Raw genomic sequence first — 53,222 nt, 5'->3', positions numbered from 1 at the left:
TTAAATATGTCCTCGTGTTTACATCTGAATTAATTACCATGGCAAAAGAAGGAAAAACAAAAAAAATTACCAACAAATAAATCTCTGTATCTGGAAAAGAAATTTGTCAAAGGCAGTGCCAACAAATACAAAATACACAAAATTTAGAAACAAAAATTGCTGTGTAAATTATATTTTTCTATTCTTAGTGAAATCATTCTAGCATATGTTTAAAAATAATCTAAATGAACATCTTGACAGTTTAGAATTAAATTTTGTCACTAGCATGATCATTTTTCTTATGCAGTTGGTTGTGATGACAATCTACTCTTTCCTGTATGGTAGACTCTACTTCTCATTGAGTGGAATGGAGAAGACAATTATGACCTATGCTGCCAGAAGGGGAAATAATGCTCTACAAACAACTAGGGCTTCACAATCTGTTGTCCAATAAGGTTTGTTGACGTCCTTGCCCATGATCATGGAAATAGGACTTGAAAGAGGGTTCAGAACTGCATTAGAGGACACGATAATAATGCAGCTGCAGCTAGCATCAATTTTCTTTACTTTCTCACTGGGTACAAAGGTTCATTACTATGGGAGAACAATCCTGCATGGTGGGGCTAAGTACAGAGCAACTGGTCGTGGCTTTGTTGTTCGGCATGAAAGGTGAAAACTACAGGATGTATTCACGGAGTCACTTTACAAAAGGCCTGGAGCTTATGATACTGCAATGGAGTTGTGTGATATATTTTTAAGCTTCTCAAATGTTGAGGGATTTCAAGGTTTTCTAAACAATCACGCAGCAGCCTAAACATATGTATCAAGCATATAAAAATGCATAAAATCCAAGGTCAATAAACATATCAATGAGGCCAATTACAAGGGTATTTCAATCAGTCCTGCAACATATATAAAGACCTCAATAAGGCTATTCCAATCAATCCAGCAACATATATAAAGACCTCAACAAGGCTATTTCATATCAATACACCAACATATATAAAGGCCTCAACAACACATCAATCAAGCATCAACAAAGCTACTGATATTATGAATAAGAAAAGGCATTTATACCTTTCTTCTGAAGACAATCACATTATTCACTACCCGGAACCAACTTGGGTATTTGACACTGTGGCATCAACTGTAGTAATGCATACAAGTGGATTGTCAATATAATCTTCGAAGCGCATGGAAATATACCAATGTCACTAACAAATCTTATAATCAGACGCAATGGCATTTCAAATATACCAAGGAATAGTATAGATGTATTCCTTGCTTGTTAGATGCAACTATGTCATAAAAGAGATGTCGTTATATTTCAATTTTACTATTTTGTAAGTAATTCAACATTTCTTTTGTTCCTTCTCGCCAACATTTGTAAGGCCATAACGAATATACATAATATATGAGCAATTCAATGTAAATATTATACCTTTCTATTCTCTGCCTCTTCTTCTGATAACTTGGAACCCGCTGCACAATTCAGTGAGAATAAACACCTATGTCAAAATATTCAAGCTCTTCCTTACATTTAGTTGGTTCGAATAAGGCAATCAATTGCCATGTAACATAAAAATGCAGAATGATTAAGCATAGGAACCAACAATATGAAAACAACCAACAATATGATAACTGCTGAATACTCAAACGCAAATTGATCTAAATGAACATCACTTCAATTCATCAAATGGGGATAAGCTAATATAGAGGCCCTTCTTCACTCAAGTCACGAAAATTTGATTCAAATCCTTGTGATTGTATCAACAACAAGCCTTTGAATTCTGCATTAAACATCAATAACAAATCAATACAGAACATGATGACAGATTGCATTGACCATTTACAAATCATAAATCTCAACCTAGACCATTAAATAAATAAAAAATAAACTAATGAACCTAGATGAACACAAATAGAAGAAAAATTAAGACTAACGAACCTAGATGAACAGAAATAGACGAAAAATTAAGTAAGAAAGCCTAATGCATATATAGGGAGAGATGTAGATCTACAAGATCAGAGAAAGATGGGGATAGTATATTTGGCAGCCCAAAACACTACAGATCGGAACATCTATGCAAAACTAGCACACAAAAGTCATTGAAATTGAACATTTGAAATACTCTTGAAATAAAATTGGTATCCCAACTGAGTTAATATTCACTTGCTCACATACCCAGAAACCACAAAGCCCGCAATCAATGTCGTACGGCATCATCGCGGCGGTGCAGGGGAGGTTGAGAGAGACAGCGAGGTTTACTCTTTGAAATGAGAGAGAGAGAGAGATTTACCTTTTTCCTGTAGTGTTTGATCAATATGCTAATTATACGTAGAATTCACACGGAAATCCGTGTGAAATACTCACACAATTGCAACTGATATCCGTGTGTATTTAACTCAGTAACTAATAACTATCATGTCAATTGTTTACACGGAATTCTGTCTCTAATAGATATATTCACACAGAATTCCGTAGCTAATTGTTCTTTCCATACGGATATCCGTGTGCAAAAGGTTTTAATTTTTACACAGACATCTGTTACTGTCATTTATTCACACGGATTTCCGTGTTAACATGTCACACAATATCTACAGTCATCCGTGGGAATATTCAAATATTGAGCGGGAATAAATTGATTAGCCCGCCCTTATTTTTTGAAACTAAATAATTAGTCATTAATTTATATTTTTATTGATAATAATTTTCTTTCAAGTTATTTTTCCACATAAATCCGTGTGAAATACTTATACATTTGTAACTGATATCCGTGTATATTTATCTGAGTAACACATGCAATTGTCATTCAATTGTTTGCACGGAATTCTGTCTCTAATAGACTTTTTCACACGGAATTCTGTAGCTAATTGTTCTTTTTCACACGGATATCCGTGTTAACATTTCACACTGATATTCGCGTGTTACTCATTTCACAAGGCAATCAATTACCAAAAACTTATTGTAACGGAAATCTGTCCCTCCATAATTCACATAACATAAAAAACTTAACGATTTCTCAATAAATTTGGCATTACCCATCTATTTATAGCGTATTAATAGATATTGTGTAAAAAAATTAACCTGATCCACCGTTATTTTGACATTAAATAAACCGGTCAACCCTTTAAATGCTTCTACTTCCCTAAGGGGAGCCGACCCTTGAGGAGATAAAATTTCAGAAATTTTTACATTAGTTGATATAGCTTCTACCCATGAGACCATGAGAGTTTACAGATCAAAAAAATAAGTTACGAGTGAGCGGTTATGAGCATATTAGTTTTATGTAGTATTTAAAGTTTAGGGTTGACCTACTAGATTGAAACCCAAACGACGACGAAAATAGCTGAAATTTTGAACACAACCATTTATTCTTATCATGATCACATCCTACGGTCGATTTTGATAAAGTCTATTTCCTACGCATTGTTGCTTATGGAATGTATACTTTTCATTATAACTAATAAACTAGTTATACCACATTAGTAGACATAAGAATTTTGTGCAATCCAAAAAATAAAAATTGAAAATTGATAAATTTGACATTACCCATCTATTTATAGCGTATTAATAGGTATGGTGTAAAAAATAAACTCAATCCGCCGTTCTTTCAATATCAAATGAAGTGGTTAACTTTATATACACATATACTTCCCTAAGGGGAGTTAAACCACGAGGAGATAAACTTTTCAAAATTTGTACATTATTTGGTACACCTCATATTCGTGAGAGTATGAGAGCTGACAGATCGAAAAAATAAGTTGCGAATGAGCGGTTATGAGCATATTAATTTTATGTGGTATTTAGGATTCAGGGTTGATCCAGTAGATCGAGACCTAAACGATAACAAAAATAGTTGAAATTTTGTCCATAACTATTTATTCTAATCATGACAACATCCAACGGTCGATTTTGATAAAGTCTATTTCCTCCACATTGTTTCTCATAGAAGGTATACTTTTCATTACAACTAGTTATACCACATTAGTAGACATATAAGAATTTTCGTGCGAACCAAAAAATAAAAATTGAAAATCAATAAATTTGACATTACCCATCTATTTATAGTGTATTAATAGGTATTGTGTAAAAAAACTAACTCAATCCGCCGTTATTTCGATATCAAATAAGTGGTCAACCTTATATACACCTATACTTTTTCACACGGAATTTTGTAGCTAATTGTTCTTTTCACAAGGATATCTCTGTGAAAAAGTTTTAGTTTTTACACAGACATCTGTTACTATTGTTTATTCACACGGATTTCTGTGTGTAGTCTCCTTTTTCACACTGAATTCTGTAGCTAATTGTTCTTTTCACACGGATATTCGTGTGAAAATGTTTTAGTTTTTACACAGACATCTGTTACTATTGTTTATTCACACGGATTTCTGTATGTAGTCTCCTTTTTCACACGGAATTCTGTAGCTAATTGTTCTTTTCACACGGATATCTGTGTCAACATTTTCACATGGAAATCCGTGTGTATTACTCATTTCACACATAAATCTGTATCAAATACTTATTACATAAACCGGTCAACCCTTTAAACGCTTCTACTTCCCGAAGGGGAGCCGACCCTTGAGGAGATAAAATTTCATAAATTTTTACATTAGTTGATATAGCTTCTACCCATGAGAGCATGAGAGTTTACAGATCAAAAAAATAAGTTACGAGTGAGCGGTTATGAGCATATTAGTTTTATGTAGTATTTAAGGTTTAGGGTTGACCAACTAGATCGAAACCCAAACGACGACGAAAATAGCTGAAATTTTTAACACAACCATTTATTCTTATCATGATAACATCCTATGGTCGATTTGGATAAAGTCTATTTCCTACGCATTGTTGCTTATGGAAGGTATACTTTTCATTATAACTAATAAACTAGTTATACCACATTAGTAGACATATAATAATTTTGTACAATCTAAAAATAAAAATTAAAAATTGATAAAGACCACATTACCCATCTATTTATAGCGTATTAATAGGTATGGTGTAAAAAAATTAACTCAATCCGCCGTTCTTTCAATATCAAATAAAGTAGTTAACCTTATATACACATATACTTCCCTAAGAGGAGTAAAACCACGAGGAGATAAACTTTTCAAAATTTTTAAATTATTTGGTATACCTCATATTCATGAGAGTATGAGAGCTGACAGATCGAAAAAATAAGTTGCGAATGAGTGGTTATGAGCATATTAGTTTTATGTGGTATTTAGGGTTAAGGGTTGATATAGTAGATCGAGACGTAAACGATAACAAAAATAGCTGAAATTTTGACCATAACTATTTATTCTAATCATGACAACATCCAACGGTCGATTTTGATAAAATCTATTTGCTCCACATTGTTGCTCATGAAATGTATACTTTTCTTGACAACTAATAAACTAGTTATACCACATTAGTAGACATATAAGAATTTGGTGCGAGCCAGTAAATCAAAATTGAAAATCAATAAATTTGACATTACCCATCTATTTATAGTGTATTAATAGATATTGTGTAAAAAAAATTAACTCAATCCGCCGTTATTTCGATATCAAATAAATGGTCAACCTTATATACACCTATACTTTTTCACACGGAATTTTGTAGCTAATTGTTATTTTCACACAGATATCCGTGTGAAAAGGTTTTAGTTTTTACACAGACATCAGTTACTGTTGTTTATTCACACAGATTTCTGTGTGTAGTCTCCTTTTTGGCTTTTTTACACGGATTACTGTGTCAACATTTTCACACGGAAATCCGTGTTTATTACTCATTTCACACAGAAATCTGTATCAAATACTTATTGTAACGGAAATCCGTCCCTCCATAATTCACATAACATAAAAAATTAATGATTTCGAAATAAACTAATTTATAATACATACAGAAATCCGTGTGAATTGTTTTTCACACAGATATCCTTGTGAAAATGTTTTTGTTTTTACACAGATATCTGTGACTGTTGTTTATTCACACGGATATCCGTTGATATTATTATTGTATAAATTATTGTGGGCCCCATTATGCTCATTTCACACGGATTTCTGTCAGTATTTCTATTTCACACGGATATCTGTGGCTTTTAACTACAGTAAATCCGTGTGTGTTGTTATTTTGCTAGTAGTGAAAGAAGTAGATCAAGAAGATGAAAGGATCAATATGGGAGGAGAAAATACAAAATGAATAGGAGAAGAATACTCAAAGTAATTATAGATTATATGTAAGGAGTCGTTCAAGGAACTTTCAATAATGAGTTGACAAAATCTTAAATGCACCATTATAATAAATTGTGATAAGAAAAAAATCATCATTAAAAGAAATTAATATTAATGATAGAATAGGATGACAACATATATCATCAATACGCTCTGCTGAGTCAACATGCAAAAATAAGAAAGTAATCCTCTGTGGCAGATGAGTCATTGGATCGTAAGAAAAAAAAAATACTTGTGGATTACATCTAATATAGGGCATTAATTTTGAATTTGAAGTGAACTAACTCAAAAAAGGACGTGTTTCAGTTTTAATTTTTGTCTATGTACGAGACTTGATAATATAAATGCATACAGAGGCTGCTTGAGCAGTTGCGGGTGATTTTGATCTGTCTCGTACATGAACAAGAAGGAAATATAAGAGGTCAATCATGGGTGATGTGAGGGGTAAGAAGTGAAATTAATAGATAATTCCACAGATTTGGTATTATATCAAAGTTTAATAGTTTATGGTGCATGATTGATTTTTGATTAGTCAATTAGTCGGTATTTAATTTTAGCCGGACCAATTGTGCTCTCTCTGAACTCATCTCAGGATACACGATAAACTATTGTGCAGTACAGTGTTATACGATCTTCGAATAAAGTCAATGTTGTACTAGAAAGAGAAAAGTAGAACTGGATGATGATGTCCTTTGCTAGCTGTTGTTTAATTTGTAATTTGCCCATTTATACCGCCAAGTATACAAGAAACCAATCAGAAGCCATTATTGGGTTGGGATAGGAACTTCATCAAACTCATCATGGCTTCCACTTTTTTCAGCAAGACTCTCAAGTCAACCTCTATCTCACTTTGTGTGCTTCTACTCCTGCAACCGCTCCTAATTAATGGTCATGGAGGCGAAGACCATGACAGCAATAGCAGCAGCGACGAGCACGAAGTTCTGCATTCGAAAAGTTTGCTGTTGGTGAAAGTATGGTGTCTGATAATTTTACTCTTGACCACCTTCATTGGTGGTATCTCTCCATATTTTTATCGATGGAATGAAAACTTTCTTCTCTTGGGCACTCAATTTGCGGGTGGTGTTTTTCTCGGTGCCTCTTTGATGCACTTCTTGAGCGATTCAGCTGAGACATTCGGAGGCCTTACGACCAAAACGTACCCTTTCGCATTCATGCTAGCTTCGGCTGGTTATATGCTAACCATGTTTGGCGATTGCGTGGTTATGCTTGTGACGAGGTCTAGTGAAACAGAAGCTAGAGTTGAAGTGGAGGAGGGAAGGGTTGATGTGGAGCATGAGGACAAGGAAGTTCCAATTGGAGATGGGGTCAACCCAGTTTTCTTGAAGACAACTTCTTTTGGAGACACCATACTTCTTATTCTTGCCCTGTGTTTGTTTCCATTCAATTTTTGAGGGTATTGCTGTTGGAGTTGCAGGTACTTTTCAGTAGTTTTAATTTACTCGCATCATATTTTTGTCTTTTTTGGTTACAACAAAGGGAATCGATTCACTAACCTAATTATTTCCCTATCCTCCATGAAATTCAAGGGCTTACTCGCATCTTATCCATATATTAATATGTGCCCACTTATAGCTTTTTCAGTAGCTATTGTGTATAACTGATCAGGTTAGTTTTTCTTTGAATTTATGGTTCAAATTTCATATAAACCATCTGATAGCATGTAATAGCCAGATGTTTGATAAGAAAATACTACACTATGCATATATACAGTTATAAACTCCGTCTGTTTAGTATCTATTGCTTTCGCAAGTTTAGATGCCTACTCCATACATGCGACCTTGATCGAGGCCATGAACATGCATGTTCAAAGTTTAGGATTTAGGGTTTAATTAGCTCCCTATTAATACGTACATGAACTTGAATTTTGTGAACATTTTTGGGTATATTACATAGTTTGTTCCTCTCGATCCATTAATATTTAATACTGTGAATTGATCAATTTTTTTAAGGATCATCTCCACAAAAAACCAGTTGTCTATATGTTTGTAACATTGCAGATACAAAGGCAGATGCATGGAGGAATCTATGGACAATATCATTACACAAGATTTTTGCAGCCGTTGCAATGGGAATTGCATTACTGAGGATGCTACCAAAGAGAGCATTTCTAGTAACTGCAGCTTATTCTTTTGCTTTCGCTGTTTCTAGTCCCATTGGAGTAGGCATAGGGATTGCCATTGATGCCACAACTCAAGGAGCTGTAGCTGATTGGATCTATGCAATTTCCATGGGACTTGCTTGTGGGGTTTTTGTCTACTTTGCAATCAACCACCTCATAGCCAATGGGTTTAAACCACAAACCAAATGTTACTTTGACACTCCTGCTTTCAAGTTCCTTGCTGTGCTTCTTGGGGTGGGAGTCATAGCAGTAGTTATGATCTGGGATTAATGAAGTGCTAGCTAACTATGAACAAATTTGGTTGTGTTGCATTTGTGGAAAAATAAGAATGGTCCGATATAGGTTGATCGTGTTGAAGGATATTCAATTTATGTGTGCATTGTCAAACTATGATTACTTTCCATTGTTGCAATTGGAGAAGATTATTCTAGATTCCTGGTCTTAATTAGAATAGGATTCCTTGTACTCAAAGATTTTGTACTAATCATATCATTTATATATAGAGGCTTCTATTATCAATGAAAGATATAACTATTCTCTTTTCATCATTTTCCCTTAAACACGTTATCAGCACGAGCTTTAGCCATAGTTTCAAGAAACCAAAAGCCAAAAACCTTAAATCCCCATTCGTTGCACACCTGTATTTGTCGAGCATAGTGTCCATGTGATCATTTGCACGCTGTTGAGATCATCATTGATGCAAGTGACCCTTGGTGCATGGATCCTCTCTGCTTGTATTATTGATAAGAGTTTCTCTAATTGAACAATGCCTAACATAGAGTTCAACTTAAAAAAAATTTGGGTTTTTTTACTTCAACAGTGTCTGGACACTTATGAGACTTTTAAAATGATACATGAACTTATAATGTTATCAATATGATACCTGGACTCATTTTTTCTTATCAATGTTATACCTCCGTCCATTTTCCGTCATAGTGTCGTTAGTCCAATCATGTGTGAAGCATGTGAGGCACTAAATGATGACAAAAAGACTAATTTGCCCTAACTGTAGGGCTATATCTGACATTTTAGTATTTTTATATTATCAATTTTTTTTTTCCCTACCCACCTACCTATCGTCTTCTTCCTCTACCCTCTCCGCCTCTGGTCGTCTTCCTCCTAAACTCTTTCCATAGATCGATCACAGACAGAACCAGATCAAATCACGGCCTAGTGAGGAATGGGATGTTAGCGGTGCACCAATTTGCCCATGATATTTTCAAATTTTCGATTAGTGAATATACCAATTCACCTCCCCCATCTTTTGATTCTTGTAAATTTCACAGCAATTTCTGGGAAATTTCAGTTCCTCTGGTCACTTTTTATGCTGGGCTCCCTCAAAGGATATCACTGTTCAACTCCAAGTCCTTTCAAAACCCCAACACCATAATTGACAATTGACCAAAATCAAGCAAACACCAAAATATGACAAAAAAATCTCTCTTTCAACATATTCTGTCTTTTTATCTCATCACGAGCTGTGAGAAATCAATCCCTTTTTTTGGCTTCACTAACAGCTTGCAGGGATTGTGAGACATGGCCCAACCAACTAGGTTTGGTAGCTTTAAAATATGTTGATCTGGGAATTGGGAATTTGGAATTTGAAATATTTTGAAGCTTTACAGAATAAGTTTTGAAGCTTTGGAAGGTTGAAGTTCGAAGCTTTACATGGGATTAGGAGCAAAGGGTTCCTGAAAACTTGTTTTGGGTCATAGAAAACTTGGATTTCGATGAGGAGAGTGATGATGGGTTGGTTTCGGTTGTTGATCGGAGTCGTCGTCCTTCACCATCTTCGTCCTCGAAGTCTCCGCCGCCCCTTCTCCCAACGATGCTGGTGTAATCGGGGATATGGTGGTGTCTAGGGTTTGTGTGGTGGTGGAGGAGACGGTGGGGCTGAGGATATCCTCGTCGTTTTCTTCATGTAGTCGAAGGAGATGAGGAGTCATCTGTAATTTTTTAAAATTTTCTTTTAATAATAAGTTGGACTCAAATGACAATTCTATCCCTGAAAATCTAGTCACGTGCTCATATTTAATGGCACCGTGATGGAAAATAGACAGAGGTATGACGTTGATAAGAAAAAATGAGTACAGGTATCATATTGATAACATTGTAAGTTCAGGTATCATTTTAAAAGTCTCCCAAGTGTCCAGACACCGTTGAAATAAAAAACCCCAAAAAATTTCACCTATTGATAAAAGCTTGACTTGATTGGTCATCTTCCCGTCTTCCACTCTAATTTTCGGCATGATGTTTATAAACACCCACCCATATATCATCTTTCATACGATCTTTACCCAAAGTCGGATTTTGGCTAAAAATTTTACAAGACTTGCACAATTGAATGTCTTTCATAAAACCTCATCTTGTTCTAGCTTGAGCACTATTTCAAGCAAGATCTAGGCCTTATATGTCTACATTGGAAACCAAAAATTTGGGGAGATCAAAGATATTAGGAGAAGGAAGAAAAAACTTGTGTGCAACCATGAAGTTTTTTTTTTTTTTTGTTGAATATATGAGGTAAAAGATATGGTATTTATTTATTTATCGAGAATTTTTTATAATTTTTAGAATTTTTTATTCACGTCCTTCCACTGCACAATAAAAAAATCGCACATGCTGGGTCAATCTTTCTCCCTACCCAAGCCCTAGGTCACTAACAGACCGGGCTCCGAATTGCCACAGGAAATGAATTTTCTGTCCTGTCAGAATTGGGTCATATGAACAGGCCGGTGGACATGCTCTCAGGTTATATACGACGTCAAAACGATTATGACGTGAAACTAAAAATAAATAAATGAAGAATTTAAATGTAGAAGATCAACTTTGTCACTTTTGACTCGATGAACCTCTAAGTATTATCACAATATTTGTCATTCATACTAACTTGAACTTGAATTCTGTTCGATCTGTCTACTCACATTTGGTTTCAAAGGGGATTCATCTGCACCATCTTAGGAATTTCCAACATACTAGCCAGCGTACTAGTCTTGTGATTCGTCCAAATTTCCCATCCTAAATTAAGGAGCTATATAGATGTTGTGAGGAAACACCTACACTGATGATTCATACAGGTACATGTGTTTCAGATGTTGATATTCAAAATCCTACGGTTAGAACCATACTCTAAGCAATAAGTGAAAGACAAATGAATAACAGAGAGAATTTAAGAAAACCTCACACACAGAGGATCCATTGTATGGCCTTATTTATATTGCAACATATTATACTATATACTAAAGGAGGATGCACTGTGCTACTGTTCATTCCAGGCGTTACTGTTCATTCGAGCCCCAATTGAATGACGCTTTTGCCCTTCTCTTCTTCGTCTAATTACGGGTTGCCATGCTTCTCTACATTTCTTTTGTATTACAACCGACCTCATACTTTTCCAGAAGTCTCTATCTAGCTAACCTTTGGAACATTTTATCAACTCAAGAAGCCTCCACTCACCCACCACCTACTGTTTCATGATCTTAGCCTCATCGATCCCAATCAATCTCCATCAAAACTTGGTAAGGCTTTGTCTCCCCTCTCAATCAACATTTTTTTTTTCTCTCCAAACTCTGCAGTCTATATTAGCAAAAGAAGATCACTTTATTTCCAATCTTATCGATTTTGTTGTTAAAGCTAGGCAACATGTTTTTCTTATCGATAGTTTAAAATTAGGTGAGAGTTTGAGAGAGACAGAGATTGATTGGGTTAGGGATAGAGTCTGGATTTGAATTCTGTAATTGGATTCAATCTCTAAGAGCTTTTGCTGGACTTGCACAGAGTGAGAGGAAGAGAGGGAGGGGACTTTTCCCTGCCAATCAGAAGAAAAAAGAATAAGAAGATTTGCCATGATATATATGAAGATTCTAATAAACCAAGGTGGCGAGGTTTCTATTTCAGCGAAAAAAAGGTGGCGAGGTTTCTGAGAGTTTCAAAGGTGGTGGAGGGATTGGGTCGAAGCAAGGGCAATGGGTTTCAAGGGCAGAAATGTAGAAAAAGAAGGAAGATGGAAATGGTTGCCTTTTTTTGGTACGGGAGAAAGTAGGTTTTGAGTGGGTTGGGGTTGAAGCAAGGAAATGAGTTCTAAAAGCAGAAATGAAGAAAACCAGGGAAGCAGGAAGTGAGTTTTTCTAGGTTTGTTCAGAATGCAATTAAGTGGGTGTTTTCTGGGTGAGGATTTGAGGGTGATGGACGGTTTGGGTTGAAGGCAAAGAAATGGGTTTCATGTAAGGGCAGAAGTGAAGAAAACCAGGGAAGCAGGAAGTGAGTTTTTCTGGGTCTGCTCAGAATACAATTAAGTGGGTGTTTTCTGGGTGAGGTCTAACTTTCTCCTTTATAATAAAGTATACAATTTTAACTTTTTTACTTTGTATTATTGGCAAGTAATATATTTTACAATGAGGATTTCTATTTAAACTTTAGGAAAACCTCAATAGTGAAATGAAGCTTTTGATACATGCATATAGAACTTTGCCAAAAGTACTAATTTACATATTAAATTTTTTTGTTCTTGAGTGTATGCATTTTAATTAGTGCTTGGAAATTGGAAGCACAAATGTCTCTCACTCTGTTGCAAGGCAATAGATTGTGTTACATTCTTTCTGAAATATTAATTATAGGTGGCTTATGCTGTCAGGTTTTTTTTTTTTTTCCCTGGTAATGAGAAACTTCATTGAACAAACAGAACAGCAACAACAAAAACAAAGGAAACAACCAGAAAAACAGAGAGAAAAACAGAAGAGGACCAGCCCAAAACAATAGGCTGGAGCACAAATTAATGAGGAAGTGTAGTTGCATCAAAGAGGAGAATGCGCTTGAGGGAGGGAGGAGGATTAGAAAACCAATCATCCGGACACACCCCGTGTGAAGCCAAAGTTGCCACCAATCTTCCGACCACAGCCCTAATACTATCAGTTCCTCAGTTGGATTGAGCGATGCTGTGGTTTGGTGTTGAAGCATCTTTCAGTCATGCAGAAGCAAAGGTATGTTAATGCTCTATTAAACGCTATTTGTCTCTCTCTTTTTAAATGTACTAATGCATAATATGACTTCCAGATGTTGATGAAAAAAGTTGATATTAGATGGAGTGAAGTCTATGAAAATAAACAGAGAAGCTGTAGCTAGAGATAAAGAAGCTGTAGCAGCCAAGGTGGATGATAACAAAAAGAATAGAATTATAAACTCATCTAAGAGGTTGTAACTACATTTCAACAGCTTCAATACCATTCATTCCTTTTGTATTTTGCTTCTGTAGCCGCTTTCCTTTCAAATACTAAAATTTTAGAAACCTGATCGCTTGAATATATGAATGATTTTTATTGTTTACTTCCAATTGCTCAGGGTAACAAAAAGCATCTTGAATGTTTGCTTACATGACATTATATTGTAGATCCTGTGGAGATTTAGTCTTTATGAGCAATGTGTCCTGATTTATGTCGTTTATATTCTCTGTCTTTTTTAAGTTTAGTTCTATACTAATTGAAGGTGATGAACAAGAGGAAGTAGGAAAAGCCACTATGGAGTAAAGAGAACCCTTTAGTGCAGACACAAAGTTGCCTAAATTATATTTCATGGTTGCAATTCATATCCCGCAGGAAAGCGCGGGCACTATTGCTAGTACAAGCTATAAGGTAAGTATTAAACATAAAGAATTACAAACAGATTTACAAAGAACTAAACTTATGCAGCAAGTAGACTTTGCCTCCAAGACTAGAATCAACTAGAAGATTTTGACTTAATCTGCAAGGCACGAAGATTTTGTTCATCAGTAAGTTTCTAGATATATAAGGGCATGATTATTTTTGTTTAATCCTGTTATAGCTTTTGTGCAGGGAATTGTATTGGTGGTTCTTGCGTGGTGTGCTTTTCTAAAGCAATTTTCCCCTTATATATTAGTCTCATCTGACTAAGCTCAATCAAGTCTAGAAATATTACAACTTCATGAGCACACTTCAGATATTGTATTATTAAATTTCATTAATTTGTTTACTGATTAGCTGATATTGGTCTGAGAGAATGTAAGATAATATATATATATACAGATCTTATCCAGAGCGAGGTTAGGGTTTATAGTCACTTTTCGGTTTCATATCCACATCTTGACCGTTCAGTTTTTAGGTACTAATGTATAGATCATCTCTGCAAAATTTCAGCCAAATTGATTATCTATAAGGTATCTAACTCATTCAAATCAATGGACGAACTAAATCTATCCAACCTGAACCGTACTAGCTTTAAGGCAGTTATCAATGCCTTAACGACCATCAATTTGACTGAAATTTTGCAGAGATGATCTATATATTAGTACCTAAAAACTAAACGGTCAAGATGTGGATATGAGACAGAAAAGTGACCCTAAACCCTAACCTCGCTCTGGATAGAATATATATATATATATATATATATATATATATATATATATATATATATATATACAGATCCAATCCAGAGCGGAGCTCCGCTTTGAAATTAACGTGTGAAGTTCGAATTTTCAGTCACTTTTCGGTCGCATATCCACATCTCAACCGTTCAGTTTTTAGGTACTATTGTATAGATCATCTCTGCAAATTTTCAGCCAAATTAATGATCATTAAGGCATCTAACTCGTTTAAACCAATGGAAGGACTGAATCTGTCAACCTAAACCGTACTAGCTTTAAGGCACTTATCAATGCCTTAACGATCATCATTTTGGCTGAAAATTTTCAGAGACGATCTACACACTAGTACCTAAAAACTGAACAGTCGAGATGTGGATATGTGACCGAAAAGTGACCGAAAACTCGAACTTCACACGTTAATTTCAAAGCGGAGCTCCGCTCTGGATAGGATCTGTGTATATATATATATATATATATATATATATCTGTGTGTGTGGACTCAATGTCATTTATTTAGTGGACATAAGCAAACCAATGACTTATGGGTAATGTGATCAGAGACACGGATGAGTTCTATTTTGTTACAACATATAGATAGTTATCTGGTCATTTGTTGATGAAGACTTAATTATTGGGTGGTGCTATTCACACATCTATTTTCTCTATTCACACACACTTTCTATTTTTCTAATAGTTTAATTCAATTTTTTTTATAAATTACCCTAACTACCCTTCCTTGTAATTCTTTTTCTTTTTCTTTTTCCTTTTTTCTATTTGGTAAGTCGATCATGAATCAAACATCGTTATACAATAAATCTTTTTTTTTTTTACCTATAAATGAAGGAAAAATAATACGTTTATTAAGTGGAATGACCTGTATTATTAGACAAAAAATATGCTTCCCAGGTTACCTTCATCCAACTGAATCCAAACTGCAAAGTTTATCCTCATACTTTGCAAAGCACCAAACTCAATGCTTGTTTGTTTATGATTCTTAATCCAGGTGTATCATCCTCAAATAAAAATAAATAAATATAGAATCAGTGTTTTATCTACTTCAGCTACAAGCTTCCACACTGCAACCGATGATGTGCACAAAATTTGGAGATACTCTACATAATATTGGATGCAATAAGTTGCAATCTTCGTGTGGGGACAATATTATGTTCTACTAGCATAATATAGTAGAACAAATCATGTCTACAATCATAAGGCCATCATTATTACAGCCTAATAAGTTTTATAGTTGCTACATGGATTCAAATACACCAAATAATTTCAGTTAGAATCTTACCAGGAATGATGGATTCAAAGGGGCTCGAATGATCATTGAACTCATATTTTTCTTTCATGTCTCCATTTCAATTTAGAAGTAAAATTTTCTCGAAAGATGGGTCTAAAGTTTCTTGTTCTGCCATCATTAAACTTTAAAGCATCACATTAGAGAGATAGAATGACCATGCTAGAAAAGTTTTTGATGGAAAAGAAAAAAGGGAATCGAAAAAAGTTTTGAAGTCCTCTGTGGCTGCGGAAAAATAAGGGGCATTTAGGATTTGAGGATGATTGACTTGCCAAATAGAAAAAAAAAAACTGTTTAAGAAAAACTGAAATTGGGAGAGAATTGAGTCGTGCTTTCATTGATAACATGGGCCTCTTTATATAGAGGATTACAAGCATAAAGATAGAGTTGTATATGGAAATATAATCGTACATTGATTGGATATCTCCTAAGATTCTCCGAGAATATATCTAATATAAACCTTATTTCAACTAGAGCAAGTAACCTCGAGTTTGAGCTAGACACATTCTGGATTTACTTGAACACTCCCCCTTGTGTTGCCCAAACGTGGTGCTTCTCTCGTTGCCTCATTAAAAACCTTACCGAGTACCCTGTGGGACAAAAATAATCTCGGTCGAAGGGGAAAAATAGCACAACACAGCCTTCACGTTTCGAGACCATACATGTAGACACATCCCCCTGATGTCTGCATCTGCCCCTGATGAATACGGTCATGGAGGTTAGGATAACTTCTGCAAACGATGCTAACAACATATTTCTCGAAAGTGGAATTTAGGCAATGACTTAGTAAGCAAGTCTGCCACACAATCCTCTGATCGAACTTTGTTCACTTTGATCTTAAGGAGAGTCCGTTATTGCTGATTATGCTTGGTGTTGTCGCTTTTGATGTAGCCTTGCTTCATTTGTTCAAAACAAGCAGCATTATCCTAAATGCTCATGGGCTCATCTGTGGTAGACTTTAAACCACAACTGTTCAAACATGCGTAATTATGGATCCAATCCATAAACATTCACGTACCGCTTCGTGAAGAGGTATAATCTCTGTATGGTTCAAAAATATAGCGACTATGGTCTGTTTTGTAGACCTCCAAGATATCATGGTCTTTACGCATGGTGCACACTTAACCAATTTGGGAATGACCTTTGTGTGGGTCAGAGAGATACCCAATATCAGCAAAACCTTCCAAAACAAATGTTGTTTCTGGATGGGGATAATGGACGTAGGTCAGTGTTGCCGACGTTCTTGGTGTGTGATGGGTTCAAATCTATCATCTCTCTGTAGGGATCAAACAAACTCATATTAGTCGTACATCTCTAGTATCGAAAGATATCTTTTACACCAATCCAATGGCTTTGCGTTGGTGCAGAGCTATACCTTAGCTAACAAGTTCACTGCAAATGAGATATCCGGTCTTGTGCATTAAGCTAAGTACAATAATGCGCCTATTGTACTCAAGTAAGGCACTCTTACCTCTAGCACATCTTCGTCATCATCCTTTGAACGAAGGAAATCCTTTTCAGGATCAAGACTACGAACGATCATGGGGGTACTTGAAGGCTTGACCTTGTCAAAATGCCTAAGCATCTATCAACACGATGCTCAACTTCCAAACCAAGACATAATCATGTTCTCCTAAAATCCTTCATCTTCAACTCGGATTTCAAGTATTCAGCGGTTTCCCTTAACTCTTTAAGGTATTCCGTTGAAGATCATGTCCAATATGAACCGTGATAGGATCCAAAACTTGATATGAAAACACGCTGACATATCCCTTCCCAATCAAGTAGTCACTTTAGTGAGCGTTTCAACCTTATTATAAACGCGCTTCGAGGTTTAAAGCCACTTGACTTGGTTAAATGAAGTCACAATGAACCTTCATGTATATTCCGTATCTAGATCCCTATAGAGATACGTAGTGACCACATTCGTAAGCTGCATGTTCAGTTTTTCGGAAACTACCAAACTGACAGGGTAGTGGAGTGCAATGACATCCATTACGAGAGAATATATCTCATCATAGTCGATTCCAGGGCGTTTTTGTGAGAAGCCTTGCGCCATAAGGTGAGATTGCCATATCTTTTTCTTATCACCCTTTCTAACAAAGACCCATTAGTCAATAGGTTTTATGTTAGGAGGTGTTTGCATCACTGTCTCAAGAACCTTCCTCTTCGTTAGAGAATTGAACTTAACCTGGATCGCATCTTTCCATTTAGGCCAAATTTCTCTACGTTGGCATTCATTCATCAACGAAGCGTGGTTCGATGTCATCGGACTCAAACAAACTCATGCGCGTTGAAATGTGTGATTACATCATCAATTATGATGGAGTTTCTATCCCACGTCTCATGTACACTATTGTAATTTTCATAGAGCTCTATATTCTCATGAATAGGTTCTAACGTTGAGGCATCCCCCAATGATAACCATAATCCAGAAGATTCTCATGAGACGGATTTTGAGTCTTGATGATCAAAGGATTGGAATGTGCCAAAGTATCATTCGAACCCACGGACCTCCCACGCATCCTAGCTGGGTCCATGGCCTGTAACGCCAGAGTGCCACTCTCTTTGGCGTTGGGGCCATGCCTACCTCCATGTAGGGTGGCGCTACGTCTTCTCGTAGGGACGTCCATCCTGGCAAGCATATTTGCAGCAGATATGTGTGATCTCGTCACTTTAACAGGGATTGAGGGGACAGGCCACGACAATTCCTGTCGTTCTTGCTGAACTTCTGTGTTCTTATCTCCCCCTAATGACGGGAAGACTGTCTCATCAAAGTGACATCCGCAAATCTAGCGGTAAGGAGATCGCCATGCAAGGGCATTAAGTGGCGGACGATTGTTGGAGTCTCAAATCCAACGATGTTGCCCATTGGTCTGTAAGGACCCATCATAGTGTACTGTGGCAGCGTAATTGGCACATAAATGGCATAATTAAATTGGCATAAGTGCGAGATGGTACCCAGTCACTAGCTGTAACGCAGAGGTAGATTGAGTAGCGGTAGGTCGTAGACGAATTAGCGTAGCTAAATGCGATATTGCATCACCCTAAGCGGATGTAAGGAGATTGGTGCGCATTACCAATGTCCGGACTACCATCGTAGTCATTTCCGCGAGACCATTTGGGTGTGTACATGGGAATATGATGTCTAACATCAGTCCCATTGCAATATCCATCGAAAGTCTTCGATGTAAACTCTCTAGCATAGTCAAATCCAATTGACTGAATAGGATGATCCGGGGAGTGAGCTATTTGTCATATGATATTTGCTAAGAGTGTAATATAAGCAGTATTTACAAGTGGACAATGGCATAACACGTGACCAGCATGTTTACGTGTCAACCAACATCATGAGATATTTAAATATCCGCAAGTTGGTTGAACTAGTTCACAGAATCCTCACAGATTCTATGTAAGAACATAGTGAGTATTTTTATATCTTTTGCATAGGATGGTCTCAGTCCTAATTTCCCTAAGGAACTGGCTTTGTAAAACGAGCGAGAGGTTTTAGAAGCAACCAATGTGAATTTTGGTTATGGCTGAGCGTCTGAAATGCTATTTAAAGCAAAGTTGGTGATTGCAACATCACCTGGGGCATCATCACCATGATGTACGCCATCCATGGCATCATAGATAGGGACTGTGCCAACCCTAGGCTGGTGGTGGACGGAGGCGGTGCCCTAGGCAGTAACGTCAGTCACACTTAGTCCAGGAATCAACTTCTGATTCATGCTTCATTTCGCTCGAGAGAAAGGATGTCCATGTGAAGTCATTAGTAGACGGATCATCATATCATGACCAGGATGACCTATCCTGTCGTGACAAAGCCAATATATGTCTAAATCCAAGAGATCTTCTCTCATAACTTCATTGGATTTAATAGCTCGAATAGTGACATAGAGTCCACTAGAGAGATACATAAACTTCTAAGATGCGCATTTGTTCGCAATCATGAGAGGTATTGCAAAGGAACTCATTTCTGTTCTCTTCATGCATTTTCGCATGGAATCCGTTGGCTATTTATAGGTGCGATTTACCCTAAGAGCGTAGAGAGTTTCTGTGATAGTAACTAAGGTGCCTTTTGGTAAAGGGAACTTGGGCTATTGCATATCCTTGAATTAATACCGATGACCCAGCCATCGTAGTCCCAAAGTAATATGAAAAGAATTCGCAATTTTATTCATAAGTCAACGGAGTACATCATTGTCTCTTAAACATTAAGAGAATCTAATCCAAAATGCTAGCTAATGCAAAACAATGGTAGTCGTCTAACTTCTTTCGGTAATTCCAAAATAAATGTGACCAGGTGAGTAGAGAGATGTCGGTAGAGCAAAGCTCGCTTAAGTACCACTTATCTCAAAACCTTCATAGACATCATACTCATTTTGGATGAGCCTATGTGAAGAAAAACTAAACCAATGACATTTACTGCAAAGTATATGGCAATTGCCTGTTACATCTCTTGGAAAAATAAAGACTTAAACAGAATTGACTATCTATTGATCCCAGCCAGATTTGTAGTCTACAACCCTTCACTCAAGATCATCTTCTTGATCTTCTTGTTCCACATAGTGAGCTTCTCTTGCTTCACAATATGCTTTGTAGGCGGTGACAATTGCTTCACGAGCTCTACAAATGCGTGCCCAATGACCGGATACTCCACATCGAGAACATACATCTCTTTGCTCAAACTCCATTGATTGAGGCACTTTGAAAGCGTCATTTAGATGGCTCTTAGTGTTGGTGGCGCCACCAACATGGCCAGAGGCGTTACCTTCCTCTCTCTCTTTCTATGTTGACCTCTTCGGTTCCGTGTTAGCCTATTTTGGTGGTTACCTTCCCAAGTAGAGCGATTATATAGACCAGAACGTCCAGAAGTATCCCTAAGATTAGGGTTTCGCTCTTGGCGCCCTCTCTTGGGGGCGCGACTATAATTGGATTCCGGAATATGCTCTCTTTCCACGGATCTCGAATTATAGTTCTTCACAAGGATGTTGTCATGCTTTTCAGAGACATCCATAGCTCCAATGAGCTCACGAAACCTTGTGATCCGTCCTGCAATAACATCAATTTGATAGTTCTTAGCAACCATCAATGCTGAGACAGGGAAGGTAGAGAGAGTCTTCTCAATCAACATCGCATCTGTGATCACTTTCTGTAACGCCCCAAGCCGCACCTCATCAGCTTAAGCACGTCACAGTGCCGCGAGCTTCTAAAACATAAACCAAACGCTCGATTTACATTCTAGAGAACCGCTAGGCATTTTGTTTGAAAACTTTTCGTATAAACACAGCGGAAGCTACAAATATTTTTGAGGTGAAAATCCTTGAGTTGCTAAAATTTATTTCATTCGTCTAGAACTTGAAATGAATTCTCACACACGAGGTACGAACTTCAAGGAAATGAGAACTCAACCAAAATTGACACAAGGCTAACTATTAACAAGTCTCGGAATACGGTTTACCACAGAATTTCATTAAGGATTTAATGCGAAGTGCTTCCGAGTTGTAGTCAAGAACTGACTTGAAATCACAGAAGCGGAGGCAATGTCATCTCACTTCTAGGTCAGGAAGTAGGGAGTCACAGACGTTGCCAAATCTTTCTTCGAGTGAGACCCACAGCCTTCTGGGTCTTCTTCATTCATACACTCGTACTGGAGCGAATCAGCCTTATGACGAGTCATTAGGATGATGGCTTTCACCTTATTTGCCTCTAAGGCTGCTCTATTTGCTTCCAAAGCTTGAGCTTGCTCAACAGTTAACACATCCTGGCTAGGCTCGAGAATCATATCTAGGATTCCATCGGCCTTGAGATGGTGGTGGACATCACGAACCCACCTGTGATATCCAGAGCCAGTTGTTCCCAATGGAGCAAAGTCCAATTTGTTCAGGTTACTCATCCTGAAAGAGAACAAGAAATTAGGGTTAGTTTTGGAGCATAAAAGGCTACCACGAAAACATATAAAATTTCTTAGCGTAGTTGCTTCCAAGAAATTAGGAATTTTCGAGCTTAGTCGCTTCTAAGAAATTCGATTCCAAGAGGGGTTGGATTAGATTAAACAATGATGTGTTTGTGGTTGATCATAACTTCTCAACAAACTCTATGTTTGGAGGACTCTACAAGCTCTAAGCTTGGAGTGAGCACGAACCCCCACAGTTAGGCTTAATTAGGTCTCCCCTATAATGAAGAAAGGGGGGTAGAAGAAGGGAGTTTGCAAGTCCCTGAGAAAAAGAAGAAGAAAAAACAATAAAAACTTCAAAAACGGGAACTAAAGGAACGTTTAAAACATACCTTGAAAAGTGTAGAAAATTGCCGGAAAAATCACCGGAGCTTGGCTGTGGTTGGCCGGAATTTTCTTACAGTGGGCTGCCCTTCTCTTCTCTTTTCCCTTTTTTTTCCTTTCTTTTTCTTTTGTTTCGGCCCAGGTTTATATTCCCTTTTTTTTTCCAGCCCAAGCCTACTGAGGAGAGTTGTGGGCCGCGTTAGTGGAGAGCTCTTTTCTTCTTCTTCGGCAGTGGGCCACATGCCTCTTTTTTTTTTTTTTTTTTTTCTCTTTTCTTCTTCTTCCTTTTCTTCTTGACCGTTCCCCTTTTCTTCTTCTGACAGTGGGGGCCGTTCCCCTCTTTTTTTTTCATTCTTTTCATCTTCTTCGGGGCCCACTATCTCTTTCTCCTTCTTTTTCTTCTCTTTCCTTTCTTCTTCTACGCATCTTTTTCTTCCTCCTTCTGTTTTATGGTTTTTTTTTTCGTTTCGTTGACAGAGGCTAACCGGCTAATTGATGAGTGCAGTGGAGGCGCTGGGTAGCAGGGCAGTCGCAGGAGGCTGTTGGTGCTCTTGCAACTGTGGTAGCAAGACTAGCACGGGCTAGGAGCATTGGTGGAAAGGTTGAGATTTTTCCGGGTTTTTGGTTTTTAGTTTTGAGATTTCAGGGTTAGGGCTTCGTGCTGATAATGTGCTTAAGGAAAACTGAAATTGGGAGAGAATTGAGTCGTGCTTTCATCGATAATAGGGGCCTCTTTATATAGAGGATTACAAGCATAGAGATAGAGTTGTACATGGAAACATAATCATATATTGATTGGATATCTCCTAAGATTCTTCAAGAATATCTCTAATATAAACCATATTTCAACTAGAGCAAGTAACCTCGAGTTTGGGCTAGACATATTCTGGATTTATTTGAACAAAAACATAATTATAAAAGAGAGTAGTTAGGGTAATTTATAAAAAATAATAATTGAATTAAAGTAATAAAAAAAATAGAGGGGGTGTGTGAATAACGGAAATGAAAGGAATTCCTTTGTCTTTCCCATGGGAAGGAAAATGGAAAGTCCCAACAACTTTCCATTCCGATGTTTGGTAACGTAAGGAAAGTTATCAGAAAAGTTGTTAAAAAGTTTGTAAATAATGTAATAAAATAATATGTTGTGAGTAATAAATGTAAGGAAAGAAGAAGGGAAAGTGATTCATTTGAAGTTTAGAAGGAACCACTTTCCCCCTTATTTTCCATTCCTTCAGGAAATGATTTCCTTTCCTTTTGCATCCCAAACGCAAGAAAGGAACAAGTTTTTTTTCCTAATGCTTACTTTCCACGAACCAAATAGTATTTATAGAGAATTAGTCATAATTAAGCGGTATTGTCTTTTTGAGAGGGGTTCTGTGATGAAACCTCTATACTCACAAGGTCCCTGAACTCTTTACAATACAAAGCATCTTGCCCCATAAAGAAATACTCGGTCCGTAGAGAACATGCAGAAGACTTTTGTTTAGTTGCCTCAATGGTCTTTAGTTAATAATGTTTATTCAAATTTAAGCGTATACATATTTTGTATCCATTCTATATGTGATTGACCTTCGTTCATTTTCAGTTTTAGTTATACATGCATACGTATAATATGTGCTCAATAATTATATTATTTGTGATTTGTTAGAACAAAAGGGTGGGCCAATTAAGGCTGAATATATATATATATATATATATATACACACACACACACTAATCAAGCCATATTGAATAAACTCATTTGGTTATAACCACTGCAAGTGGCCTAATGGTTCTTACTTAGTTGGGTGTGCTCCCCAACCTAGGTTCGAACCCCGAAGTCGTCAAAGTGGCTAGGTACTGTGCTGCAATGCACAGTTGGAGCATTTTACATGCGCCGAAGGACTTTATCTTGAACCTAAGAAGCCTTTGGGTTCCCCTTAACAAAGTCAAAAAAAAAAAAAAAAACTCATTTGGTTATGAGAAGTAATACTCACACTCAATTTTGTGTTTTGGATTACTACTCACACTATTTGTGTGTTTAAATTATTTAAACAGAAACAGAGTGTGAATATCACCTCACTTTTGGTTATTGCTTCGAAAGAAAAATGACAGATGCTCACGTGAAGAATCGATGTAGACTTTAGTTATACCTTGCCCCAAAAAAAAAAAATTTGATAAAATAAAGGTATTCGTGTAGCATACATGTTTATTCTTTTCTTGATTGACCTTCCCATAATGCGTTCTTGATACAGTCACTAGACTAGCTTCAACAATACTTAAAAGAACTTTTGGATTATATGTACGTATGTTCCATTGTTACAAACTAATCATATCTACTTGATCAACTTGAAATTCAGCAGTTCGGTCCCAGAGTTTGTTCGAAGGGATTTGCTGCATCTTCATTTCCCAATTTCCCCTCTTTTAATTTAATCCAATCATTTGTAGAAGAAAGCCTATCCAAAACTAGCCATCCAGGTATAACTCACTGGGGTAAATGTATTTAGACAATTATAATCTCTCCCTGTATATATCTCTTTATTTTCTCTGTGTGTGTCAGATGAATCACATTTCTTTCACGCAAATATTCCTCATATAAAATCTCCGTATATATATTTGCAATAATTCGTAGTCAACATTCAGAACTTTGTGGTATGAGGAAGTTTCCAAGTCATGGCCAGCTTCGCTAAACGAGATGATGACATTGAAAGGTTAGTTTCTTCAGTGGCTCGATCCTTGAACTAATTAAAGTTCTTTCTGTTTTCTCATCATACCATGTCTATAATATCCTTTTCCTAGATTTCAGGTGCTTCAATGTTTATACTTTGTAATGAGTTTTACTTGCTTTTACTTGTTAAAAGTGTGTTCCTAGCCTAAAGAACTAGATCTAGCTGTTTTATTTTGGTGCATGTATCTCTCAAGCTAGCTTTTGGCCTCATTTGGTTCGCCGAAAGAAAAGTAATTCAGTTGTCTTTTTCATGGAAAATTAAATGAATTTTCTGAAGAACTTTCCATTCCGATATTTGGTAATATAAGAAAAGTTATCCGGAAAATTGTTAAAAAGTTTGTAATTAATGCAATAAACCATTTTCCCTCCTATTTTCCTTTGCTTTAAGAAAGTATTTCATTTCTTTTTGCATCCCAAACCTAAGGAAGGAACAACTTTTCTTTCTCGATGCTTACTTTTTGCGAACCAAATGAGGCCTTAATGCAATTATCTTTGTCTTAAAAAAAAAAAAAATCAAATTTTTAATTTTTATGCCATAATGTCTTTTAGGTTTCAAGTCCTTCCTAACTCTATATATGTGATTTGCAACTTTAGTGAGGTGCTTATTATGCCGGTGGTTTTTGTTGACTATCCATGTTTTCCTTCTTGCATCCTGGTGCTGTATGCTCAAAAAGGTGTGATAGGTAAGGTGCTTTTGCTTGTTGATTTATTTTCAATTTTTTATTTTTATTTTTTGGTATAGTTGCGTTCGTCTGTGGTACTTCTGACTATTGCTGTGTTGGGATTACTATTTTCTTTTTGGTTTACTACCTAATAAGATTAATCAATCTACCTAATTACGTAGATGAATTAGAACTGCTGATACGTATTTGTATATAGGTATATATGTTAAAATTCTTCTCTCATACGGACATACCAGTTATGCCAGACATTTATGTAGGTAAATTATGTCAGATATAATTTACCTACAATATTATAAGTAAATCAGGAATTCACTTACAATAATACCTAAAATTTGTATATAGGTATATATGTTAAAATTCTTCTCTCATACGATCATACCAGCTATGCCAGGCATAGTTTACCTACATTATGTCAGATATAATTTACCTACAATGTTATAAGTAAATCAAGAACTCACTTACAATAAGGCCACATTTGTTAGTGTTTCAATGGTAGAAATAGGGTTGTCGTGGGAGCTTCCACCTCCAAGATCCGATACCTGTCAACCATGAACAGAGGTCAGAGGGAAGACCGGGCTAGCCGGCCTTCGACGATCCGATGCCTAAGTCAGATACATGTAAGAATGTAGACTAGATAGGAGTAAATGGAGAGTGGTGGCTTACCTTGAGTGAGGGGAGAGACATGTATTTATAGTGTGGGGATGGGCTTGTCACCCCTTTGTTTCCAATGTGGGACTAGCTGTGGTCCACCCGATACCACTAGTGTATAGTATCGATATTGGCATTGTGTCTGGGCGTTATCAGCATCGTTTTAAGTAACTAGTGAGCCTTGTGCTTCTGATACTTGTGTCTGAGAGGTATCTATACCAACAAGTCCCCTAAGTTCCCGGTCAAGAGTTCTCTTGGGTGGAGAGTTTGTCCATGGTAAAAGTATCGGAAGTGCAAGGCGAGTATCCTTGACACGTGGTTTCCGTATAACCATTATCTCCAGTTCCCCAAGTCCCCAGCTAAGAGGAGTCTTGACTGGGGTGGTGATTTCATTTTTTGAGTAGAAACGGTGCAAGCCTTCATTGGACATTTGGCAAGAGTTTCTTCCTTAGGGTGACTAGTCCTCCAGTCCCCCGAGTCCTAGGTTAGAGGGTTTAGACCAGGGTCTGCTAGCATATGGCATCAGATCAGGCAATAATAATAGTTTTGGCGTGGCGATAATGACTGTAATGAATATAGCCGATAGTGGCTGAAATGATGTAGCTGATAGTGGCTGGAATGATGTAGCCAATAGTGGCTGGAATGTACTTGGCGATATCGCTATTATTGAACTTAGCACAACCTTTTGTTTTGCATGTAGTGCCATGCAATCATATAATGAATAAAGATGAGGTATGGCGATATTGTATGATGGAGAGAAGACATGGCGATATCCCATCTTGTAATGGACAAATAAAATATGGCGATATCATGTAATGGAGATAAAACATGGCAATGTCGTATAATAGAGAGGAAACATGGCGATACTGCGTGTTAGAGAGAGATACATCATGCCGATATCAGATAATGACACATGGCGATATCGCGTGTTGGAGAAACAACTTGTGGCCATATCGTATAAAGAGAGGTAAAACACAGTAATGTTGTATAATAGAGATACAGCATGGCGGTATCGTGTAATAGGTAGATAAGACATGGTGATACCGAGTGTTGGAGAAAGATAATTCATGTCGATATCACATAATGGAGAGATAACACATGGCGATATCGCATATAAAGGAGAGCGTGTCGTGATCACATTTCATTTAGGCATTTCGCCTTGGTTGCATTTCATTGAGGCATCTTGCCTTGGTCGCATTTCATTTAGACATCTTGCCTTGCTCGCATTTCATTTAGGCATCTTGCCTTGCTCGCATTTCATTTAGGCATTTGGCCTTGATCACATTGAAGCATTGATCGCATTGAAGCATTTCACATTGATCGCATTGGAGCATTTCACATTTCGCATTTCTCATTGATTGCATTGGCGGAGTATCGCATAGCATTCATTCATTCATTCTTTCATTAGCGGAGTATCGCGTAACATTCATTTATTCATTCGTTGGCGTATAGCGTAACATTCATTCATTCGTTCGCTGGCGTATCGCGTAACATTTATTCATTCACTCGTTAGCGTATCGTGTTTCATTCATTTATTCGTTTGTTGGCGTATCACTTAACATACATTCATTCGTTCGCAGAGGCATACCGCGTAACATTCATCCATTCACTCGTTGGCGTATCGCAAATCATTCATTCATTCGTTCGTTGGCATATCGCGTATCATTCATTCATTCGTTCGTTGGCGTATCGCGTAACATTCATTCATTCGTTCATGGAGGCGTATCGCGTAACATTCATTCATTCAATCGTTGGTGGAGTATCGCGTAACATTCATTTGTTCGTTCGCGGTGGCGTATCGCGTAACATTCATTCGTTGGCGTATCGCGTTTAAGTATTTCGCATTAATTGCGTTGGAGCATTTCACATTGATCGCGTTGGCAATACAAGGGTTTGCGAGTGATAGCACGTATAGTGCTATATCAACACAACCATGCCTTTAGTGATATTGAATTATATAGCCATTTCAGCTTGTTCACGTTAATCGCATTGGAGCATTTCGCATTGATCGTGTTGGCAATACAAGGGTTTGCGAGTGAATTTAGCGATATTTTGGAGAGAAATAAGAAATTGCGATATCGAGCAAATTTCATTGAAAATTGCCAAAGGTAGTGACATAATACAAGGCGATCGTGGGTGAATAGATGGCGATCATTGGAGAAGATGTGGCGGTCATCTGAGAATACATGGCGATCATTGGAGGATTCATTAAGATCATTGGAGAATACATTGCGATCATTGGAGAATTGGTAGAGTCCCAGAGGGGCAGGGTTGTAAGAGTATAGTCCCAAGTGTCTTTAGGGCATGAACGGCGAGGTAAGTGAGTGCTTGCCAGGATGTAAGCGTGAAGCTAAAGTATGGGCGCGTATATGGCGCTAAGGCATGACAAGTACGTTGCATATGTCGTTGAGGCATGGCGAGTGTGCAGTTGAGGCCTGGCGAGAGTGTCTGTCGAAACATGAGAGTACGCCGTGTTGAGATGTAGGTCGCCTAGGACATGGGTGAGATGCAGCTAAAGCATGAATAACATATCGCGGAGCATGTACATGACATCGCCGGAGTATGGATAGTGTATCGATGAAGCATAGATGATATATTGCTAAGGTCTAGAGAAGATACTACTGAAGCGTGGAGAACATGTCAGTGAAGCATGAATGATATATCGTTGATGCATGGATGACGCTGAAGCATAGATAATTACTGCTAAAAGATAGATAATATACAGCTGAAACAGAGAGGAGGTACCCTTGAAGCATAGGTGAGATACTGCTGGAGCATAGATGAGACACTATTGAAGCATAGAGGATATACTGCTAAAACATAGAGAAGATATAGCGGATCTGTAGATAATATTCTACTAAGGTGTGGCGAGTATAGGTCGCTGAGGCATAGATAATAGACTGTTGAAGCATATATAAGATGTTACTGAAGCATGGCGACTATATCATGGCGAGTACATCACTGAAGCATGGCAAGTATGTGTCACTGAGGCATGACGAGTATGGTACTAAAACATGGCGAGTGTATCGTTGAGGCATAGCAAGTATGTCGCTAAAACATGGCGAGGACATTGCTGAAGCATGGAGAGCATAATGTTGAGGTATAGGTGAGATACTGTTGAAGCAGAAGTGAGATATTGCTGAAACATGGTGAGTATAGCATGGCGATATGTCGCTAAAGCATGGAGGGGATGTGCCATCCACGCATGGCAGGTAGGTTGTGCAAGTCTCCCAGTATCGGGAACATTTATCATGGCGAGTGTGTAACATTCAGGCATGGCAAGTGTATGCCAGTTAGGCATGGCGAGTATGGTGTACAAGTCCCCCCCAGTATCGAGGACATTTATCTTGGCGAGTGTATGTCGTTCATGCATGGCGAGTGTATGCCATTCAAGCATAGGAAGTGTTTAGCATATAATCATAGTGGAGATACTAATAATATTGTGCATTTTAATCATGTTTGATAATCATGGAGACATTTAAAGCATAACATTAACATTTAGGCATGGTAAATATGATATTAAAATTATCGCATTTTGTACGCATGCTTGGATTATGATAATCAATGAAGCATGTAAAGTATAGCAGTATCTCAAATTAAAAGGTTGTAGATGAGAACGTATCTGGAGCAGTTCACAGGTGGTGAAGATATTGTAGAGAGATTATAGTTGTCCATATATAGAACCCCGTATCGGCTAGCGAGTACCGATAATGCATTTAGTTTTGTTCGTATAAGGTGCTCGACTGTGTGACTTTGCTTATGGTAGCATATAGGACTGTGGCCGGGTCAGTCATAGAGTAGGCCATAGTAACCAAGCAGCCATGTATGTATGATGCGCCTAAAGCAAGCGCATAATTTAACCCTGAAATGTCATTAGTAGTAAAAGTAAGTAGGGATCGTTCTATTCCGGGGATTGAGGGTACACCTGTAATTGCAAAACCAACTAAAGAATTAAAATAAAAACAAAGTATAATATTCACAAAGATATTCACAACTATAAACATTGTACACGAAAAGGGGGATTTTGTTTTTGGTTTTTCGAAAATAAAACTAAGTTAACAAAACAATTAAAATGCAAAAACATAAAAATACAAATGGAATGAGAGAACAAAGATCAAAATCGAAACATATGATTAAAATTGACTCAAACCCTCATATTGTTCATCTAAGTCATGAGAAAGGAGTTGATCATGTGAAACATTCGAAAGCAAATGAATTCCCATTTTTTACTTTTCAATGCTAATTAACCTAAGCGAAAGCACCTAGATTAATCCTATCAAACATGCAATCAAACCCTAGAAAGCTAGTCAATCATGTCATGTTTAACGCATTACACATAGAGAAAGGCTATCAACCCAAGTGTACAACTTAGTATGGAAAAGTCCACCTAATTGCAATCCTCGTTAATTAAATTCGATCTTTGTACAAAACCTTTACTACTTTGATTCAAGTTTACACAAAACGAAAAGTCGATTTCATGTTCTTAAACCTAGCACCAATTATATCGAAACCCTAAGTGTTTGCAACCACATAAGATTAAAATACAAAAGTTATCTATAACGCAAATTTAATTAAACAAACCCACATAAGCAACTCTCGAATCACAATAATATGAATCTGAAAATTCTCAATTAATCATAAAAATTCCAGAAATTAATATTTGTTCAAACACATATGTCAACTAGTTCATAACCAACGAAATTCAAAGCAAAGGTTACAAAGGAGACTCGGATTACACCGTGAGATGGGGATGGTGATGAACGATTGATGTGGTGGTCTCTTGAATCTCGAAAGCAAGCTTCAAGGTTGGAGATGGATGATGGATGCTCACGGTTATGCTTCTTCTCCCTTGGCCTTGCTTGAACTCGTGGAGATGACTAGAGGATGGAGAAACTCACGGCTATGCTAAGAAGATTTTCTGATTTTTTTCTAAAGTGTAAATTGTATGGGGGAGAGGAACCCTTGACGTTGAGAAAGGGGGAGTTTTATATAGGAGCATGGCTAGGGTTCACAAAGCAATCAGAATTTTCCACATAGCTTCAACCAATGATAATTCGCCAAGTAAGCTTGTGATGTGGTCCAACCAATCATAGAATGCCAAGTAAGCCTTGTGATGTGTTCCAACCAATCATAATTCTCTAAAATACCTCCCTAATATTTAATTGCCGAATTTCCTTGAAATTATTCTGATTTTCTTCATGAATTTCTGCTAACATTCCTTTAGGGAATTTAGGGATGAATCTAGACGCCTTTTTAGCTTTTCCTTGGTGCACACATATTTTCCTTCCATAAATATCTCCCTTGAATCTCTCTTGGCGTCATCTCCTTGATTATTTCTTATTTTCATGTTGGCAATCACACCAAATTATTCCTCCAACAATATTTCTTTCCATAAAAGTCTCGCAAGAAAATCTCTCCTTGAAATCTTCAATCAATCATCTTTAATTCCCACATTGTCACCTTGTTTTTCCATGTCATCTTCATGAAGCTTCTCGTTCCATTTATGAACTCAATTCAGCTTATTTATTCCAAAAACCTGAAAATAGAAGCTTTCTAAAATAAGAAATGGAAACTTTCTTAAACTAAAATGGAAACTTTCTAAAAATGGAAAATAGAAACTACAAAACGGAAACTTTCTACAATTAGGAACTTTCCCATTCGAAGAATGGAAACTTTCCTAAACAGAGTTTTATTAAGGAAATAACGCAGAAAATATAGGGAAATAACAGTTAAAACGTCGCATTAAAATGCTCCTATCAAATTCCCCCACACTTAGCTTTTGCTAGTCCCTTAGCAAAATCACACAAAGACTCAACTAAGACTCAACGAAAATTTAAAGACTACACAAAAAATGACTCTATTGCCCTTCAACTTTTTGTCTCAGAAATCTCTTACTTTCACAACATCAAGATTAGCACTCCACCAAGAATCAATGTTTAGGCATTCGAGAGTTAATTAAAACACATAATTTACATATACACAAGTAGGACTTGGTTGAAACAATGGTGATGGTTTCTGTTAAGCATGCTTCAAACAAGTATGATTCAAATCCTCACAAGGTGTATCCACTCTTTCTTCTCTCAGAATTCAAGGCAATGCTTAAAAGCTTATAATCACTTAATTATATGTGAGAGTAAATATTTTGAGGCAATCAAATAGCTCACATATATAAGAAACGAAAAGCACTTTGTGAATATAATTTTTTTTTTTCAAAAGATCTCATGAAAGATACCAACTACTTGCACGGATGGACCCAAGCCATAGGTTCAACTCTTGTAACTCATCTCCACATCAAAGGCTGTCCCATCTTAAGGATCAAGAAGGTCTTCTCAAAGGTTGTAATGGGGCTAAGGCTCAAAGTTTTAAGAAATGAAAGATAAGGATTTTAACAAAGTGTCCTAAAAACCTAGCAGAGTTCATGTAGATGTAGAGACTTCTAGAAATCCAGCAAGGCATAGCAACACGTCATGTCCTTCCTAGGGGTAAAATAAAAGGGCCTAATGTCTTCATGTTGGGCTCAACCTTCATTCTAAACTTCCCTTGAACTCTTGTGAATTGGACAAAGGCCAAATTTTTCACTAGTGGGCCTTCAATTCAAAACAATCTCCAAACTCACCAAGTATGGGGGACTAAAATCCATATATATATTTTTCTTTTTCTTTTCTAGCCGTACACATTTTTTTTCTTCTTTTTTTTCATTTTTTTTTTTCGGCTTTCACATTTTTTTTTTTCTATCATGGACAAGTCTACCCCCACACTTGAACTTTCACCTCTTCTCAATCTTCATTCTCAATGCCAAATCCTTAAGTAAAGTCCCAAAATTAGCTCCACTAAGTTTCTAGAACAAAGGGTAGGAGTGTAATTATACTAAGGTTCAGGGTTAAGGATTTTAAGGGTGATGAACGAAAAGGCTTAATGTAGGCTCAAAGGGGCTTATCTAGGGGGTCCCACGACGGGCACAAATAGGGACACAAGTTTATATGGTAATGGTGGTAATTCCTAGGGTGCCTCTATCCTTTCCAGAATTAGGGCCATGTATTGATATAACGTCTCAACAAGCACAAGAGCGAATTCTAGCATTCTCTAGTCCATCAAACTTAATCTATGGCAAGCAGTCAATCAACATGAAAGAATAATGAAATCATCAAAACATCGCCAAGAAATTAAGAATATATATTTTTCATTTATCACTCCAAGAAACAGGGACATGGGCTCAAATATCTCACATGGGCTTTTATGAATCAAAACTCATCCTAACATGCTCATATTCTGTACCAAGGTCACGAAATCCATATCCACTACACATGCATATACTTTTCATATATCTCAATTAACCAAAGAATACCATTTAAAATCATCTCAATCTTGTGATCCTCTCTTAGCTATAATTTCAGAGATATAGAATCATCCTAGACAGTTGAAAGGCATCTTATGACTCAAAAATAAAAACAAAAGACTAAGACTCAATAAATAAAAGCAACAATTTTTTTTTTTTTTGACATTTTTCGATTTTTTTTATTTTATTTTCCAATACATATGACTCAAAATAAAAGATAAAAATATAAATCCCTTCCCCCACACTTAAATATTGCATTGTCCTCAATGTAATCAATCATAAGCATGCAATGAAACAATTAAGCATATAGGAAAGAAATTTACGAAAACAAAAACAAAGAGAAAAATTGAAAAATAAAAGAAATAGGGAAGGAGAAAGCAAATCTGCATTTTAAGACTCCTTCACTGCTGCTTCTGAATTGGGTTGCCTCCCAAGCAGCGCTTGAGTTTAACATCTTTCAGCCAGACGGAATAGAAATTAAAAAGTTAGTAACTATAATTAACAAAGAAATACAAAAAATATAAACAAGTAACAAAGAATTACAAACTACAAATATAATTAACAAGTACATTCTACACAAGACACAAGTTAGGTACACAAGTGAGTAAAAAAAACATGAAAAATATTTACACAAATGTTTTTTTTTTTTTTTTTTACCTTAGTGTATCACAACATTTTGTTTTGTTATAAATATTACTGATATCGAATCTAATTCCAAGCGGTAAATCAAGTGGACATGCGGCCCAAGTATAGTCACCTAGACACAAACTCCCTTTCTCATCCTTTGGGCAACCTTACTGAAATGGCCAGGTGGGGGAGGGCGATCACGAGAGGAAAAATCCATTTTGGCATGAGCTACTCCCACATTGTGGTTTAGGCCCATTTGTAAGCACTTCTGGATTCAAAAACCCGTCATGAACGTTTTCCCCTTCCTAGACACCATTCCACATAGGCTATACTTACCAGGATGAAAAAGATCATAAGTGTGAAGACAGTTCAACAAGTGTTAATAAAGGCCGCCCTCAACCTTAAGGGACCTGAACTAGGTACCAATAAGGGGTTTAGGCCAATATTAACAAAAGAGACTTCACCTATTCCATTCAATTTACAACTTACAATTAAAACTCGTATTCAACAATATAAAAAAACAACCTAATTAATTAATTAAACTAAGTTTCAAACAATTTATATACAACAATAATAAACAAAAACAAGTGATTTTTCAATCCCCGGCAACGGCGCCAAAAATTGATGCGCCTAAAGCAAGCGCATAATTTAACCCTGAAATGTCATTAGTAGTAAAAGTAAGTAGGGATCGTTCTATTCCGGGGATTGAGGGTACACCTGTAATTGCAAAACCAACTAAAGAATTAAAATAAAAACAAAGTATAATATTCACAAAGATATTCACAACTATAAACATTGTACACGAAAAGGGGGATTTTGTTTTTGGTTTTTCGAAAATAAAACTAAGTTAACAAAACAATTAAAATGCAAAAACATAAAAATACAAATGGAATGAGAGAACAAAGATCAAAATCGAAACATATGATTAAAATTGACTCAAACCCTCATATTGTTCATCTAAGTCATGAGAAAGGAGTTGATCATGTGAAACATTCGAAAGCAAATGAATTCCCATTTTTTACTTTTCAATGCTAATTAACCTAAGCGAAAGCACCTAGATTAATCCTATCAAACATGCAATCAAACCCTAGAAAGCTAGTCAATCATGTCATGTTTAACGCATTACACATAGAGAAAGGCTATCAACCCAAGTGTACAACTTAGTATGGAAAAGTCCACCTAATTGCAATCCTCGTTAATTAAATTCGATCTTTGTACAAAACCTTTACTACTTTGATTCAAGTTTACACAAAACGAAAAGTCGATTTCATGTTCTTAAACCTAGCACCAATTATATCGAAACCCTAAGTGTTTGCAACCACATAAGATTAAAATACAAAAGTTATCTATAACGCAAATTTAATTAAACAAACCCACATAAGCAACTCTCGAATCACAATAATATGAATCTGAAAATTCTCAATTAATCATAAAAATTCCAGAAATTAATATTTGTTCAAACACATATGTCAACTAGTTCATAACCAACGAAATTCAAAGCAAAGGTTACAAAGGAGACTCGGATTACACCGTGAGATGGGGATGGTGATGAACGATTGATGTGGTGGTCTCTTGAATCTCGAAAGCAAGCTTCAAGGTTGGAGATGGATGATGGATGCTCACGGTTATGCTTCTTCTCCCTTGGCCTTGCTTGAACTCGTGGAGATGACTAGAGGATGGAGAAACTCACGGCTATGCTAAGAAGATTTTCTGATTTTTTTCTAAAGTGTAAATTGTATGGGGGAGAGGAACCCTTGACGTTGAGAAAGGGGGAGTTTTATATAGGAGCATGGCTAGGGTTCACAAAGCAATCAGAATTTTCCACATAGCTTCAACCAATGATAATTCGCCAAGTAAGCTTGTGATGTGGTCCAACCAATCATAGAATGCCAAGTAAGCCTTGTGATGTGTTCCAACCAATCATAATTCTCTAAAATACCTCCCTAATATTTAATTGCCGAATTTCCTTGAAATTATTCTGATTTTCTTCATGAATTTCTGCTAACATTCCTTTAGGGAATTTAGGGATGAATCTAGACGCCTTTTTAGCTTTTCCTTGGTGCACACATATTTTCCTTCCATAAATATCTCCCTTGAATCTCTCTTGGCGTCATCTCCTTGATTATTTCTTATTTTCATGTTGGCAATCACACCAAATTATTCCTCCAACAATATTTCTTTCCATAAAAGTCTCGCAAGAAAATCTCTCCTTGAAATCCTCAATCAATCATCTTTAATTCCCACATTGTCACCTTGTTTTTCCATGTCATCTTCATGAAGCTTCTCGTTCCATTTATGAACTCAATTCAGCTTATTTATTCCAAAAACCTGAAAATAGAAGCTTTCTAAAATAAGAAATGGAAACTTTCTTAAACTAAAATGGAAACTTTCTAAAAATGGAAAATAGAAACTACAAAACGGAAACTTTCTACAATTAGGAACTTTCCCATTCGAAGAATGGAAACTTTCCTAAACAGAGTTTTATTAAGGAAATAACGCAGAAAATATAGGGAAATAACAGTTAAAACGTCGCATTAAAATGCTCCTATCAATGTAGAACCCGATGACAATGCGTCATGTGAGAATAGAAGAAGTGCTTGAATAATGCATGTGCATGCATAATGCTCCACGTAATAATCATAGGTTGCGGCCATTGACCACTAGTGCTTGAATAATTTAATGGTGTGTACAGGCTTTAGTGTACACTAGCTAAAATGGCCCGCGCGATGCTGCGGGTCTTGTAGTCGCAGTAATAATTGGTGTATTGTTTCCAAAAAAAAGGGAATGAGAAAACAAAGAAGAATAGCCAAAAAGCTTTTATGTACATTGATCAACTGATGTACAAAATGTCTGCTGTTGTAATAATATCTTAACTTTGTTTATTTCCAGTAGAGAAGCAGAAACTCTCACTTGTGGGTTGTGGAGAACTGGAGAAGCATTATTTTTTTAACAATTTTTATGTGCTTTGACATACATTCTCGGTGGAAATCAGTCAATTAGATGTTTGATAACTACTGAGGCGGTCAGCTATGTCTAGAAATAGGAAGTATTGATTGAAAGTTTTTGTTTGTATTCTTTTAGCAGGGAGAGTATCTTACTTTATTTATGTTTGATAACCAAAGGCCAATTTTTAACTCGCTACACCAATTATGCAGGGCTACAGGCATGTGATAAAAGGGAAGAGTAAAGAAGTTTTCATTGCATTTAGAGAAGCATTGAAAGTTCAAGTTCGCTGCATATAAGTTGTATTAATAATTTGCTTTTGTTCTAAGTTGTAATTGGGAATGGTTTTGGACTTTTGATATATAGTCCCTACACTTTGTATTCTCTGTCTTTTTATTTCAATACATTAAACCGGGCGTGGGGATGAGCCTTCCAACTAGGTTGGGTTCCTTAAAAAAAAAAATTGTATCTTTAAAGATTCTTTTGTTAATAAAGCCCGGCCCGGCCCGGAAAAACCCGCAAAGCCAGCCTTATATGGACAGGCTTGGATCTTGTAATTTATAATAAAGCCCGGCTCGCTATTTTTTGTAACTATAGCAAGGCCTGGCCCTGCCCGCTCCAAACCCACTATGAATGGGCCACACCCGGCCCGTTGACGAGGCCTATGTGTGATGCTCATTTCATACAGACATTTGTATCAAAATTAGCTACGGAAGACCGTCGTTGTATAATACGTATAACAAAAAAAACAACGATTTCTAAATAATAAAATATTTTATTCACACCCAAATCTGTGTGAACTGGCTTACACACGTACAACCATGTGAATAGATGAGAAAGTATCTTAGCTTTCACACTGAAATCTGTATGAATTGTTATTTCACTCAGTTTTTTGTTGTTATTGGTACTGCATAAACTAATGTGGGCTCAATTTTACTTAGTTCACATAGATATCCGTGACTATTGAATAATTTGTGTGAGTTCCTTGTTTTGCTAGTAGTGCCAACTAAAACCAGATCTACTTTAAATTGAGGAAACACAACGTGTCTATTATGTTTTCCCCATAAAAATTTCCACACTTGTAATTACAGAAGTAATGCTTAGCCATGCACACCAAACAACTTTTGGGATAAGGAATTTATGAGAACAGAACCGTCTAGCTTCAATTGAGGATAACGATCGATGGGAAAAATCTGGGATAACAAAAATTGAGAGATTAGCATATATAGAATTGACAGATAGAGCTATCAGATTAACTTTGATGACACATTAGCTAGCTCAGCTGGTATTTCTAGTCTTCTTTGTCAAACCTCTGTTACAGCCGATTGGCCTCATTGACAAAACACAGGCTTTCTCATTCGTAAATAAACCAACTGTCGACATAGCCTCAATTTCTTGGAGCAGTTCTGCAGATCTGCTCAAACAAGACCAAAGCTATCTCTTGAACACCAAAAAATGGGGGCAGCTGGTTTTCTTTTTTGTTCACCAACATTTGTAGTGGCTTTTCTCCTTGCTCTGAGCTCTCTCTGGGTCGATTTCCCTCGTGTTTCTACAGGAAATGGTCCTGTTACAAGGCACTACAAATTTGATGTAAGTATAAATGGCCTTTCAGCTTAATATGGTAGCTCGGTAGTTCATTTGTGAATGAATGTGATGATGGGGTCTTGGGGTAATTAACGTTCTATTATTTCCAGATTTTTGGTATGTTATATTTAAATTTACTATATTATCTAAATCTTTATAGTATGTTGAGAGTCTACATGTATCTATTAAGATTACTCTACTTTCTGACAACATAACATACATATCGAATATTTGTGTAGTTTATAAATTTATCTTTGTTTGAATGCAGATAATATTAAAAAATGTGACTCGGTTGTGCCGTACAAAAAGCATTGTGACAGTGAATGGAAAGTTCCCAGGGCCTCGCATTGTTGCTAGAGAGGGAGACAGGGTTTTGTTGACAGTGGTCAATCATGTTCCGAACAACATCAGTCTACATTGGTATGAAATAGATACGACTCATTTTATTAGGGATGATTTCTTTGTTTTTGTCTCATTGGTTTAAGTTCTATAATTTTAACATGTCTAAATATGTTACTAATTTATGTCGTTACATTATTCTCACCATAGATGAACAAACTTCTTGGGTATAAGGAAAAATTCTCATTTTCTTCTTAAGAATGCCAATGTCAAAATATACTAATTGCTTGTGACTAACATAATGACTTTTAAACGTCAAATTGATAAATTATGATACATAAGAGCAAAAATGTTAATAGAGAGATGATTGAAATTGTAAAATTCAAAACATATATGGACCAAAATTATAATTTAAGGAAAACACAATGGTCCCTCTATTTTATTCAACTTAACAGTTGCACAAGTTTAATTCCACTTTAGTTTGGCCTACTCATCCACAATTCCACATTAAACTTTCTATGTTCTTTCATTAACATTTTCTGGTGATCGTAAAATATGAATACAGGCATGGTATAAGACAACTCCAAAGTGGCTGGGCAGATGGGCCATCATATATAACTCAGTGCCCTATTCAAACTAACCAGAGTTATGTCTACAACTTTACCATCACTGGCCAGAGAGGAACTTTGTTCTGGCATGCTCATATCTCATGGCTAAGAGCTACTCTCTATGGACCCCTCATCATACTCCCTAAGCACAATGATTCCTATCCTTTTGCCAAACCCCATGAAGAAGTTCCTATCATGTTTGGTAATGCAAACAATTTTTCTATCTAGATTTTAGGGCAGTGAATGATCTCTTGTCATATATTTGGCTATATTCGTTATGCTGTCGTATAGTTAATTTGGTATTACACATTTAAATGAAAAATTGAGAACTGATCGATGATTAATTTGGTCTTACAGTCTGACATTATAACATATATATTGTTGAGCAACAAAAAAACTCCCGGATGTTGATTACTTGTGACGAATTCGTTACAGGCGAGTGGTGGAATGTTGATCCTGAGGCTGTAATTAGCGAGGCTCTTCGAACTGGAAATGGTCCAAATGTTTCTGATGCGTACACGATTAATGGCCTTCCAGGGCCATTGTACAATTGTTCCAGAAAAGGTATGTATATATGTTGATTCATCATAAGACGACTATTGGCTATGGAACTCTCCACATCAAGTAGGTTCTGATTTTTTAGATATGTTTCTCTTGTTGTTACGCTTTCAGACACTTTCAGGTTAAAGGTTGAACCAGGAAAGACATACCTCTTGCGTTTAATCAATGCTGCGGTCAATGATGAACTCTTTTTCAGCATAGCAAATCATACCCTTACCACAGTTGAAGCCGATGCCGTCTATGTAAAACCATTCAAGACCAATGTTTTACTCATTGCACCTGGACAAACCACCAGTGTGCTTCTCAAGACAAAACCACACTACCCCAATGCCACTTTCCTCATGTTAGCCAGACCCTATTTCACCGGCATGGGCACTTTCGACAACTCCACCGTGGCTGGAATTCTCGAATACTCTACAACCCTCTCAAGTCCCTCTTCTTCAATTCCAGTAAGAAACCGTCCACTTTTTAGGCCTGTCCTTCCCCGAATAGGAGATATTTTGTTTGTCGAAAATTTTAATAGTAAATTCCGGAGTCTGGCGAGTGCAAAATTTCCAGCAAAGGTGCCCCAAACTGTTGAAAAACGGTTCTTTTTCACAGTGGGCCAAGGAACCATCCCATGCCCCAAAAACCAAACATGCCAAGGGCCGAATAACCGAACCAAGTTTGCAGCTTCTTTTAATAACATGTCCTTTGTTCTTCCTTCGATAGCACTACTCCAAACCCATTTCTTTGGCCAATATAGTGAATTTTACTCCACTGACTTTCCTACCTTTCCTCTCCATCCATTTAACTACACTGGCACTCCACCAAACAACACCAATGTGAGGAATGGCACAAAGGTTGTGGTTCTGCCCTTCAATACTAGTGTGGAACTAGTGATGCAAGACACTAGCATTTTGGGGTGTGAAAGCCATCCTCTCCATCTCCATGGCTTCAATTTTTTTGTTGTTGGACAAGGTTTTGGGAACTTTGATGCCAATAGAGACCCTTCTAGCTTTAACATTGTCAATCCCGTTGAAAGAAACACAGTTGGAGTGCCCTCCGGGGGTTGGGTGGCAATTCGATTTCTAGCGGACAATCCAGGTAAAAAAAATTATAGAGAAATATTTTATTATTAGTCTGATATATTATGTTATCAGAAATTTGAGATAATTAATCTCACATAACATTTCAATTATCGGATAAGAGAATATTAACTTTAAGTTAAATTTCTACATAAACCACTTCATGCAAATTAATTAAACGTTTATGTATATACTAACTAGACAATTACTTTGATATGGCTGAAACTGCAGGGGTTTGGCTCATGCACTGCCACTTTGATATTCATTTGAGCTGGGGACTAAGGATGGCGTGGATAGTCCAAGATGGAAAACTCCCTAATCAGAAGCTGCCTCCTCCACCGTCTGATCTCCCCAAGTGTTGACCCTGACTCTTTTTTGCACTATTGGCAACATCCATCGAAAATGGAAGGAAATTGTGGAGGTTAGAATATGGAAGCTTTCGTTGGAAAGTAAGCAATGCCGTCCGATTCAGGAACGCAATTTAAAATTTGTCCTTGCAATTTCAACCTGTTTCATCATATTATTGGTTATTATAATCATCAATTTGTAAAAATAAAAAAATAAAAAATCGGATAATCAATTAATGTTTTTCATGAATTCTTGATTCTCAATTCAGAATGCTCCAAGACGTACTAAACATGTTCTAAAAATATCATATGCTAATTTCATGGCCAAATTAATAAACGCGTGCTCAAAATATAGGCCCTGACTAGTTGAAAATCAAAATTTCAACTGTTCTCATACCAATAGTTGACATGTTTTCCAAGACTGGTTCCCTAAAGTTTATACTTTGAATTACCGATAGCATCATGTCACAGCCCTCAAGATTTTCTTCGTGGATTGCATGCATCTTTCCTTTTTATAACACCAATTTCAAGATTTTCCATAAAAATATTTATAATACCGGTTCACATTAAAAACATGATTTTGAATATTTCCCTTCAAGACTTGATGCATGGAGAGAAATTTGCTCATTCTTTTGTGCTTATGACTGTTTCATAAGCACCAATTAGTAACACCAATTTCACTCACGATTACCTAATCACATATGTTTAGGACACTCCCTTAGAAAAAGAAAGTATTTTGTGCAATTCTTTAATGTATATTTATTTTAAATAAAATGAGCAATAAGATCACTCACTGATTTATTTGTTAAACATCAAAGAAGTTAGAAGAGAACGAATTAGAAAATCAAAAGAGTGGGATGTGATAATTTACTAATAATGTGAGTGGCTAAACATGGGGAAAAAAAAAAGTTAAATGGAAGTGATGATGATGATGATTAAATCATCATCATCATCAAGAACGAATTAGAAAACCAAAAGAGTGGGATGTGATCATTTACTAATAATGTGAGTGGCTAAACATGGAAAAAACTAAATGGAAGTGATGACATCATCATCATCATCATCATCATTATTATTCATTAGAAGATTTGGATCAAAATATTTATTCCAGGCCGATCTTTTACAAGAACAAATGTATTTTCCTTGACGCTTTAATGCTTTGTTTCCTTTGAAAGAAGAATTAGAAGATCCGAAGGATTGTTATATGATCATTTGGCTTCGTGACTCGACATGAAAGAAACTAGCAAAGCATATTATATAAACAAGATCTAACTTTCAGCACCGGCATGGAACAATTAGAGGTTACATTGAGATTAGTGCATAGAGATCATAAATGTTAGAAAAAGGCACATTCCTAGATTAGATCAAACTTAAGTTTGATGTCACTTCTATGAGAATTTTTCACTCAAATTTTCCCAAAGCAAGAAAAGGTTCATGACTTGCATTACCAACTACCAAGGCAGAGATAGAAGTTACTCCACTGTCTTATAATATTTGGAGGCTCCCCAACAGCCAAAGAGAATCTTTTCCTCTTCAAAAAAAAATAATAATAATAAATAAATAAATTAAGGGAAGAAAAAAAACTGAGAAATTAAAATTGGGTCAGTGATGAGATTTGATTTCTATCGAATCTTGGGATTCTGGGGACTTGATAATTGAACATGTACTGAATCTGAAATTCTATGGATGTTCTTAATACTTATGTTGAAAGCATTATGAGTCATTGGATTAGCAGTTTAGAACAAAAATATGAACTAATCAAACATATTGTTATATGCTAATAAGACTCGTATTAATTTGATATATGGTAATCTCTTCTTACAATGTATAGCCCATCTCAATAGTAATTACAACTGAAAAATCTAATTAAACCAAGTACTTAAGAAAAAAAATACACTACACAAGAAAGTTTGTGCAATCAATCTCCTCTTGATCTGATGGGAGAAAAATTTGATATGAGTTCAAAATTAACAAACCCGACCCATCTCACAGGAAGATGACATATATATGAAGGAAATGACTTAAAATCAAAGTCGCTTTTTCAAGAATCACTTCCATGCTTGTGCCAACAAACAAGCATAGCCACACATCTCCTCATGATGTAAAATCTGGCCTTGTGTTCCTTGGCGAGGCTGCTGCACTTTCGGCTTATGGAAGAGTTCTTTTGCGAGAAGCTCCGGGGAAGAGGAGGGCACTTGGAGTTGGAACTGGAAGAGACGCTGCTTTTCTGGGAATAGCTTCTTGAAAGAAGTGGAGCATTGGAGGATGTGCTTCTTGTGGAAGAGCTTCTCGTGAAGGCAAACTTGGAAGAAGAACTGCTTTCCTTCTTCGATAGCTTCCATTTCTCATCCATATGTGAGAATAATGTATAATGCTCCTAAGCGTGAGAGGTTGATCTTGATCTAGCTAGCTAGCTAACTTTGGTTGCTTTATGTGAATGTAGGTATGAAATGGAGACAGAGATAGAAGAGAGGAAGAAGACTGATAGCCACTTAGCCAGAGAGAGAGAAGAGTGAGAGAGTATGGGGTCGGTGGTTAACAGTGAGGGGTAATGGTGTTATTATATATAGTGTTGTTTAGAGAATGAGCTATTTGTTTAAGTGATTCTTAAAACATAAGTCTGACCAAATGTATGGGTGATTACGTACTAATGATATCGAGTTTGGATCTCTGTTGTTCTTTACTATAAGCTGATCTTAATTTGTTCAAAAATTACACAATTTAATAGTAATTTTGTTGCTCAACCTTCGTGGTAAAAAACTCTTTATACTTTTGATCGAATTATCTTTCAATATTACTAATGATTGAAACTAACCGTTATTGTAAAACATACCCAAGTTGCAATATAAGGACAGCAAAAATAGTGACTTCTATATCAATAAAAAGTTCAACATCGATTAATGTTTTGCATATTACAAGCGAGATTGAAATTTATGAAAATTGAAATTTTGAAGAAATAACTTGAAGACAGTAAAAATGAACAGAGAAACCCCTACTTCCACAACCTCAGATCTACTACAAACCCACTTAACCCTAATTTCGGAAGACGCATGCGCATGCAACGTAATTTTTCATTTTTACTTGTCAGAATTAATGCAAGCTGGTAGTTCTTATTGGTGGTTGATATAGACATGTGATCATTTATTGACATTACAGTCATATACATGGCTCACTGTCATTGACTGATTCGCTAGTTTTTCTGGGATCTTCGATCTTCTTTTTTTTTTTTTTTTTTTCCCACTTGTATATCAAGTTATCAACGTTCTGTACCTTACTCTTGAGGAGGAGATTCACTCTTTCTAAATTTCGATTTTGAAACACGTACTGTTCAAGTACAATGCTGAGGCACAAATGTACCGCTCCATGTTAAAATCCATGTCCATAGAAATTATACACACCACACAAGTTCTGAGAAAATAGAGGACAGCTGCCGGGGGACCCTGGTCTCCAATCGTTCGTTCTCATGTGAAAGAGTTGTAACAATTATTATTCTTCCTGCATAATACAGAGAGAGCTCTCATTTTTGAAAATTCAAATTTTTTTTCTTTTGCTCCAAATTTACTTTAAGCATTCCTTTTAGGTAAAATATACGGATTGTCCCGTAGCCTATTTCATGTCTATCTCTTTGTCCCCCATTTTTGCTTTTGGTACACCCTCATTAATTTTGCCATTTACCATATCTTCACTTCAAAATATAACAAACATCATAATCTGATGCAAAATATGTAAATAAAACCTCATGAAACTAAAAAGTGAAAGTAAACGACCAATTAAAGTTGAAAAAATGGTACTAGTTATGGAACAATATTATTACTCTGCCTTCTTTTCATGTGACCATAACAATATACGCTACCTCTTATATTTACAGTGCCATATTGTTAGTAATTTATGAGGTAAAATTAGTTCAAGATTTTGAATTGGATATTATTATAAAAAATAATTGATTTTTAACTAACTATGTTGATGTTATTAGAGCAGCTTTAGCCATTTTGTAGTCAAATTTTAATCAAGGTAGCTAAAAAGTTATTTTGGTTAGCCACTTTTAAAATATGTTTGCATCAGTTCTCTTTATTTTAGCTAGTTTTGAATTTATATTATTTATTTAAATAAATAAAGAATAGTTTAAATATTTTTATAAATTACATAGAATAATTTAAAAAGAATGTTTTAAATTTATAAAAATAATAGAGAGTCTCATCTTGCTCTATATTTAGGAGCAAGATAGATCAAAGTTAAAATAAAGAGTCACTTAAAAGTCTGGTGTGATTGCTAAAATTGATAAAAAATTAAATATGTTCTCCAAAATAATTTTGGAGCTAAGATAAAAAGTATGTTAAAAATAATCTTGGAATTTTAATTTTTTCTTTTTAAATTTCGGGTTGCAAGTTGATCTTGGAATAGTGTAGTCAATCTTGTAAGGAGTGTGCTCTAGCTTTTTGTTACTGTTTGATCCATGCTTCATGTCCATATATGCCTGCAGATTGAATTCAAAATAAAACAAAAAATCTTAGCCGTTTCCTAATTGTTCTTCTTCCAATATTGAAACAAGCATCTAACAAGCTAGGTCACTAATAATTATTCAATTAGTCACAGATACCTCCTCTGTGTAATTTTTAAAAACTCGTACTAAGATAATCTTAACGACTTAACTATACCACTGAATCAAAGGCTACTACTGTATAAACGGGTTTTTATCGTATAATAAAAGCTGTAGCATGTAAGAGGTTAGGATTCTCATGCACATGCATCACCCATTTGGATCAGCATGCGGTCAGAAAGTTTGAAATCTTAGGCAATATATATAAGTATAATTATTGTGTGTGGCTGGCCTCCAGTATACAATTTGAAAGAACTCAATTTCTGTAGTGGTCATTGGTGCTGATTCATGCATGTGCACGATGAAATTGAATTGTACTATGCTTAGTTAAATGATAATTTTTTTATCTTCTTTTATACGCTTTCAAAGCATATTTAGTAAGCTCTCTATTTAGGCTCCATAATTATTTTGAAGAGTATGTTTAATATTTTATCAATTTTAGCAGCCGCATTAGACTCTTAAGTGGCTCTCAATTTTAACTTTTAGATATCTCAGTCCTAAATATAGAGAGTGAGATAAAACTTTCCATTATTTTTGTTAATTTAAAATATTTCTTTTAAGCTTTTGTTTTTAGAAGAAAATGAAAATTACAACTGCAAATCTCTACAACAACCAAAACTAAATTAATCGAAATTAAAGGCAATGAGCGCAGGCATGGGCAGCTTCTTGATCCAGACAGTTGGATTAGGAACACTATGTCCTAAACTCGTCATTGCGTCCGCACAAATTGGCTTCACGAGGGACATGCTTGAAATTTATTTATTCAAAATTGGACGCCAAGATTTGAATGTCTTTGATTAGGGATCAAATTCTCCAAGGAGGGCCACAGACTTGATTAATTAAATCTATGATTAGCTTGAAGTCTCCTTTGACACAGATTTTCCGGCAGTTGTTGCAGAGAGCATGGTAGAGGCCATCTTTGATAGCACTGCATTCTACAACTGGAACAGTAGATAGTAACCAACATTCCGAGTTCCAACAATGATAGGCAAGCATTCGTGATCTTTTGTCACGCCCCGAATTTCAAACACAAATAAAAATACAATTTCAATCAACACATGAACTCTGGGCGTGATGGTTCGGACATCAACAAAACAACTGAGAAAATTTTCCTTTAAACAAAGGCAACCAACTATGTCATGAACCTACAATGTAAATACAGACTCGTTCTTTAGAGTCACATATTACATCACACAGAGCTTTCAAATTAAATTTCGTTAACAAAATAATAAATAACCACTCCTCAGAGCTTACTACACAACGGAGGTCTTAACAATAGTAAGCCACAAAATTAGCTTCCTACCCGGTCAGCTGCTACAAGGTCTCAGCTTCAGCCACGATTTTTCAAACCTGCAGGATTAACCTCTACAACGTCGAATATTGCACAGAGTTGCCACACAACAAACTCGGTAAGGTTATGAAAGCTTATATGAGTAAACTCAAAACCACAAAGCAGAAACACATGCATTCTTAAGTCACCTCAACCTAAACAAGGATAAGCACATAACTCACAACTACAACCATCAATTTCATATCCTCCTATATCATGCTTACGTGAGTCAACTCGTGACTAAAACCACATGCTCAGATTCTCAACCTAGCATCTAATTACACAAATTCCAATCAAACAAAACCTCCTCAAGTAATGTTTGAATCTTTTAAACACACAATGGCAAATCACAAAAATCACACCCTTCCCACCGGAAGCCTTTGTCATGAACGTGACATCAAAGATGAAAATCAATAAAATTACCTTCCTATCCTCCCCACAGGGAACAATCCTCACCACTATGGCCCTTCAAAATATTCAAAGCCTCAATAGTAAAACCAAGAAGAAAGCAAGGAAATCACAAATCAAACAAAGGTAAAACAATTCATAGTAGCCTCTGCGTATAGTTTAGTTCAGGAGGTTACATTAAAACAACCAATTCAAGTCATTCTGACATCTATAGGTAGCTTCAACCATCTCAGCAATCCTCTCAATCATTGTTAACTTAATAACAATTCAACTTCTTTACAAAGGAATCATCACACAGATGTCACCGGTTATCACACAGATAGCAATCATCCTACTGATCATCACACAGATTTCACCGGTCATCACACAGATCATCTTACTGATCATCACACAGATTTCACGGGTTATCACACAGATATTCTCACATGCTTTGCACAACAATCATTACAAAGATCATCACACTGATGTCACCGATTCATTATCATATATTCCTACACAAGCTTTACATGAAAATCATCACACTGATTTCACCTATCATTACACAGATATTCCTACACAAGCTTTACATGGCAATCATCACAAAGATTCATCACATTGATTCCACTGATCATTACTCAGATATTCCTACACAAGCTACCATATCTTAAATCTCAATTAAGATGGTCATACTAGACCCATGGTATCTCAAAAAATGAAATTCTACAATCACCACTCAATACACAATTTCACTATTCTGAAACAATAATGAACTCAATTCCAATCTTTCTTTGCAACCTCAACAAATGATATTTTATAATCACAACTCAATACACAATTTCACTATTTCCAAACGATGATGAACTCAATGCATCATATATTGCTCATATCACAACAATGCACCAATACATATATATTTCATGTAAATACACACACACACACACACACACACACACACACACACACATACGTAGTCATCCACTCAGAAATGCCACTAATACCAACTATAGTCATGGTTAAACAAATAACTCCATGATAATATGGTAACTTATTCATAACAAATATTATGAAATTTACTCACCTCTAAATTCTGCTGCGTCTTCACACGCTAACCAATATAAGCACAATCGTCCCAATCCGCTAAACACAACTCTGTCAAGTACCTGGGTTTTGAACCAACTCGGCCTAGATCGCCGCCTATCGCCGCCATAAGTTCAAACACATTGTTCACCATGCGTTGACTTTGTTCCGGTGTGAATCGTCCACAACCACCACCAAGGGTCAAAGGAAGAAGCTCCTACGAGAAGAACAAGACTAGTTTGAAGCCCAGCCGTTGCCAGAGTTAGAAATTCTGGTCAGATCCCTAAGCTCCAAGCTTTCTCTACTTCGATCCGTTGTCTGGGGTGGTTGTTGGAGGAAAAGGAGGGCACGAGGACGACATCGACTTCTGTCTGAGTCGAATAGGGTCGATCTCGTCGCCGGAGGTGGTCGGAGTCGAAAGATGCAATCAGGTCGGACTGTTGGGTTAGGGTCGGGTCGGCTGGATTGTAGAAAAAGAATAGGTTCTGGAAATTTCTAGAAAACTAACGGAAATGGAAAGTGATTTCCATTTCTGGAAATCCTCTATTTATAGTAAATTTTCAAAATTAGTAGGTTTTTCAGCTGACCATAACATTCTCATACGAACTCCGATATTTGCATTCTACATATCCACAAACTCGTATCGATGCGCTCTACGACTTTCGTGAGGGAAGTTTTTAGAGAAACTCAACGATAAAAAGTCAACCTCATTGACCCCTCAAAAATAAAACGTTTCGAGTAATTATTCGACCAAAATACTACCACCTCATCCTCGAACTACGTACTCGTACCAACAACTACTGAATTATTTACTGAAAATCCTCAAAAAATAATTATGAATTTCTAGGGTATTACATCTTTGATGACAAAGTTACAGCATCCTTCTTGTTGTTGATAACTGATCCATTAAAATTCAGCTTGGCAAACTAGCAGGGAGGAGGGAGCCACCTTATAACAGTTAGGTGGTCTGAACGAACTGAATAAGCAGAAGGGCGAACAAGGTTGATTGGATTGTGACTTCTGTAGTTGTCACCAATTGAAGCAGCAGCATGGACAACCGAATTTAGGAGGGGAGAAACACTACAACAATAGCCTCAACACACAACACTTTTTGCACAATAAAAAATAAATATTTGTTGTGTGATGAGGGAATGTGAATCATACAACAGGTTTAAAAAAACTTACGTTGTCTAAGGCTATTAAAATTCATAATTTTTTAGCTAGAAGGTCATTGTATAACACTTATAAGAATGGTTAGTTGTGTGAATGAAAGAAAAAATTAGAGGCAGATTTTCCTCCTACCTGGATTCAAATTTAGCTCCAAATTTGTACTACATTGTACAACATAATAGTTATATCTGTTGTATGAGTGTAGTTTGCAAAATACCATACAACAGCTTTTGTTTTTGGTGTTGTATGATCAAGGAAGATATATTGGGAGGTTTGGATCTGCCTCCAAATGCCACTCATTTCCCACCCAAAACTGAAATTTTGATTGCACATAGCGGGCGCTTCCCCTCCTTGCTGCCTAGCTCAAATTTAATGTGTGTAGAATCAGACGACATAACTTTAATTATGTGTTGTTTGATTCATGAATACAAAATAAAAAGAGCAGACTACCCGATCTTTGACAACTTAATTAAGTAAGGGCTAGCAACTTTGTCTCCCACTTCATTTATTTCCAGCACTTCAAAACACAATGAAAATGCAATTTCTTCATCAGTCTTCTTCTCTCCCCGAAACACAAGTACTTTCTTCTTCATCAACAGCCAACCTTCGTTCAACTCAAAAGCAAATCCCTCATCCAATCGAAGCGCCCAATGGATTTCACCTTCTCTCCACTGAAACCTGCATCCCTCAGATCCCCAGTTGTCAACCCCTTAACTGATTCCCAACTCCCTCGTACTCCATTAAAACCCTAAATAAGTCTGAAGAAGAGATTGTTTCTTGCCTCCCAAATTTTCCAGCAAAGAATAAAGTAGTTTTCTGTAATGGTCTTTTGAGTTTCCTTCCTGAACCAGGAAAGAAACCAATCATTAAAAGAATGGTAATCATGAATCTTATCCCAGCTAAATGCTAAACGTTCACAGTAAAGAGGCAGGAGAGGAAGAGGTGGTTAATATCCTCTGCCCTAGAATTGCAAAAAGCCCAATTTGAATCAATAGTATTTGAATAACGAGTTTAAGTTATTCTATGTAATTTATAAATATATTTGAACTATTTTTTATCTATTCTAAAAATAAAATAAATTTTAAAACCAGCTAATTAAAATAGAGTGTATTGATGCAGATGTATTTTAAAAGTGGCTAGTCAAAATGACTTTTTAGCTATTTTGACTAAAAAATGAATAGCATTGTTAAACATGCTCTCATTCATCTTATATACCAATCAACAAAAATGCTATGAATTCAATCGAAAATGTTAATATTCCCCCCTCCCCGGAGGGACATAGAACAATGATGAATATAAAATGGAGTGATAAATATAAACCCTACACGTCCTAGCCATGTCTTTTTCTTCATTTTTTTTTGTCACTTTTCTTCTGTCATGATATGACTTGCTCATCATCATTCTAATGACATTGTTCAAACTTAACCATCTATTAGGTGTTGAGTTTTAATTACAAAAGGCCTTGGTATAATTGGGTATGAGTCATTCACTTATAAGTTATCTTTTGTCACTTTTCTAATGTGAGATTTTTCCTTTCCAACACATCCTCTCACGTGCAACCTAGCTCTAGGTTTGCATGTGCAATCATATATACAAATCGAATTCCCACATTAAAAATTGGGGCACAACTTCCAAATTCGAGACTTGACAAATCAATTGATAAATTTAATTCTCACATTGGAAATTAGGACACAAGTTTCATATTGGAGACTTGGCCAATTAAATAACAATATGATCAGAATATTTTCAATGGCCAATTTAAGGAACTCAAATTGGGCCCATGACAATTAAAGACGTCATTGGAGAGGGACCCGTTCTAATATCCTGTTAAACAATGACAAACATGACCCGTGGCCCACCATTATACCCATATTGTCCCAACTTAACAACATATTAGGTGTTGGGTTTTAACTCAAAATAGCTTAGTACAATTGGGTGTGAGCCACTCACTTGGCCACTAATAAGCTATATTTTCTTTTGTCACTTTTCTAATGTGATATTTTTCCTCTCCAACAATTCTTAAAGGTTTTTCTCTAGTCTTCACGTCATCTAATATCAACTTGGTCCTTCATTAGAATTCTCCTCGATTAGTATCTGTCAGTTCTATTTTATGTTTATCGTTGATTATTGCGGACAATGATTTGAAAGGTTTGGTTATGAGGTTTGTTTTATCCTAGCTTGCAGTCAAAGTTAACTTTCAGCTAATTTACAAAAAACTCTAGCAGCTTCCTTATAAGTATATTTTTTTGTTAATACAAGGAAAAGTCATCATTATTTTCCTTCAATAACTTCGCTAAATCTTTTACTAAATTAGAAATCGAGAAGAGAGAGAAAGTTTCGTCCTGAATATTTTAACTCTCTTTTACCTTCATCAAAATTTATTTGATTAGATTTTTTAATTTAAACAATAATACCATATTTAAATGTAGATAATAACTTATGAAAAATTCTACAATGTGTTATTGTATGACATGCATACAATTGCCTTAAAAGTGGTAAAATGAGTCATCAAAATAGTAATATTAGTCCTCAAAGTGGTAACATGAGTCCTTAAAGTGGTAAATTTTCTTCGTTACCACATGAGTCCTCAAAATAGTAATATTGGTCCTCAAAGTCGTAACATAAGTCCTTAAAGTGGTAAATTTTCTTAGTTTACCATATGAGTCCTCAAAATAGTAATATTAGTCCTCAAAAGTGGTAACATGAGTCCTTAAAGTGGTAAAAATAGTCAATTAATGAGAAATGTTAACATACCATAGCTTATAGAGACTACAACAGAGAAATTGTTGGAGCTATGGTAGAAAAATTATAGTGTTTTTTTAACTTTTGAGTAATATATACTTTATAGAGAAGCTATTGGAGAGCTCTGAGAGCATATCTAGTGGTTTGGCATTTTCTTGTGCCTTCCATTTAT

At 36.3% G+C, this 53,222-nt stretch overlaps 3 protein-coding genes and 1 long non-coding RNA gene across 4 annotated transcripts in view; 2 read left to right on the top strand and 2 right to left on the bottom strand.

Annotated features, from left to right (window-relative positions):
- Positions 1–1,675, bottom strand: part of LOC112168007 — a 2,016-nt gene extending 341 nt beyond the window's left edge. The window contains exons 1-2 of the long non-coding RNA XR_005800629.1: positions 1,421–1,675; positions 1,057–1,126 (exon numbers count right to left, since the gene is read on the bottom strand). This is a non-coding gene — a long non-coding RNA (uncharacterized LOC112168007). The remainder of the gene's footprint in view (positions 1–1,056; positions 1,127–1,420) is intronic.
- A 5,265-nt stretch (positions 1,676–6,940) lies between these two features.
- On the top strand, positions 6,941–8,832 carry LOC112166020 (zinc transporter 2). Its single transcript, XM_024302771.2, is given in 3 exon segments — positions 6,941–7,592; positions 7,594–7,636; positions 8,220–8,832. Coding segments are annotated over 3 exon segments (1,026 nt in total). The 5' UTR covers positions 6,941–7,001; the 3' UTR covers positions 8,612–8,832.
- A 29,864-nt stretch (positions 8,833–38,696) lies between these two features.
- Positions 38,697–41,770, top strand: LOC112168021 (laccase-2). Its single transcript, XM_024305132.2, has 6 exons — positions 38,697–38,831; positions 39,094–39,245; positions 39,730–39,974; positions 40,208–40,336; positions 40,445–41,419; positions 41,632–41,770. The coding sequence occupies exons 1-6, from the start codon at positions 38,697–38,699 to the stop codon at positions 41,760–41,762; spliced, it is 1,767 nt and encodes a 588-aa protein (XP_024160900.1). The 3' UTR covers positions 41,763–41,770.
- A 1,755-nt stretch (positions 41,771–43,525) lies between these two features.
- LOC112168434 lies at positions 43,526–44,282 on the bottom strand. Its single transcript, XM_024305558.2, has one exon. The coding sequence runs from the start codon at positions 44,098–44,100 to the stop codon at positions 43,789–43,791; it is 312 nt and encodes a 103-aa protein (XP_024161326.1). The 5' UTR covers positions 44,101–44,282; the 3' UTR covers positions 43,526–43,788.
- Positions 44,283–53,222: the final 8,940 nt, after the last annotated feature.

Source organism: Rosa chinensis, chromosome 5 (genome assembly GCF_002994745.2).
Source record: "Rosa chinensis cultivar Old Blush chromosome 5, RchiOBHm-V2, whole genome shotgun sequence".
In the NCBI taxonomy this organism is placed as follows: domain Eukaryota; kingdom Viridiplantae; phylum Streptophyta; class Magnoliopsida; order Rosales; family Rosaceae; genus Rosa; species Rosa chinensis.
Note: the sequence above shows the minus strand (reverse complement) of the source record. Positions and strands in the feature narration are given on the sequence as shown.

What these genes read in the sequence shown, in the direction of transcription:
- LOC112168021 (XM_024305132.2), top strand. Translation starts at nt 38,697, where the DNA reads ATGGGGGCAGCTGGTTTTCTTTTTTGTTCACCAACATTTGTAGTGGCT. An exon ending in AGAAGTTCCTATCATGTTTG is followed by an intron (nt 39,975 to 40,207) that starts GTAATGCAAACA and finishes AATTCGTTACAG; the next exon opens with GCGAGTGGTGGAATGTTGAT. An exon ending in ATTTCTAGCGGACAATCCAG is followed by an intron (nt 41,420 to 41,631) that starts GTAAAAAAAATT and finishes CTGAAACTGCAG; the next exon opens with GGGTTTGGCTCATGCACTGC.
- LOC112168434 (XM_024305558.2), bottom strand. Translation starts at nt 44,100, where the DNA reads ATGGATGAGAAATGGAAGCTATCGAAGAAGGAAAGCAGTTCTTCTTCC.